This window comes from Lynx canadensis, chromosome B2 (genome assembly GCF_007474595.2).
Source record: "Lynx canadensis isolate LIC74 chromosome B2, mLynCan4.pri.v2, whole genome shotgun sequence".
NCBI lineage: Eukaryota > Metazoa > Chordata > Mammalia > Carnivora > Felidae > Lynx > Lynx canadensis.
Window position 1 is genome coordinate 114,625,244 of NC_044307.1, and position 72,089 is coordinate 114,697,332.

The following is a 72,089-nucleotide window of genomic DNA, read 5'->3' on the forward strand; positions in this document are numbered from 1 at the left end:
TTCAAAGCATTCAGTACATATTTCAGTACATATATTGCAATAAGGGTTTAAACAAAAACACTAAACAGGCTACAGAGACATTTTTTATGATAAAATGCAGTTTTTAAAAAGTCACAACATTGTATGCAACCAACTATGATAGAAAGAAATGAATAAATATAACTATTTGTAATACAGGAAATTTGAAAAAATAGTTATAATAAATTCTTTATTTATGCCTGTCTCAGAATTGATCTAAGAAATAGTATCTTGTATTATAAATAAATATTTGTATGGTGCTTAGAAATTTCTTCATATTTGGAGTGCCTGGGTGGCTCAGTCAGTTAAGTGTCTGACTCTAAATTTTGGCTCAGGTCATGATCTTAGGGTCCTGAGATGGAGCGTCATGCTGAACTCCACACTGAGTGTGGAGCCTACTTAAGATTCTCTCTCTCTCTCTGCCCATCCCTACTCACATGCTTTCTCTAAAATAAAATAATAAAAAAAGAAATTTCTTCGTATATATTTTATGTGTCTTCTATTCCCATAAAATAAAACTAAATTTAATTATTTTCATTGAAACAACACATGTAATATCCCATTTTTATACAAGTAGTTTTATTTATTCATCCATCCATCTATCCTCTGTCCATATTTCTGTATATATTTTGGATAGTTATTTCTAGGTGAGATTTTTCAACTTGCTTTTTAGTACTCATTTGCATTGCCTAAATTCCTTTAAATGTGGAAATGCTATTTCTGTAAAGCAAAGGGATTTTCATTTTAAAAGTCCTGGAAAATCCCCAGATTTGAATTACTTGTTAATTCAATTCCACTACATTGGCCAACAACTTGTTTTAAATCATAAATTTACAATTTTAAAGAAAATCTTATTTTTTGGCATCAGATATTTGAAACTTACAGCTCTATGAATCAAAATTTTTATCATTTTAACTTTTCTTGGGAATGTTTCTAAGTTATCTTTTTCTCTGTCTTCTTAAATAATGTATGACTTACAATTTAAGAAGTGATAGATAATTCAGACTTTATTTAAAACTTCAATCATTAGACAAGGCTGTATATCCTTCAAAGATTGTTGACATTTGAAGGGATGATTGTGCTCACACTAAATAGTTCTAATCTCTAATTTTGTACCTTTTGCATTTTTTCCTCTGTGGAGATGTCAACTGTCATTTCTTGCTTTTGGCAGTTTGTCAAATTTGAGCAACCTCTTTCTTTTATTTATTTTTAATCTCTCTGCTTATACTAATGTAAAGTATAAAACTGTATCTATTAGAGAATGCATTAGTATAGGGATCTGTATATACATAGATAGGAACTCAACAAAAAAATTATATTTTTTGAGTAGTTAACACGAAGTTATGAAGTCCACACAACAAAATCTCTACTATTTTCACAGAGAAGAAATAATCAGAAAGATTTACACTGTGGTCCTCAAGGTAAAATCGTCTCCTTTTACTTAGAATTTCAGCACTACATTTAACTAAAAATACAATTATGATAAATCCTCCATGAAAATGTATTTGCTTTGTTAGACTTAATTACTGATTTCCTTTCTTAATTATACTCTATGTGAATAAATAATGCCTGTCATATATTAGGTACCAAATCAATAATAGGTTAATGATTATACAAAAATATGAGTTATTATAAAATACTTTTTGCCACTTTGTTCTAAATTCTATCATTGTATAGATATTTAAAGAAGATAGTATTATAGTTAAAAACACACTTCTTTTTTATTTTTTATTTAAATTTTAGTTAACATACAGTGCAATATTGGTTTCAGGAGTAGAATTCAGTGATTCATCACTTACCTATAATACCCAGTGCCCATCACAACGTGTCCTCTTTAATATCCATCACCCATCTAGCCTATCTCCCACCCACCTCCTTCCATCAACCCTGTTTGTTCTCTATCACTAAGAGTCTCTTATGGTTTGTTTCCATCTCTCTTCTTTTTCCCTCCTTCCCGTATCTTCATCTGTTTTGTTTTTAAATCCCACATATGAGTGAAATCATATGCTATTTGTCTTTCTCTTACTGACTTATTTTGGTTAGGATAATACACTCTAGCTCCATCCGCATCATTCCAAATGGCAAGATGTCATTCTTTTTGATGGCTGAGTAATATTCCATTATACACATACATATGTATATATATCACACATCTTCTTTTTCTAAAAATTTTTTTTTCAATGTTTATTTGATTTTTGGGGGACAGAGAGAGACAGAGCATGAACGGGGGAGGGGCAGAGAGAGAGGGAGACACAGAATCGGAAACAGGCTCCAGGCTCTGAGCCATCAGCCCAGAGCCCGACACGGGGCTCGAACTCACGGACCGCGAGATCGTGACCTGGCTGAAGTCGGATACTTAACCGATTGCGCCACCCAGGCGCCCCACACATCTTCTTTATCCATTCATCAGTTTATGGACATTTGGGCTCTTCCCATAGTTTGGCTATTGTTGATAATGCTGTTATAATGCTATAAACATTGGGGTTCATGTATTTTTTAAAAACATAAACTTCAAAAAATTAAAAAACTGGGGTACAGGTACTTCTTCAAATCTGTATTTTTGTGTCCTTTGGGTAAATACCTCATAGTGCAATTGCTGGATCATAGTGTAGTTCTATTTTTAATTTTTTTGAGGAACTTCCATACTGTTTTCCAGAGTGGCTGCATCAGTTTGCATTCCCACCAACAATGCAAAAGATTCCCCTTTCTCCACATCCTCACCAACACCTGTTGTTTCTTGTGTTGTTAATTTTAGCCATTATAACAGTTGTGAGGTGATATCTCATCATGGTTTTGATTTAAATTTCCCTGATGATGAGTGATGTTGAGCATCTTTTCATGTGTCTGTTAGTCATCTGTAAAAACACACTTCTAAAGTGGGATTAGTTGTCACCAAAAGTTTTTGTCTACTGCTCAATTTGAATTCTGTGTACTTTTTCATATGACTTCAATTAAACAAAACTTTTCTTGTATCAGTTTTGTTTACACACACTCTCATTACTTATATTGTGCTTTGTTTTACTGACTAGCTTCCTAAAACATTTTTCTCTCCTTGATTAAAAGAAAATTCAAGAGCTCTCTCTTATACTTAGGTTAACAACTAACAACTTAAATTGGTTAGTAGTTTGTAACTGTATAATTTGATGACTTGAATATTTAGAATTTTACCAAACTGGTATTTTCAGAGTAAAACTATAATAACCGAAGTTCAATTCTTGAAGATATTCTAAAAAATGAAGTTATTTTTTTCTTACCAGCTTTGGCTATGGAAAGATAGCTAGGTCAAAAAACTATACACTCTCAGATCATAAAAATTTTGCTGGTGAATATTAACCAGTTGAAAAAAATTAGTAAAAGACAAAAAAGGGGAAATGAATAAGTAAAAATTGTGTTTCTCATAAAATGAAAAATAAAATTCGAGTTGGAATTTACCATGGAAATCTCTGCTCTAACTCTCAGCTTGAATTCACTTTACAACATAACTGGCAATCTTCCCAGTGATATGGAAATCACTACCACTTAAATCAGCTGATTCAGTTTTCATATGGCTAAAATTCGTCTGAGTTCTGTTGTTGAGTCAAATTTTGCTTCCATGATAATGGTCCATCATCCGGTCATATATAAGTCCTCTTGAGACACACATAACTGATTTAATTGCTATTCACTTGTCTTTTAAATATTTAAAGACTACTTTCACTTGCCATCTGAGTCTCCTCCAGATTAAATACCAATAGTTGCTCATATTTTCCTCAGAGAAAAAAATGTTGACTTCTCTTTTTCCCTCTGTTCTCCAGTTCTCTACATCTATAGTTTAAAAAAAGGCAGAAAAAACCCTACAAACAACAAAAATACTACAAATAAGTATGACCAGAGTAGAACAGAATGAGTGATACACAGAGTATACACTGCCTAGGATTGAATTAGATGTTTTTTTAAAGGAAACACTAGGTTTTGGTTATCTGGGGCCTTCAGTGATGTAGAATCTCTATGGTTTTCTCACCTGAAATGCTGTTGACATGAATAGCTCATTGTGTGGAGCTTTTTGGTTTGTTATGTTTGTTTTAATAAAAGTATAAGACAATACTTATGATTGTTTAATTTCACAAAGATTTAACTCAATTTTTCTAACTCTTTGAAATATTTTTGGATTAACTAATTCATTCTTTTACCTAGACCAAGAAGAAAACAAAACCCAAAACAATCCTACAAATCCCTATATTTAATTCTTACAGTAAGTTGGATGCATGTGATTCAATGTATTCACTCTCTTTCCACCTTTAGGTTATGTCCATAACCAATATTCATGCTATTTCTCTCTTCAGATTATTGACAAAACAATTGAACAGAATAGGAACCGAAAAGAAAACAGGGATCCCAGGACATCTGCTTTCATAATGACATTAATCCCTTATTCATAAGCCTTTTGTAAAAACCATTCAGCCCAATATAATTCCTCCTAACTTTACTATCACTAAGTCCATATTTCTTTATCGTGTTGCAGATACTATCAAATTAAATACCTGGCAGAAATTCATTTATATGATGTCTCTATTGTTTCTCTTACTTGTCACTTTTAGTACTTCCTTTATGAAAAGGTGGGGAATAGCATTGGTTTGTGGAGTGTATTTATAGTAAATTTATAGTCCTTTCAAAATATCATAGCTTCTGTTTATTTTTGCACGTAGTCCTTTGTTTAACAATCAATACAATGATTTTCCCTGAAATTGACTTAAATTTAATTAAGTGAAGAGTTTCTGTTATATTCTTTTTCTTTGAGAAATCTGATCTTTATTTGCCTGTCTTGGTCATTTGTCTTGTTGTTCTGTATTAGTCACTTACCAAAATTTATGTGTGCAACAATTACATATACAGATTCAGTAATTTAATATATAGCTTTCTGGGTAAAAAAACTTGAGTTCATTTAATTAGGTGTTCTATTTGCTTAACTACCCGGGGTTTTCATTCTCTCATACAAATATTTACTCCAGTTTCTAGTCTTAAAAGCATCCTGAGCGGAGAGCACAGAAGGGGGCACTTTCACACTTTTTTCTATTATCTTTTGCCGTCATGTTGTATATCTTGACCAAAAGTTTTGTTTCTTTCTTCATGTGGTTTCTAATATAGCTTCATAATATTCTTCAGAATTTGTCCCTGTATGTAATTTCATTTTGGGAGTTAACATCTTGCTATTATAGTAAGAACTCCTTTATCTATTCTCCAATTAACTATTAATTACTTAATTATACAATGATTGAATATTTTCCATATTTAAATTACTGTTTTCATAGATAAAACTAAAATATAAATTATATATACAATTATTATGTTATAATTACATACATATTTTTTTATCCTTCAGTATCTCACAACTTATTCAGGACAAAAAAAAAAGTAATACTAATTAAGTAAGGATGGCTTAACATCAGAAAAATATTTATCCTGAAACACTTCATAACAAATTAAGGGAGAAAAATACATATTATTGCCATCTCAATGAATGCAGAAAAAAATTATAAAAATCTACATTCATTTAGATTAGAAAAAAAATCCTTTCATGCCAATCAGGGATACTTATCGGATTCTGCAATGGGAACTTCATTAATCTAATCAAGATCTGTCAAAAATTATAGATAAAATATCATATTTAATGATGAAGCATTCCCAAGAGCAAGAGTTCCATGCAAAAGCAAGAGTAGAATACCTGTTGCTGTTACTTCTATTAAATATGTTACTGTTGTTCCAAGCTAAAATAATATGTAAAGAAAAAGCAAATGATAGGGAAACTTACTGGAAAATAAGAGAAAAAAACTATTTGGCAATGATGATAAGATTATCTACGTAGAAGATACAAGAGAATTACAGACAAATGTTGAGAACTGATAGGAGAGTTCAACAAGATTGCTGTACATATATATGACCAACATTTAAAAAAATCATCAGATTTCCTAAACATGAGTTGTGACTAATTGGAAAATGTTATAGATAAATACGGTATTCACATTGCAATGAACACTCTATGGTACTTTATAGACAAATTATAACAATTTGTTGAGGATATTAAAAAAGGGCCTAGCAATTGGAGAACAATATTGTATCCATAAGTTGGAAGACTCAGTATTCTGAAGATATCAGTTCTCTCTATATTAATTATAAGTGAAATGTAATTTCATTCGGATCACAAACAGATTTTTGGGGGAGGGGGCTTAATAAGCTTATCTTAAAATTTATAAAATGGAGGTAAGGGTGTGGAAGATAAGGCAATTTTTAAAAAGAGAAGTAGGGTAATTAGTGATCAAATATCAAGAGTTTTTGTAAGGTTTTCATAATTAAGAAAGTGACCTATTGGTTCAGGAGTAAACATTAAAACCATTGTAAAAGGAAAGAGAAGCAAATCAACATCACCTGAAAAGTTAATTAATGAATGAGAAGAAACTACAAAGAACTATCCAATCAATGATGCTGGGAAAACTGACTTTCCAAAAGTAAAAAAAAAAAGAAAAAAGAAATTACATGTTAGTCTTACACAATACACAAAATAACAATTCCAGATTATTTAAAAATTAATGTAAAAATCAAAATATTAAAATTTTAGACAAATGCTAGGGTAATACCTTTATAATTTTAAACATTGAAGTGTGTCCCAAATACAACAACATAAACTTTAAAAAGTATTGAGTTCTATTATTTTAAAAGTGAAAAAGAATTTGATGAAAGATATAATAACATAGTTATTATAGTTAAACATAGTTAAAGGATAGTTAAAGGATAAGCCACATAGTTAAAAGATAAGCCACAAACTGGAAGGACATATTTATAAAACATATAACAAAGATTATTACACAGGCTACACAAGGAATTCTTGTTGAAATGTTCTTTTGAAAATAGACAAATGGAATGAGCAAGAAGTTCATGAAAAATTTGGGATGGTCAATAATTATATGAAAAGCTGACTAGTTTCACCAGTAATCAGGCAAACACTAATTTAAACGATTGACAAAACTAAGAGATCAATTAACCTGATGCAATGGCAAAGAATGTGCAAAAATAGGAATGTTACAATGAGACAAATATTGAAGATGCATATACTCCACTATAGAAGTCCTAATCTACATAAATATCCAAGAGAAATGCTTACAAACGTGGACAGAAAGACATTTACAGCATTTTGCTTTGTCTAGGTAAATCAAGTAGTTGTTAGCAACTTAAATGCCCATTAAAAGAGAAAAGATAATTGGTCTGTTCTTGTGGTATAATTATACAATGGATGCAACACTTTAGGGGAGTTTGGAATGAAGAGAGAAGTCCATCACATACTCAGAGTAAAACCCTGATTTAATGAGCCAAATATACACAGAATTAAATCCGTGTTCCTGAAGGTATGTGCAGACATTAATTTAATATACTTTTGTGTTTCGAGTTGAGGGTGAAGTTCATGGTTACTACTATTTCTTTGCAATTGAATGCTATACATCAGTTTAAAAACATGTAAAGTATGCAGAGGGTCAGGCTGGTGGGGTAGAAAATGCAAGGAGCTCTGTATGACTGCTGTAATCCTCATCCCCCCATCCCCCCACCCCAAACCACTTCTATGCCATTTAAAAGATTTAAAACATTTTCTCCAAAAGACTTTTGCTGGATTAATTCATAGATGATTTATTTTGTTGCTTTTGAAAGTGGCTTCTTACTTTGTATTGTATCTTTTAGGTGGTTACTAAGAGTTGGAGAAGAACATTTGTATTTGTTGGGTTAATATTTGTGAGTTTTCTTTTACCTAGAAAACTTGTTAAGCTATCTTCTCTGAGTCTCTCTATTGATTCCGTTGAATTTCACAAAATCAGTTTTTGGTTATCTTTGTTTTAAACTACTATATTTGCAGCTATTTCCTGCTTTATTCACTTTATATTTTGTGAATTTGAATTCCTTTTATTCTCTATTCCCAAAATACATGTCTCGGTGGTTTTCAGTGATCATAATGGCAAACGTAGTCTTTACTGAAAATATCTTAATTTTGTTGTGCGTATAAATGATAATTACATGGTTGTCAAATTTAAGATTGACAAATATTTTCTACCAGTGCTATACAGCTGTTTTCCCATTGTTTTCTGTTCTCTACTATTACTATAAAAAATTGGTTTTGGTTTAAATATTTTTGTATATTATCTTCCTTTTATCACAGGTTTGTTTTAAGACCTCATTCTTTTTTGGTGTGTAGCAGTTTTCCTACATGTGTCTAGACAGGAATTTAATTTGATTTATCCTGTGTAGGGCTTGTGGTCCCTGAAACTGGGCTATTATTTCACTGCATATTATCTTTCCTATCATTTATCTCTTTTCTCCTTCATACATCCTAGCAGAAGTTGATGCTTTCATTTTGCCTTCTGTATCTCTTAAACTCCTCTTTGTGTTTACTATCTCCTAATCGTTCTATGCTTCATTCTGTGTAATTTCCTCAGACCTGTTTTTACCAGTTCATTAATCCTCTTTCTAATGATGTCTACTAGGCTATTTATTTATTTAAAAAATTTAAAAATATCTTTTTATTTTGAGACACAGAGCCTGAGCAGGGGAGGGGCAGAGAGAGAGAGAGAGGGGGACACAGAATCTGAAGCAGGCTTCAGGCTCTGAGCTGTCAGCACAGAGCTCAACATGGGGCTTGAACTCACAAACAGTGAGATCATGACCCGAGCCTAAGTCGGATGCTTAACTGACTGAGCCACCCAGGCACTCCTAGGCTATTTATTTTTATATTTCAGTGACCATATCTCTCTTTTGTAGAGTTTTCCTTGTTCTTTCTACATCTTTTTGTTCTTATTTCTGAGCTTTCTCCATGTGTGTGCACTTTCTTTTGCAATTCCTTTATTTATATCTTTGTTTAAAGCATTTTTATAATATCCAACTAATTATTTTGCCATTGTGAGTACTTGGCTTTCTAATCCTTTTGTTTTTTTCTGTTGACTCTAGCTTATAATTCAATGTTTCCTTATGACTTTTGTAATTTGTAATTGTGAATTCATCTTCGCTGTGAATTTGTCAATGGGAATTGTATGTGATCTGAATTAATGGTTTACCCTTCTGAAGTGGTAATCATATTCTGTCAGATTCCTCAGTGGTGTCATCAGTCCAAGATGAATTTTTTTTTAGTATTTTATTTTGTTTTATTTTTATTCAAGCATAATTAACATACACTGTTATATTAGTCTCATATGTACAATATAATGATTCAACAATTTTAGACATCACTCAGTGCTCATTGTGGTAAGTGTACTCTTAATCCCCTTCAGCTATTTTACCCATCCCCACACTCCCCTCCCCTCTAGTAACCACCAGTTTGTTCTCTATATTTAAGAGTCTGTTTTTTTGTTGGTTTGTCTGAATTTTCTGTTTGTTTTGTTTCTTAAATTTCACACACGAATGAAATCATATGGTATTTGTCTTTCTCTGACTGACTTATTTCACCTAGCATTAATACCCTCTGACCCATCCATGTTGTTGTAAATAGCAAGATTTCATACTTTTTTAAAAAGATTTTATACTTTTTATGGCTGAGTAATATTCCATTATATATATCATTATATTATATATATATATATAAAACCTCACATCTTCTTTATCCATTCACCTATGGATGGACACTCGGGTTGTTTACATATATTGGCTATTGTAAATAATGCTGCAATAAACATATAAACATAGGAGTGCATATATCTTTTTGAATTCGTGTTTTCATTTTCTTTGGGTAAATACTTAGTAGTGGAATTGCTAGATCATATGGTAATTCTCTTTTTCATTTTTTGAGGAACATTCATACTGTTTTCCACAGTGACTGCACCAGCTTACATGAGTGTTCCTTTTTCTCCACATCCTCACCAACACTTTCTGTTTCTTGTGTTTTCACCCAAGATGAATTTTAATTCACTTCTTGACTTGGGCTTTCCAGATCATAAAGAGATTATAATTTCAAACTTCAAATTGACATGGGGCACAGCTGTGGAATTCTCATAGGAGCCTCCCCACCCCCCACTTTTTTTTGTTTGTTTTGTTTTTGGTCATCTAAACTCCTGACATACACTCCCTCAATACTTTCTTTTGGTGGTGGGCAGAATTTCTCTTGTCCATCCTTATGCCACGTATGTGTCCCCTTGAGGTTCCTGCCTTTTGTTTTCCAACCACTCCCGCATGAGATCCAATGTCTCTTTTACTATGTTCATGTAGACTTGAAAACCAAGGTCTTTGGGTTAGGAAGTTCCCCAGTTAACCTTCTTACCTTGTAGTCACCACCATGTGTTCACAGAAGCCACAGATTTAGCTAATTACTGTATTATTCTCAGTTCCTGCTTTTTTTCTTTTCTCCTTAAGCTGTGCATTTTCCCTTATTTCTTGAAAACAAAGCAAAATACTTACAGTATCTTTTATATTGCTGTTTTTCATATTTCTACATATTTTTAGCAGGGGAATTTCAAGTGTAACTTCTGTATTATCATAACTGGATGCTAGGAATTTTCTGTCATGACTTTTCTTAACTTCGTTGATCCTCAATTGTTTTTATCCTTGTCATAGTGTCTCAAACTTTTTGACTTTGATTATTCTCTTTCTGTTACTTCTGAATCTTCTCTTTGACTTCTGTTTTGGTTTATTTTTTTTCTTTCTGTTTAAGAATGCCATGCTGTCTCAAATAAGACAAAAATTAGATAGATATTTTCCAAATCTTTGTACCATCTTCAAATACACAGAGATTTTTTTTTTAACTTAACACGTGATTCTCTGGGATCTTGTGTAGGAATTAAAACAGTATATATCTGCAGTGCATAAAACTAGTACTTTGATTTCCATGCTTTTATGACTCTGCAAGGGATTATAGACCCTTGTGATTCTTCCTGGAGACAATCCGAGGCAATCTATGGTGACTGAATGGTTAACTTGTTTGGCCTCTGAAGCTGGGCACTTGGTTTATCAAGGATTCCTAGCAATACCAGCTTTAAGCTCATTTTTCTATTTTCTTCTTGATCCTTGATATTCTCTATGAGAATTTTTTGGCATTTGTGTATTTAAGGCATTTATCTTAGTTTCCTATGTTAGGAATCATCTCCCAAATTATTACCATCAAAATCACAAAACAGGTGATTGTTTTAAAGATGTGAACAGAGATGTTAAAAACCAAACAACCTCCCCCCACCCCCCGCCCCGCCAAATGGTCTCCTATTTACCTTTAATCTTTCTCATAGGACACCCAAGGCTGCTGATCTGGTTAGACTATGCATTATAATTCAGTACTTGGAATGATACACCAAAACCAATAAGAGTTCTTTAAAATAGAAGTACAAAGGGCTTGACTAAGAGACAAAGATATTTGATTTTGTGGACTTATAGTTAAATTCACTATCATGTGCTTCTGAGTTGCCTATAAAATGCAACTCAGTAATGGGTAATCAAATGATATAAAATTGCATGTAAATTTTATTTTTTAAATGTAGTGCTCATTTCATGAAGACACAAGGTAAAGCTGTTTGTATTTATGGAATTCCTGTACAACAATAAAAAAACACATTTGTTTCAAAGGTGGAAGAAAATGATATTTTTTGTCTTTAATGTCTATGTTTGACATGGGAAAATATACAATGAGAATTTTAAAAGGTAATACAATATGTATTTCCGAGCTTGTTTTAAAAAGTGCAGTAACTAGTCCCATGTCCCTTGTGAAACCATCCTCAATGATTGCTGTAAAACTCTAGAGTTTTTCTGAGTGAAGGTATTACTTCATCTCACATTTTCTTTTTACAGAAAAAACAATAAAAACTTAATGTACACTAAATGCTGTATATTAATTATATATAATATATAACTATATATTATATAAATTATTATATTAATTATACAGACAAAACAATAAGAAGTTAATACACTAAATGCTGAATAAAATTAATATTAATAATAGCACATTAATATAAGTTTCTATAACACACTAAATTTGTGTGTGTGTGTGTCACCATTTTTAGCCTCTTTATAATATGGATTGATCAGAGATGGTAAAATATGTTTATGATTCTGCTTCAGCAACATCAAAGCTTTGGTAAAGGATATAAAACTGGCTTATTGTTTCATTGGGAAAATTAGATTCCATTTATACAGTTTGAATTCAGAAACACTTTACAAGGGACATTACTGATTATATATGAGCATTATCTTGTTCTTACTTAAGAAGTTAATTTTAAGAGATTCAATTATTCAGATGGAAGTTTTAGAAAAATGTTGAAAATTGGCTGAAAAAATGTTTGACTTTAACGGGAGTAAGTTTCAATTATGTAGAAAACTCACATAGAAGTAAACACTTATTTCCCCAGGAATGCTTAGATGAAGAAATACTTTAGGAAAACAAAGAAACCTGTTTCTTAAAATGAGTTTCTATTTGCAAGGATGAGGGGAAAATGGGTCATAGAAAATGCAGCCTTCAGCCAGCCCATTCCTTACTCATTAGGCTGATTTTGAGGCTGTCCAATGAGAAAATATATCAAACAAACAAATGTATTTAATTTTTCTACACATGAGCAACCAGAATACTAAATGATTAAATCTCTGTGATGAGCTTAGCATACTCCTCAGGTTTTCCTAACACCTTTTCAAGCTACTTTCCCAAACAATTTTTATTAAGTGGAATAGTCAAGGAAAATTTCCTTGCCAGCTTGCCTTAAGCATATTGAAGCAGCAGTAATAGACATGATTGTCCCAGCCCTTTCACTGTGCAAATCCAAGCAGGAGTGCAGAGAACATCAAAGGGGTCAAAGGGATAGTTGAGGTTTTGTGTCCCAACTTGTCTCTATTCTCTCTGTGGTAGCTGATCCCATCTGTCTCCAAAGCTGAGTATAGCTTGTCCTATTGTAAGTATTGTTCACAAGTCACCTAAGTAAAGATTAAACTTGTGGCTCTTTTCCCACATGCTTAGTCTGGTGTTAAAATGTAAAAACGGGCATGTACTTATACAAACAAAGAGTCATAAATAATGTTACTTTGTAATCCAGAATAACACATTATTTAAAAATACTAATATTTGAAACACTTTATTATATTTTCTCTCCCTTTAAAGGTTTTAGACATTTAGGTAACTGAATTGGGTTAATAATAGCTTCTCTGCAGGATGATTGTGAGGTTAGAGATTTCATAAACCTACTGAAAATACATCGGTGACCGATGAGGGATAAGTAATAGTTATGAATCATCATTATCCTCCGACCATAATGAGATTCATTAGCTGAAGAAAAGTGCTCTCCATGGAAGAGTATGTATTTTTTTATTTTCTAAAATCTTCACTTATTTTCTAATTCCTTTTTAAGCATAAGGATGACCTCTTCCATATACTGAGCAAGTACCACATACTAAGCTTTGTTGTAATCATGTTACACTCATGATGTTATGATGTCTGATGATAAAATTTCCCCTACCAGACAAGGTAGATATTTAACAAGAATATATTACTATTTAGAATTAAGAAACAATTTATCCTTAATTCTTAGGCTAAGTTCTAGGGGAAACCAGTTAATGTACTTTATAAGTCTTCCTGAAGTATATAATATTCTAAGAGACTCTAGATTATTGACTTAAAGTATGTAGGTGGTGTCTACTGTGAATTAAACTGTCTGTATACATCATTTTTACTTCTGATTTATTTATAATTATTGAGTACACTTTATTATTTTGGCCACAACCCAAGAATTGATTGACATTGGCATTTAAAATATTTTTCAAAATTAAACAAAACAGATAAGTTAAATTGCTTTTATGCTCTGCGAACACTCCAGCTTTGTTCATTATAGAAAATGGGGGAAGTACAAGTCATTTGATTGCTCTTTAACCTTTCATTATATTGACAATCTGTTATTGCCTAGCATCAATTCCATTCTTCTCAGAAGGTGGCTTGGCATTTTTGTGGTGTTTTCAATCTAAAGAGATAAATCTGCATCTCCATCTGGATTGACCAGATGAGGCTCCCTTCAGAGCCAATTAACACTTTACCGATGGGGTCACCTCAGCATGGTACGAGGTGCTTTGCACCTCCAGGGCTACCATAAACTGTCTCCACAATACCTCCAGATGCTCCAGGACTGGAAACCAATCAATCTTTTACATAAGTGGTTAGCATGCCTACCCCAGGGTCCTAGGAAGACACACAGCAACGACACTGAAAGATGTATATGGCTCTCCAAACCAGACCCTTTAGAATTTCTTTTGTTAGCCTCTTCATGTACTTACAAAGACTGAGAAGGGTGTTCATGATCCACGAGAAGGCAAACTAAGCTTGGTAGGCAACACACAAGCCCCACTCCTGTTCAATTTTATTGTCATGTACACATGTTGTTATAACTTCTTTAGTAGCTTGACAAGAAATTTCTCAACAACTTCAATTGTGACAACTAAAAAGCAATAAATCAATGTGCAAAGCCTTTCAGTGCCCAGTCCAGGGTAAGAGTTACAGGTCATACTTGTTAAGATGCTAACGGCATGGCTGTGCCAGCTCTGAGACCAGTGGAGGCAGCTTAGAGCATATCTTTGTGGTATCCTGGCTGTACCTGGGGTATCTGTGGTTATTTCTATAGGAATCCAGACACGATTCACAGATTGCTGAGTCTTTTCTGCACAGGCATCTTATTTAATGAAGCAATTCTCTTTACTCTGCTTTAGCTGGGAAAGAATGCAAATTAAATATTCTTTAGTAAGAAGGGTGGGAGGGGTGACAAGTGAAGGGGAAAAAAGGCAAAAAAAAGGCACGGGGGAGCGTGGTGGAGGCACGGAGTTCCCTCAGGTGGCTGGCTAACTAGCTCAGCCTTTGTATAGACACTGTCTGCTTGTGGGATGGAGCTAAGAGACAGAAGAATGACAGTCTGGAGGAAGAAAGAAAGACAGTAATTACGGGATGCGTGCGATTAGTGCGGTAGCCAGAGAAATTAAGCCACAAGTCCTAGGAATCTTCCTTTCTGTATGGTACCTGCAGAGGGAGAGAAAAGGCCTCACTACAGAGTGCAGTTGGAATCCACTCCCTGCCAGCTCAGCTTGATTGCTTTCTGGGTTACCTACTGTGGAGGTTCAGCAGCTCGACCTTCCTTTCAGCAGAGCTATATTGTCCTGCCCTGAAAAAAAAGCAGATTAAGAATTTACAGGGATCCCTCCATCACTGGTCTCTGACAGGAACACTCAGGGAGCTGATTTTTCATGGTTCAATTTGCCTGGGGCCAAGATTCTTATCAAAATGTATTTTGTTAATGTAAAGTGCCACTGCAGATTTAAGAAATGTCTATTTTCCTATTAAACTTTCTTCCTCATTTATTCCCCCATGATCATCTTGTTTTTATAAGGTGTCATTCTTCCTGAACTACTTTACTTTACTTTATTGTTATTCTTTGAGGAATATATACATTTGAGTTCAGGTTTATAGATGAACGGTAAATCATGTCAGTTAAGAAGTCTGTAATTATTTTGTAGGGAGGTAAATTGTATTCTAACTGTCTTTTGAGTCTAAAATATTCCCAGCTATCATTCAGATCATATTTCAGTTGTTTAATTCGATTGAATGCTTTAATTAAAAGCTGTACGTTTGCAGAATAACTGCAAAACACTTTTTATTAACATGAAAACCATTTAAAATTTCATCAAGATGGGAAGAAACAAAGGCTATTCAGAGTCTTCTTAGTTTCAGGTGTTTTTGAGGGCTGTTTCAGATTGCAGAAGGGATGGGTTTGTCAGATTTTGTGCCAGGGATCATGTGCAACCTCAATGTACGTTATCGTAGATAGTTCCATCTAGGGCAGAATATTGCTATCCTTCTTATTTGTATCTTTTGATTATAAGTAACTTGGCATCAACTGTTTTAGCATCCCTAACTTTATTAATATTTTTGCTGAAATTTTGAGGGTATGCTGATAAATGGCACAATTGTAATATACTTGTTCATGGTACTCGCCAAACTGAAGAGATTATTTAATGCTCTGTGTTTTGCTAACAAAGCAAGTAAGAAACTAGAAATAATGTTTATTAGAGATGAGAAAGCTTAGCAGATGGTTGTAATAATTTTCGAGGAGGAGGAAATGAAACATCTTTGTCTCCTATTCGTATTGGTGCCACCTGGCATAGTTAAATCCAGAACAGAGGAATTCATTAGCCAGCTCAGCAACAACGCCACTATTTATGATTTTTGATATAATAATTTTTAATGCATTGCATTCTGTTATATGATTTACATCTTCAAAACAGGTAGTTTGAGATTTATTCATTGATGCCCATTTCTTAAAAACATTCAATATAAAACACATATATGCTCTTGTTCATACCTCATTCCAGAGGGATTTACATCATAGTCCATCTGATTATAAGGTCTTTAAACACAGATCTTGATCCCTATTATAATGGGACTCTAGTGATAGCAAGTCTAGGAAATGTGCTTCAGAAATGCAGTATGATGGCTACACTGACCTACTATCTCTCATAGCATCTCATCTATTACGTTCTTACTTTCTTTGTCGCACTGTACGGAAAAACAAGGAAGGAAGACTGACATAGTGTTCAGTAGCTCTGAATGACTTCATTTTTAGATGTTTTTATTAATGGTTAGGATGGTTTCAATCAAGGATGTGCATTCTTCATTTTAGTTATTTTGCACTATCCATTGACAATATGTATGAAAAATCCAATGTGTTCTCCTTAAGTAATGCTCATGATTTTTTTCTAGTAAAGATTTGTCGAAAGATCAGGCTATCCTTCTCATTATACTCTAGCAGGTTAAGCTTCAATGACATTACTCTTTGTGACTCAAAAATGTTCAGTTTTCCTTTCTTGATTATTATTTAGAGAGAATTCTATTTTAAAGCACTGACATAATGCTGTGGCATTCTTCTAAGTCATGAATGAATGCCTAAATGGGGTGGGTGGGTTGGAAAGTCAAAAAATAAGAGGACAGACATCTGAAACTCAAAGTCATTTGGTTACTAATATATTTCACTGAGAAGACAAAATAAATAGGGTGGTTAAAAAGACTAAAGTGACTTGTTCACTTATATACCAGAGGCTAATGAATCATGTTAGGAAATCGTGCAGAAAAAAATCATGCTGGAAAAAGTTATAAAACATGGTCATTTGGCCAGAACAACAACAAAGAAGGTTACTGGAATGCTCCCAAGGCGAAAGGAAGGATATCAGCTCCAAATTAGTTCGCTGGGACAGACAGCTATGTTGAGACACAGAATATTGTCAAAATGAGTACTGAGTATGTTGTGATGTTACCAGTGTACAGCAGAGTGTGCTAGCATTATTAAAACAAAACTACCCAGCAAGTTCAAGTTCAAGTCTGTGTGAATGTACCAGTGAAGGAAAGAAAAAGAGCCAAGGGAGAAAAGGACAAATAAGGAAACTAGCTGTTGATAGCTCGCACGCACTTTTAAGCCATAAAGGACTTTTTGAAGTTCTAACAGAAACAGTCCCTGTGGAGCAAAGATAACAGGAGAGACAGACATTGATGTGTAAATGACATCATCACTTGAAGCCACTTTCATTCAACCAGAGTCCTGGATCATTTGGGGTTCAAAGGGACTCTAATCTTACCCTGTTCATTTTTTTTCCTCCTAAGTTCTTGCCAGAAATGAAGGAAGCACAGAGAGGCTTGTTCATGTCAGCTTTTCTGACTTGACCTGGAAACTGAGAGTCATGTAACTAGACAAGGGCTGCCCAGAGTTCACAGATTTTAGGATCAAGTTTATGAAGACAGTGGCCTAGATTTAGACAAGGACAGCAGTTGAAATTAGTGTTACATAAGCTTGAACAACTATCTCAGGAGATGTCTAATACTTTGACAGAAACATGAAGTTGTATCAACAGTTTATAAATAAATATGAATTTATCATAATGTTGCTAGAACTTTCTGTGAAAGGAAGAAAGCTGCTTATTTATCCTGCCCTGAAAATTCTCTCGTCTCTTTCTGAATAATTTGATGCTATGTAATTTGGTATTTTATATACCACACTAATCAACATTACGCTTTTCACTGGAAGATAGGCCTTTCTAGCAAAATGAAGAGGGTACCTCCACTTTCTGAGTCATTGGTTGGAATTCTTAGGGATCACCATCTTTTGAAGAAATGTAGTGTAAATAACCTGGTTACTCACCGAAAGTGGTGCATAAATCACGATTCATGAAACCCAGCACAGTCGAGTTTACACTGAAAGGACAAATGAAACAATGGCATTTGCCAAATGTTATCTGCTTTAATAAGGACCATAGATCTGAAGTGTCCCTGAATTCAAATGATAAAATCCCTTCTCAGTATAAAGTGTTTATACAGCACAAGCTAATTAGTATTAGAAATATCTGCTTTATTTCCTTTTCTCTGCAGCTTAGACATCTATCTGGGAGGGAGCTGAGTGCACCAAGTGTTCTTTTCAATGTAAGCAGTAAGTAGTTCACTTCCTGTACTCTCCGTGAACTTTGTAATGGTTAAATGGAGCTATATTCAACATGAACTCGTGAATACCTCCCTTTTAATTTTTTTGGCTAGGATTGAGATCTCAAAATAAAATAGAAAGCATTTGATTCTCTGTTCTAACACCATAACAGGTTCTTTAATGGAATAGTAATATTAATCAGATTTGGCAATTCATTATCATTATAAGTTAAATGAGAACTTTGTCACTGTACACTATTGCATTAGGTGTATATTCTTATATATTCCTCAGCTGTTAAAATATTATATGAGAGTTGTGGAGGTATTTAGTAAAAGCTTTTATAGTAATTATTCAAATATCATGCTAGATTCAGTTCATCCAGTGAGAGCCTCTGAGGGGCTATTTGATTATATTTGAAAGAAGAGATTGCCTTGTAAGTGAATGTGTTTGTATGTGCTAATTTGAAATGGGTATACTTTGGCCAGGATTAAAGCTGGCAATTTGGCAGTGAGTTAAATGCAAGGTTAATACGTAACAAATGGTGAAAAAAAAAAGATGAAAATAGGAAGTTAAAAGTTAGTGTGCAGTTTTTGAAGGAAGCCAGCTTTGATAAGTCACAAAGAGTAATACCTATACACATTCTCCCTCCCTTCTACCTCTGAAGCTTTCATCCCTTACTCTGTGCTCTCTCAGCTATTGTTATTCTTCTTGGTGTACCAGTCCATAGTAACTCTACTTCCTGGATATTTTCCCATTCTCTCTTTCCACTGGCTCTCCTTTTCATCATCCATGTTCTGCCAAATTTAACCCCTTCAAGCATCCTTTGAATCTCTATACTCATCTCTACCTCTTCTTTCATTGCCTCAATTCAGACCTCGGTCACATGTTTCTCCTCCAGTCTAAGCAAATTAAGTTGAAACTAATCTCCTTGCTTTTAGTTAGTCTATGATACAATTGGCAAAGTGTTCTGTTTCATCTGTCCACATCACTTTCCTTCCTAAGGTGGCTCTTCATTATCTAGGAGATAAAATCCAACCACTGTTAAGATGTTTCTAGACCCTCCATAATGTGGCTCTTGCTAATCATTCCAGCTTCACCCCATCTCCGTTCATTTTCTTCCTTAAAACTTGGGGCTGCAGACACATGCTTTCAGAGCCTAGACATTAACTTAAGTAAGTGAAACCGACTGGGTAGAAGAGGTAAGGTAAGGTGTTCTAGGAACTTCGGCCATGTGTAGTATACATCCACCCCACAAAGCACTCAGACTTATTTCTGTTGGAAGGAGAAGTCTTCAGAGCAAAGTTTGACCAGCATTACCAATTTGTGACCTGTGCTCGTAACCTCAAACCACTTACACTTGCCTGCTTCTAGCATGTTATGTTTTCTCTTCCACAATGCATTTGCTCATACTATCTCTCTTGTGGATAATGCTTATATGTTCCCTCTCACTCATCTCATCCTTCTCAGGATAACCACTTTATCATTATTTAAGATTTAGAACAAATAGTCATCTCCTTCAAAAATCCATGCATGATCCCAATTTATTTTCCTATAGTTTTCTACAGCACTTAGTGTATTTATTTTAATTAAGTGCTTGCTTCTCCCATGATGCTATGAGTTCCTTGAGAGAAAAGACATATTATATTAATTTCACTATTCTCAAAGTATAGTGTAAAGATAGGCACTTAGTAGGTACTCAACAAAGGTTTGAAGATTGTGTTAAGTCACATAGAGCCATGGCCCAATACCTTGGGTCAGCCTTAGGATCTATGGCTCTGGAAGTCTACGGAAATACCAACGAGTCATTTGACACCAATTAGGGAAAGACAATGGAAATCTGTCTTAGGAATCTTTCTATCCCTGGAATCTAAAATTATATGCATCGCACTGTGGAAGGAAGAAAGGCAGATGGAAAAGAAAGAAAGAAGGAAAAGGTTTATTTTCTTAATTCAGAAGTGGTGTGGAAGAAAGGAAGGAGATAGGGAGGTAACTGAATTGAAGTGAAGAATAGAAATAAAATCCAGTTTTAGAAGAATGAGGACTTTTGAGGTAGCCACACACAAACTGAGAACAGGTTGAACTCGGAAAGTACTACACTGCTCTGAGTTACAGTTAATTCCCCAGAAGGACATAGATGGGTTCTGTTTCAATTCTTTAAAACAATCTCTCCTAAAATAGAATGAGTCCTCATATATATTTTCGTCATGCAACAACTCATTTTGATTTTACTTTGAAGAATAATGTATAAGAGAAGAGAGGGGATGTTCTCAAAAAACGTGAACTTTAAGAAGGGTACTGTAGCTGTTGGTAACAGGAGTCACAATGAAGAGAGGTCACCTAAATGTGGCATTTTATCAGAGGGCACTACTTTGCCTGGTCATCTTTTGCCATCAACCAGAATCACACTTAAAATGTCCCTGAAAGGTATGCCTTATAGACACCCTTGATAAATTCAAAGGTCTCAGCAATAAAACACTGATTAAGAATGTAATTTAAATATTTGAAGGTCCTATGTCTGCTTAACTCAAAGTATATAGTAGCAAGAGCAAGAAGAGACTTATTAATGTGATATGATACTTCTGGTTTGAGTAAAGTGATTGAACACACTTGTCTCCAAAACACACACCAAACATAATGTTTGTTCCCTATTATGGTAAACTCTATGAGAAGGAACAGGACAGAAAGCACCTAAAAGTCCTTGAAAGATAAATATAAAGGATAAATATCTGACAGTTTTCTTGTAACTCATTTTCACAAGGCTACCAAATGTCTCTACTGTTTGCCTCACACCAGGGGTGTGTCAATGATGTATTTTTACAAGTGCTTAAATACTGAGATAAAAAGTAATGTGAATGTCAAAGGTGGACTAAAACACAAAGCTCTACTCCTTACCAGTTCTCACTGAAGATAAATAGTTTTGCTTTGTAATAACAAAGGATATGCACATCTCCAAGTCAACTACCTTCAAATCAGGAAGTTGTTCTCAAGGAGACCCGGATTAGAGCTGACATGTCTCCAGTGGTGGGTACAGAGTGTCATTCTGGTCCAAAAGGCGACATATTGTATGATCCTGACATTTTAAATCAGCCCTTGCAGCATAACTCCCTTTGCCAATCTGGATTTAGAATATACTCTTAACTAAACACTCTTCAGTATATAGCCACCATATTTCTTTCTGCCCCCAACTACACCCTGGGCCTTAGATGTGAGTAGTAAACAGGACCATGTGCTAGCCAAATTCGCTTTGATAACTAGAACAGAGAAATCAAGTGGTTTTATTTTTATTTTAGCAAAAAATAAGCCAGTTAAGCTATATATGTATGTATATATGTAAATATATATACACATATATATGTAGTTACATATTAATATATGATATATATTTACATTACACTGTGGATCTATATATATAGAAATGCATGTACATATTCATAAAAATTTGTTACTTGAGTTCAATAAGGGGATAGAAAATACAAAGAAAATTCTTGGAATTCAGAAGCATACAAGAACAACTAAGCCATTGACTGTGAATGTTATCTAAAGGGGTTAAAAGAAATCAGACTTCCCTGTGGGCTGTGCATAGGGTATGCATTATGTGCTGTCATTAAAGTATTTTTTTTTCTCTGTTAAGCAAGCATCCCCTGCTGGGACATCTCTTTGGTTTGGTGGGAGTCTGGCGTTTATACATGAAGTGTGTGTTATCAGCTAGAAATTACTTCACATAAAAATTTAATGGTATTGTCCTAGCTATTTTTCAATTAGTGCATGTGTCTTATTCATATGATTTGGATTATTAAAGACATGAATTATAACCCTGTGGTAAAGCATGATTGGATTTTTTTTCCTCTGCTATAATCTTATGACTGATGAGAAACTCTGAACAACTAAAATGAATACAATTAAAATAAATGAAGCCTTACTATTGGCAATAATCCTAAGATGCTTACTTATTTTATATTGGCTATTTAAGGCTTTCATTCAGATTACCTTTAAAACTACATAGTATTCAATTACTACACCTTTCTCTTTGCTTTCAGCTCCTTGTGTTTAAATACGTCAGTGTCATGGAGTAGTAGGGTTTTGAAAAATATTTGGAAAGGCACCAAGCCTGAATGTTTTGAGAGCACTAAGCAAGATACAAACACAGGACTGAATGTATTTTCATGGAGATTGAAACAGACTTTTTTTTTCTAAGAACATTATTAAAGAAAACCCTGGATGCTTCCAAAAGACAGTAGAACCAGTCAATGGATAGAGCTGTTTTGCTTAATTAAAACCAAATCTTTTTGCAAGCCTTTTGAAATTGAATAATCAATGAAAGGCCCTACCAATCTCTTTTGTGTCTTATTTTTAAGACAAATTAGAATCGTTTATTTTGTAAGATATGTATTTTTAAAGATAAGTAAGCATGTGAATTTTGGAAATGTAACTAGGTTATCTATTGGAGGTTATGCTGCAATCAGTCACAAAACTTAGTTACATTTGTGCCACTCTTTCTGTTCTAATTCATACTTTTGTTCAGCATTTTTATATCAGATATCTCTATATGTAATATAATTTTATAACAGACCACTTGTTTGTTTTACATTTCTCTGAATACTTTGAGACTACTGAATTTTCTCCAACAACTTGAATTTAATTGAAATATAACTTTAGGCAAATTTATTTTTCTTCACTTTCCACAAGTCCAATGAATAATGATTGGACACATGGATATTTTTTCCTTCAGAATTACCCTTTTGAAGGGACTGATTAATTAAAGGGGAATCCTCCAGAGGTGTATTATTCCAATATCTCTCTCAGCACCCCATATATTGATCTATTTAACATCTTTCTTGTGTAAAGCTCAGAACAACAGTTTTGAGTCTCTCTGAAAATATAGCATCAATCTATGCCACAATTAGAATGTTATGAAATGAATTAACTCATAGGCTGATGCAAATCTGAAATGGTTTATGGTGAAAAATTTTTAAATCAATGAAATCAAATATACTCTCTGTCAATCTTTGAGTGAACTTACTCCCTTCTTGGATTATTTTTAATGACCAAAAAGTGTGTGTGTGTGTGTGTGTGTGTGTGTGTGTGTGTGTGTGTGTGTGTTGTATTAGATATATGTAGATATTGGGAGGGCAATGCATTACTCTTCCTGTTTGTCCCTTCCCTTCTATTTCCTTTGAGAAATTAAAGAATTACCAAAAAGTACAACAAATAATCTAAGAAACATGCTACTCTTACTGCCCTAAATTATTGGCTATGTGTTGCTTTTTTTGGTTCAGATAAAAAGTTTCAATATCCTAAAATATGAATTTTTTTATAAACACTAATTAATAATAAATGGATTCTTATTTTTTAGCCACAATTTCCTTAATGTTAACTATTGAAATTTACTGAGATATCTAGAAGAGTCTACAAGGGAAATCCTGCTAGTTTTCCAAAAATAGAATTCAATAAAGTTGATAATGTTGATTCATTTGGGAGCACTCAGTTGGCAGGAACCAGAGAGAGACTGTAATTTGGAAAGTTTAGCACGTTGGCATAGAAGGAAACGTAAATCAGTTTGCATGCTGTCACATTTATTTCCTCACCATGATTTTATCTCTCTTTCATTATTTTGTTGTTCTTCTTGGAAGTAAAATTTGTCTACATTGCTTTATTTTACTTTTTTGGGGGAGTTCATGGCATATCTTTTAAAATATTATAAAAAGTGGTTAAAGATGCTGCATTTAAAATTTTTAAAAAATGAATAATTCTGAGAGTGAGGTGGTGGGAAACTAGTTCGAATTAGTAAAAGAAAAAAAAGTAATAATAAGAGTGTGAGACTACTGATCCAAGTCAAATTTCATTGTTCTCTATTTGGAAGAGGGACGTCATTATTTTGCCAACTTTCAAATATGGTTCACTCAAAAATTGTCAGCTCCAAGTTTGTGGATCACATCTCAGAATTAGTTTGGCTCAGCTCAGCTATGTGACTTTTGGTTTGCTTTTACTTTCAATTCTCTTGGTAATTCTGAAGGAAAGAATGAATTTCACAAAGGAATCTTTTTTGCACATTGCAAACCACCTTTCCTACCAAAAAAAAAAAAAAGTAATTGTGTGATTTATGTTTTCCTGAAAAGAAGGCCCTAAATTAAAGTTAACTGAAATTAGAAAAATGTTATAAAAACACATTTTCTCTTTGAAAGCTTTCATAAATAAGTGTGTTTCTTTTTTTTCTTTACAATGTAACAGTTGTTTTATTTTGTATAGAATGATAAAGGTGGCTCAAATTCTATTTAATGTCCACTAATTTAAGCATTTAGATGGATATTGTTATCACTTATATTCACATATGGCTGTACTGGTGCTGCTACCCTTGCTGCAGCTGACATTGTTTTACATTTAGGAGAGTGAAAGGGATAGGAGAATGTTCTTTCCAGTCTGAATACACAGACATGAATGTGTATTTCAGTATCTGCTCTTTAATTTTGTAGTCCATCACAGGGCTTCTTTGCATGATTAGATCTCCCCCATCCTTTTTCAAGGCAGGTGGTTTCCTATTTTTCAACAAAACTGAAGGGAAACCTAATCTTGTTGTCAACCGGCAGATCATTAAAAATACTTCTTGATGATAGATCACCATGTGAATATTGGCATGAAGTGCTGACCAAGTTCAAATACTTCTGGAAAATTTCTATGAAAACAACTGTTCCATTTCCATCTCTTTATTTTGTGAACAAATTTTCCTGTGCTATGTTTAAAAAAGGTGAAAAATAGAATAGACTTGATGACATGCTGTGTTTCATACTGGTCAGAATGATATTTACTTATTAATAATGAACAAATTGAAAAAAAAAACCTGCCTCATTCATCACATTGTGAGAGTAATTTCCCCCAAAATTTACTTTTACGTTTAGTAATTAATTATCAAAATTTGAAATCTAGGTATGCTGTTTTGGCAAATTCTGCATTTACTAGTATTAATAATTCAATATAGAACACTTAATTTTAACTCCAGAGATTTGAAGGACAAGAGAAATAGGTGCCATTGTTTTCTATTTACACACACACACACACACATATTATCAGAGAGGTGTTATAACAATAAGAGACTTTCAAGCGTGCAAATATATGAGGTAAAATTATGTCATGAAAGTGGAATTGATATAAGTTCAAGACAAAATATTAATGTAAAACTAAAAGGAGAGGTTATCCATATTTATTTAAATGGATGACATTTGTATATGTCAAAGCACCACTCAGGTTCTATTGGATATATTTAAAAGACTCTTGGAATAACATTATTTTAAAAGCCAATATATTGTTATCTGGAAATTGTATCTTTTGCAACTATTTAAACTTATAATGACTACTTTATTTACATATTAATTTAACACCATATGAGGGAATATCTACCTTTCAAAATTCTTTTGGAGTTTATGAATAAATATGTTTGAACAATACGGTCCTATGCCAAACCCCAACCTATTTGCTTGGGGTTTTACCAATTGCTTCACTCTGGTCCAATCTTTTATTGGATCGCCACAGATCATGAAGCAGGTATGAGTCATTGTGAATTAGTTATCCTTCTTTGGGCACTTAAATTGGAGACTTCTCACTTCTCTCTGGTTCACACCTATCTCACAGCTATTAAGATGTCCTTTGGTAAAAGTTTAGCCCTCCTTTAACTAAAAAAAGTTTGTCTCTTCTTTGTATTGTCCATAGTCATCCCAGCTGGAAGTAATTGCTCTTTGTATCTTTTTAAGAATTAGCTTGTACCACTTCATAACACTTATCTGACACTGCCTTTTAGGTAGATTCTGAGCATTTTCTTTCCTATATAAACTCTGATGTGGAGAGACTTCCATGAGTTTATAAGCTTCACAGTGCCATATATAGAATCCAATATATAGAAGGATAATTTATTAAATGGATACATGAATGAATTAGATATATTAAAAGGGAAATGTTTTTAATTATATCAAAGCTCCTTTGATGTGGCTTTCTTGTAACTTCTGTCTTGGAAATCTCTGGGGATACTGCAATCAGCTGAATGTATATATAGACCAGTGAAGGAGACAGAGTCAATGTTGAAGAAACCATACCAGGAAAAATATTTTATTTTTATTTGTTTTAAATGTTTACTTGTTTTTGAGAGAGAAAGAGCATGAATGGGGGAAGGGCAGAGAAAGAGAAAGAGACACAGAATCTGGAACAGGCTCCAAACTCTGAGCTGTCAGCACAGCACTCGAGCAGGGCTCAAACTCAGGAACAGTGAGATCATGACCTAGGCTGAAGTCTGATGCTTAACCAACTGAGCCATCCAGGCGCCCCCAGGAAAAATATTTTAGATAGCTAAAATTACTGAGATTAGGAAGAAATGACATCAGGAGGAGTTGAGACTAGGAAAAAAAGTAGAAGCATTTTCAATTTGTCATGCTACCAAATCAGGTAGGAGTGATTTTGAATGGGATGGGAGGGGAAAATGATGGGCTGAACCCACAGGTAAACACACAGGGAGGAACAACATCAAAGGAGATGGAAGGAAGCAGGAGACTTGGTCAACAGATTTTTTCTTTTTCTTTTTCTGATCCAGCTTGTAGGAATCTAATCTAAGAAGTGTATGGCCAGAACAGCTGTACCTTTAATGGTTTTATTACTTTTTTTCACAGCATGAGTTCCAAAGTAATCAAATTACTTAGACAAATAGAAAGGGTTTTTTTCCATTACATTTTCTCATAAGATTTTTGTTTTGTTTAGTTTTTATTAGGGAATGAAATATTTCTCAACTTTTCTAAATTTTAAAATAATGTTCCAGAGGACAGCTATCTATAATCTAGAACCTATGAGTGGTCTCATTCCTCAAATAGTGCTTTTAATGGTCTCATAACAGTTGAGCCAACGTGACTGCCAGAACCAGAAGTCCCGTGTTATTGAAACAATGTCTTCTGGGGATCTAGCAATGTCAGGTTTTTTGTTTTTGTTTTTTTAAACATGCAAAGCCCATGGGGTGCTGCATGGCTTAGTTGGTTGAGTGTGGGACTCTTGATTTTGGCTCAGGTCATGGTCTCATGGTTCATGAGATCAAGGCCCATATTGCTAGATCCCCAGAAGACACTGTTTCAATAACACTGGACTTCTGGTTCTGGCAGTCACGTTGGCTCAACTGTTAGGAGACCATTAAAAGCACTATTTAAGGAATGAGACCACTCGTAGGTTCTAGATTATAGATAGCTGTCCTCTGGAACATTATTTTAAAATTTAGAATCTGCTTGAGATTCTCTCTCTCCTTTCCCTCTGCTCTTCCCCCACTCATGCATACACACTCTCTCTCTCTTTCTCTCAAAATAAATAAACCTAAAAAAAAACCATGCAAAGCCCAGGTTTCTGACATGGTGAGTGTATTTTGGGAGCTAATTTGTTATACATTCTTACACTTTTCTGTTTTGAAAGAGAACAGCAATTATCTTAAAACTGGTTTTGTTTGCTTGCTGATCTTGGATTCTTGAAATGTACTATATACTCTTCTTGGTAACTGATAGCAAAAACTCAAGAATTTCAACAGCAAATTTAATTATAGGAATAACTAGATTAGGCAAAATCTTGTGAGGAGTTTCCAGTAATTATAGGACACTGATAAGGAAGTAATAACAATTAATTACCAAATTCTGAGAGGAAAAATAACCTTTGAAAAATATATGTTAATGAAATACTGCCTTTCCTGGATATATAGAATTTATACTGTGACATTAAGGTTTTTGAGATCTGTATTTTAACAGAGAAGCATATTTTCTTCTTCCCTCATATACCACTACAGAAATAAAAATCCAAGAACAGACAGAAAGACTTATAAATATATATAATCTCTTTCATTTATAGATATATAAAACTGCATGCACACATGTACAGTTATATCTGCATTCATGACCTTATAGTTTAGATGATGAAACTAATAATGTAAATGAAGATGTCCATGCATTTGGATGTAAGTGAAAAATCAGTTTTGTAATGGTCACATATCAAGATAATTACATTCTAATAATAACACACATTAGGTACCATGATTATGATAAACTTTATATTAGGGTTGATTCAGGAAAAAAATATTTATAGGCTACATTTTTATTAAATTAGGATAAAAATAGCTTTACTGAATTCCTGGGGAGGGCATCATTATCCTATAATTTATAATACTTGCTTTATTAAATAGAAAACTATGAATAAAAATTGATATTCTCAAAGACCATTTATTTATTTAAAAATTATTTGTTGAGTGCCTACTATATGTTATAATACCTACTAAATACCATTCTAGTCAATGAAGAAAACTAACAAAATCTCTGCTCTTTTGTAGCTTATATTGTTAATGGAAGATGGAAATAATACAAGATATGTGTAATAAGGATAAATACTATCAATAATAGAAACCAGGATAAGGAAGTAGTGAATGATAGTTCCAAGTAAATGTTCTTTCCAATGGATTTGATCAGGGAAGGCTTCCCTCTATCTCTGGGCACAGTGAGAGAGAAAGCCCTGGCAATATCCAAGTTTTCAGAAGGAAGCAGCAGTGAGGGCACACCTGAGCTTGTGTTCTAGGAAAAACAAAAACAAACAAACAAACAAACAACAAGAGTCTAAATATGAATAGAGTGAGCAAAAGGGAAAAGTAAATAGGATCAGGCCAGAGATAGGCTGGAGGTAAGATCACAGATGCCTTGAAGGACATCAGTAAGACCTTAGTATATTTGGAATGAGCTAGAATTATTGAAGGATTCTGAGCAGATGAATGGCTTTGTCTAATTCTTTGCTTTGCAGAGAACAGATCTTAGAGCAAATAGAAACAAGATACCCAAATAGGGGCCATTACAATAATTTGTGGGAGACATGAGAGAATTCTGGGCCAGGATGATAGCAGTAGAGGTAGAGAAAAATGGTAGGATTCTGCACTGATTTTGAAGGTATAGCCAATGGAGTTTTGAGGATGTGAAAGGATGCAGAGAATATGTAATTTATGTACCACCCTTAGGAAAATATGCCCTTTGAAAGAAAATTCATGATGAACTCTAACCAAAAGTACATGAAATCATAATTGCTGCTGTTGAGGACAGTGACTGTCAAAATTAACCTGGTGAGAAATAATGGTTACTTAAAGCAAGATTTTGGTGATGAGGGTGATAAAATGTAACCAGATGCTAATATATGTTGAAGTGGGTACTGACAGAAGTTCTGATGGAATGGTTGAGAGAGATAAGAAAAAGTGAAATCAAAAATTATGCCAAGAATTTTACTTAGAGAAAGATTTTAAAATCTGGACAGATTTTTGTAATCATTGCCTTGAATTTGGTTATCTTTCCATTTCTCAAATCTGGATGGTCCAAGGCTATTCATAACCAGTTTTTAACACACCTGAACGTTCACTGACTTTCTGAATGTAATGTCACTTTTGACCCTTGAGGCAACTGTGTAACGTAAGGAAGTAAAAATTGTTTCAGTTTTACAGGTGGAGATGAGTTTGGGGGAGGCTGCATGTCTTGCCCAAGGGTACAGTTCTACTGATGGGCAGAGTGTGGATAAAAATCCAGACTGGCTGACCCTAGTTGTGCAAACATACTGCCTTAAAAACTAACGCTATGTTTATAGAATTCACACTAGTTGTAGGATATTGAACATCTTTCTGGGTATAACCTTTACAAAGGCAAGGATCTTTGTCTGTTTTGTTCACTGATGAGTTTCAAGTGCCTAGAATAGTGCCTGGTACATAGTGGCAGGCCACTTAATCAATATTTCTTAAATGAAAAGAAAAATCTGCAATCTTGCCTGCTATATTTGATATGCTTAACTCAAATGAAATTTGAGCATTAATCTAAGCCAGAAGTGGCCCAACTTTACTTTAAAAGGGAAATTAGTTGCTTTCATAGGGAAAACAGAAATATTTTGGTTTTGATCATGGATTAGAACTATGAACTCTACTCTAATACCATTAGAACACCAAACTATGTTCGAATATCTTACTTCCTGCTCTTTTATCATGTTCAATTATCCTATAAGATTAATGCTATTAATTAGCTATTTGTGAAAGAGAAAGCCAGCTTATCCCCCAAATACATTCTGCCCCTTCCAAAGGATAACCCAGCCAGGGACTATAATTCATGTGTACTGTTTATCCAGATATAGTCATATAATTCATTCTGTCCACTGGAATGTGACAGTAAATTGTGGCCCCATACCTGGGCCTTGTTTTGAAGGAGCTCATAGGGCATCTCCATATTATCTTTGCTTGCTTGCTAGCAGAACCTCTTGACTGATGAGACTAGGACACAGATTTATTATCTCACAGGAACTGGAATATTATGAATAAGAAATGAACATCTATTGTCAATGGAAAAAAAATTTGTTATAGTGGCCAATGTTACCTATATATAAATATATATATAATATATAAAACATCGATCTAAAGATTGGATAGTGATAAAACAGATATTAGGGGTCAGTACAATGGAGATGGCATGTTTGCAGTGGCAAAGCTTGTGATAAAACTGTTGCCTTCTAGGTAGACCATATGCCCTTTGGCTCTAGGCCCAGAAGTTGGAAGACAGAATATTGCAGTTTGTGTTTGTTGTTATTTTCTGAATTTTACAAGATATTACCAGAAAGAGATGAATTCAGGCAAAACTTGACTGGTTTTAAGAGTGTAAATAAAAGGGAATAGATAAAATCCAGAAATCTCTGACCTCATAAAGTTTGGGAAAACTTCAGGCTCTGGACCCCAATTGGATGAGATAAGGTTGATAAAATCCACTAATATTTCAGCTAAACAGTTGGGCTCCATGTTGTAGTGAAGGCAAAAGAACTTTGACTGTCATTATTGACACATGGAATTCCCTAGAAGTAAACAAATCAGTGGCCTACTAACTTTGAAAGAATTGTATTGGCAAGGAATTGTGAGCCAGAGTCTAATCAGAGAGTTCTGTCACTCAGGGTAAGGGTTTTCACAATGTCTGTCTGACAGGACTTCATTAGTACTATGTACCAAGAATACCATGTGTTTCCCATTCTTCCCTTTTCTCACTGGGAATTTTTTATGGTGATTATCCTGTCTCTGCTGCAGTACTGTATGTTGAATGTCAGGGGTGTGGAAGGAAGACAACTTGCCTTTTAGTTGATCCATCCCCAGACTAAAATTTGCAACATATGGATCTGATGGAGAGGACTGTGTCACACTCAGAGCTCCTAAATTTTGATCTGGATGCTGTGACTGGACAGCTTTAGGGTGGGGGTGAGTTCTGGGGGTGGGGGGGGGGGAGGAAGAGTGCACAAGATGTTCACATAGAATCTGTGTTCTCTCTTTTATACTGTTGAACTCAACCACTGGAAGAAAGTGATTCTACTAGAAACTACATTGTCCAATGCATTTACATCTAGATGAGTCATTTGAATTAGTTTTTTTTTTTTTTAATTTTTTTTTTCAACGTTTATTTATTTTTGGGACAGAGAGAGACAGAGCATGAACGGGGGAGGGGCAGAGAGAGAGGGAGACACAGAATCAGAAACAGGCTCCAGGCTCTGAGCCATCAGCCCAGAGCCCGACGCGGGGCTCGAACTCACGGACCGCAAGATCGTGACCTGGCTGAAGTCGGACGCTTAACCGACTGCGCCACCCAGGCGCCCCTTGAATTAGTTTTAACGGATGGAATATGTATGGAAGTGTATGACTAGATCATAGGGTATGTGTGGTTGTTGAAGAGTGGCAGGAAATAAGATTAGAAAAGTAGATTAAAGTCATATAAATTGTATAAAAACTAAGGAAAATAATTGATGGAAGCATGATGAAATGGAGCACAGAGTTCTGGATAGAAGATCTTTTCTTTTTTTCCTACTCCACTAACCTGTTGTTCAACACTTTATGAATAGTATGATAATAACCCCAGTAATAACTACACAAATATTTATGATATTTATTTACCACATTTTTTGGAACAAATATGCATATAAGGATGTCAGCAAAATAGTTATGTCCTTAGTTGTTAATCTTTGGCTCCTCAGAAATGCACATAGCCTATCTCTACAACAACCCAATGGGAAGACTTCAAAGAAGAGATGAAATATCATTCCTCTGCCCCTTGTGGTCACTTAGACAAACTTTCCCACTGCCTATTTCTTCTTGATGGTCCTTGATTTTCCTATAGATGCCTTTCTCTCTTTTACCAGCATTGTGGAGCTTTAGAATTCCATTTTAGGCCCTGTTTACTCAAGTGTCTGATTCTGACTCTTTGGTACTCACTCTATCAGAATTTGGAATTCTTCGGGTTTTTTGTATTCTAGATGTGGGTGGAATGTGTTTGTAGGTCCTCTCCCAACTTGATGGGCCTGTACTTGCATACATAAAAATCATGTATGATTTTTATCATAGGGTAAAATCACTAGGGTAAACATATTAGTTTCCTGTGGCTACCATAAAATATTACCACAAACTTTGTGGCTTAAAACAACAAAAATTTATTCTGTCTTAATTCTCAAAAGCAAAAGTCTGAAATCAAGATTTCAGGAAACCCATGGTCCCTCTGGAGGCTCTAGGAGAGATTCTGTTCCATGCTCTTCCAACCTTTGGTGGCTTCAGACATTCTCTGAATTTCAACTGCATCATTCCAGTGTCTACCTCCATATTCTCACTGTCTTCTCCTCTTCTATTTTTCTTCTTTTCTTTCCATAATGAATTCCCCTCTGCTCTATTTTATATGCACACTCATGATGACATTTAAGGCCCACCCAGATAAAGATAATCCAGGGTAATCATCTCATCTCATGATGTTAATTACATATAAAAAACGATTTCCTCAAATGAGGTAACCTTTACATGCTCCAGGGATTAGGACTTGATATCTTTGGGTGTCTGTTATTCAACCTACTCTAGTAAGTTTGATTATTTTCATTTTATAGTTGAGGAAACTGAGATTCAGAGAGATTAATTTGCAGAGATTCAATATTAATAAATGATCTAGCCAAGCTTCAGGCTACACTGACACTGAATTAATTTCTTCTATAATATGTTATTTCTCTTTATAAGTAACATGTATTAAGCTTCTATGATAGATCTGGTATGTACTTTCATTTCAACCCTGACAACATCCTGTAAGATATTTTTAACTCCATTTTATTTATAAAGACGCACAATGATTAATTAAATTGGAAATGTAATAACTTTCCCAGAATTATAGTTCTGTAGAGCTGAGATGTGCACACATGTTTATCTGTTATGCTTCTTAATGTTTCTCAATGTCTTTACTCAACTTTAAAATGAGATCCTAAGGTAAGCTATCTAAAGTCCTAACTAGCTTTAAAGAAAACCTCTATTTCTTCTGTGGGTTTTAAAAATGTTTTCCCCAGAGCGCCTTGGTGGCTCAGTGAGTTAAGCGGCCGACTTCGGCTCAGGTCATAGTCTCAACTTCCGTGAGTTCGAGCCCCGCGTTGGGCTTTGTGCTGACAGCTCAGAGCCTGGAGCCTGTTTTGGATTCTGTGTCTCCCTCTCTCTGACCCTCCCCCATTCATGCTCTGTCTCTCTCTGTCTCAAAAATAGATAAACATTAAAAAAAATTTTTTTTTAAATATTTTCCCCTTATGTACAACATTTTCCATGAAACGTGTCTATAAATGTTTTCATATATATTGGATGGAGGTAATTGCTTTCTTTTTTTTGTTTTTTGTTTTTGTTTTTGTTTTTTCCCTAGAGGAAAAGCATTCTTATGTCCCAGATTGGTGTGTAAATAAAATCACTGAATTTTGAGGTCTATTCTGTTATAAAATATTTATTATAAAACCCAGATATATCTTTTAACAATCATTTATTTTTCATGGATTATTACATTTTTTTCATTTTGCTACCGATGTTTGGGTGATAGGTACATTTTTCCCCCCACTTATACCTTTATACTTACACTCTCAGCTCAATAACTATTGAATCTGTGGTAGATCACAAACATTGGGGATAAAAGACAAATAAGGTGCAGTTGTGCACTCTAAAAAACTTGTAGTCTAGTTGAGCAGCCTGGCAAATAATTAAGTCAATCATCAGATAATATGATAAAGGCAGTAATAAAGAAGCGTTCACCATGCTACAGGGCTCAGAGAGAGGGTATAACTCAGCTAGAGGAAGGATCACCACATTTTGTTTACTGACTGAAAGTGACTTCATATTTTCTTAAATTCCTTTGTTGTGAGTACTCAGTAAATATTTGTAAGATAGATAATCTTAATTTTTTCATGTAAAATAATACTAATACCAAGCCAGATATGATTTGATCTATAAATTCTGACAAAGTATGAAAGAGGACAGTAGTGACCCAAAGTAACAACTCAGTGATTTTTTGATGTTTACTGCTAGGAAATTCTTTCTTGTATCTAACCCAAATCTCTCATGTCAATTTCTAAGTCAATTTCCTTTCCTTCAGGTCTTGGCAGATGGAGTTTACCAGGATGAAAAACTCATCATATCTTCTTCCTTTCTGATCTTTCTCCTTGAAACTTCAGTGTTACTTAGTGTTTTTTAAAAATATTTTTATTTATGGAGGATAGTTTGACATGCCATTTCATACTTTCTCCTTCACTAAATTTTGAAGTCATTGTAACTTCAAATTAAGTCTGATATTTCTAGGATAGAGTAATGTAGTTTAGCATATAAAACTGAATCTGAAATGTATCATAAGAAATATTTGATTGGTAAACTATACCTGGTTTTATGGATACTTTGCTTACTTCATTTAAAATGAGTGATTGATTTTTAAAAAAACAGAGGAAGGATTTGTCAAAATATTTATATCAAAAGATCATTCTACTGGAATTAGGATGTTATTGTTGAAAACCTAACTTTGATATTTTTTGGACTACTATATATTGTCCCATGTGACAAATAAAAGATTTACTCAGCTAAAATATAAAATGACATGGAATAAAGTAATTATTCACAATGCCTTGCGTATAGTGTTTAAGACCTTAGTTTCTGAAATAAAAGAAACTGTCAACTAAAATTATTATTCTGTTTTCCTAAAATTCTTTAGAAATGATTGCCCTTCCAGAATCCTATTGAATTTTCCCTGAGATTTTTATTTATAGCTGATGAGGTGCTCTAAAGTTGGCTATAGATTTTTAACCTCAACAATAAACCTGAGACTATGTATGCCTTTTCTCACTTTCTTGTTTTCACACTCAAAATCATTTATTAAGTCCTCCTGTTGTTTTACACATTTGGAGGCTCTAGGATTGAAACAAACCATTTCATTAGACACAAGAGCTTACAAACTCAGATCGACAATGTTAAAAACAAGTTACATATCAGCACAGTTACTGTAGACACATTACATGATTATAATTTTCTTTGTTGGGAGAAACATTTGAGGGTCTGTGTTACACATGCTATCTAAAATTAGAAGGTCCTTGATTTTTCCTTTAAAGCTAAGAAAAAGACACAGATTAAATATATGTTATTTTAAGCTGAATATGTTAAGGGGAATTATTAAATTCCTACTATGTTTTTGATCTGTAACTATGTATTTTATACATTATATCAGTTAATCCTTAAAACAACAATGACTTATCAAAGAGATGGTAGTTTTTTAATCCTTTGCTTTTTTTCTGACAGGTAGAAAGATCCTTTCAACTTTCCTGGGACTTGCCTACTATGTGCAAAGTTCTCCATTCTTGTGCAGTGTTTGTGAGAAGAAAAATATTTCCATGAAAATTTCAGCAACTGAAAATGACTTACACTGTGTCTTTTTCCTGAGAGTCTATGTTAAATTTTTTTTTTCCGTTTAAAATTCTTATTATTTTGTTTTAAAGTAGCCGTCACAATGTGACCATTAGCAGAGTGGTTTCACCAGGGTTATATCCGTTCTTCTCATGCCATGTCCCCCAGGATTTACACCACATGTATGTTCTGAGAATGTTATATCACTGATTTTTAAAATTTCCAGTTCTAGGACATGTACTATCTTTGTCCTCAGAACTTTTCCTAATGCTTTGTTAAATATGGTTTTAAAAAAGGTGGGTGGTCTAGGCTGAGTTTAGTTTAAGACTGTGGATACCAATGGTATAATGTGTGGAAGAGTTTCTGTCTCTGTCATTGTTATATATCATACCGCTGGAGTTCCCTGTTTATAGCAAACTTATATTTTGTTTGGTTAAGGTTAAGAGAAAAGCAGGAGAAAATTTCTCCAAAGTAAATGGTTTTGGCAGGCATGTGACCTGAATATTGTTACTCCAGAAGGAAAAACTTATTCTGATATTATACTGCTTTTATAAGAGTCTCCTTCCTAGTCATATTTTGTACGTGTTGAAGTAGCCTTGTCTGAGACATCGAGTGGAAACTTTGGGTCATAAAAAACAAAAATTCCTTCCTTCACTTGTTAGATATGTTTATGAAGTAAAATTATTTTGTGGGCTGCTAGTTTTCATTACATCTAACATATAACTTAGCTAAACTGAGAAGTGGCCTTTAATAGCACTTGGGTGACTGCCCAGGTGTGAGGAATCCTTTGGGATTAAAGGTGGATGATACTTAATTCATAAAAAAACTTTGTTAATTAAAAGGGGCCCTTAATTCCTTGGTATGTATTTCTAAATCTGGTTAGTAACTAGTTTGCCCTGTTAAAAAACAAACTTCAACATATTTAGAGGTTAGGTTTGAAAAACAACTCTCAAAATTTAGCACTTTTTATCTTGACACTGATCTAATCTTTTTTAGATGTGTCTAAAGCAATAATTTCTGTTTATTTCCTTTAATACTTCCACAAAGTTCCTTACAGTAGAACATATTGAGGCCAAATTGTAGTTTTCTTGTCAATTCTGTCCTTGCTCAAGAATCAGTGAGATTTGAATAACAGTGGGGACAGAATTCATCCATAAAGTAAGGCCCTACAGGGGCACCTGGGTGGCTTAGTTGGTTGAGTGGCTGACTTGATTTTGGCTCAGGCCATGATCTCATGGTTCAGGAGATTGAGCCCTGTGTCAGGCTTTGTGCTAACAGAATCCCTGCTTGGAATTCTCTCTGTCTCTGTCTCTGTCTCCCTCTCTCTCCCAAACAAACAAACAACAAACAAACATCTTTTAAAAAAAAAGTAAGGCACTACTGAGTTTCTCAACATAGGTGATTCTCCTTGATTCATAGTATTGTGTGCCTTATGTATGTTGATTCTTGAGAACAGAAATAATCTGTGCTTTTTTTTAAAAAAAAATGGCTGATTTGTTTTCATCTCATTTCTTTTGGAGTTTTTTTTTATTGGATCAAATTAAAATAAGAACATACTAAAAATTTATGTTTTGTCAAATCCAAATAATTTTGTCAAATTTATGTTTATTGCTTTGTTTCTGCAATATCAACACGAGGATCAGTCTTCTGGGACGATAGTTCCTTTTTGGTATAACATCTGTATTAAAAAAAATGTGTGCTTGTAGTCAGGAAGTCTACATATAAGTCTAGATGCAGGGGAAACTCAGAAGTCAGCTTTAAGAGAGGAAATGTCCTTCTCTGGTGTCAGAGTCAGCAACGTTCTAGCCGATAGTACAGTAGCTGGCATAGGGACAGTAGTATGGACTCAGCTGAGAAGGTAGCAGTGAAATAGAAGCATTTGAGGCCAGTGTCAAGTGGATAGAATGTAGGGTTTGAACAGATAATGGTAGGAGTGTTTGATGATACAAAAGTGATGGTGGTAGCTAAAAAAGCTTCAGATTACAACGTATAGAAAAGCAATGCTTTTATTGTAAGACTTAAGTTTTTGTTATTTCTTGTAAAGAAATTTATCAATGACTGGAGTCACCACTGAAGTCTACTGCAGGAAGCCAGTCATAGAAATAATCTTAGGGAACTCAGAGTAATAGTTTCAACTTGCCTTCAACAAAATCCCTAGTTTATTGTGCAGAGGTAAATCATCCTCTTTAGGGAGACCTGAGAAATGCTTGGTCCATTAAAAAACAAAACAAAACAAAACAAAACAAAACAACCTTCTTTCTGTCTTTAATGGTGAACTTTCTTTAAGACTAGATGAGGGCACCTAGGTTGCTCAGTGGTTGAGCATCAGACTCTTGATTTCAGCTTTGTTCATGATCCTTGTGGGATCAAGCCCCATGTCAGACTCCTTGTTGAGCATGAACATACTTAAGATTTTCTCTCTCTCTCTCTCTGTCCCCCCGCCCTCCAAATAATAAAAAAGACTAGATGAAATCATATGGGCTGAGATGAACAAGAGAAGCCTTGAGCTGCTATGAGAGAATTAGGCAGAAAGGTCTAATACATAGATAGCTTTCTTCTCTGGGTAATATCCCTGGTGATTCAGGCCAAGCCCTGTGCTTTTGAGTGGGTGTTTGAGGACTGATTTTTCCTACTCCCTTCTACTTTCATTGGTTCCCCAGAGTTGTGTTTTGTTTTGTTTTCAACATTTGCACATATGATCATTTTTTATCTTAGCTAACCACTTTTGGCTATTTACTGCTGATAACTGGCTTACCAAATCAGAGTTCATTCAATGTAGTTATACTACAACATCCTTCACTTTATAGAAATGAGATTTACTTATTGTACCAATGACTATAATTAAAATTTTCAAATTGGTTCCAAAGAAACATAGTCAAGGCAAATAAATTTTGAATCTAGATATGGTTTGAATATTTAATTTTGATCATATTAGAGTCAATAGAGTGATGTAAATATCATGATTTGAATATCAAAGTAGTTTGAAGATATTATTCACTTGATTATTAAAGACTCATACAATCTCAGAAGCTAGTCATGAGGTTTCAAAATAAGCCCTTTGCATTTTTAAAATCTTTCTTTTTAGAGGGTCTTTTTTTTCCTTTGAGTCTAAATCTATCTCTTTAAAACTTCATACATATATTCTAATTCAGCCTTCTGGAATACACAGCTTTTATTTATCACATGGCTACTGTTCAATATTTGAAATTTTCATGTTCCTTGGCATTATTTTTCTAATATAAACAATCTTATTTACTTCAACCATTTAACTTATGACATGTTTTTCAGAAACTTTGTCTGTAGTCACTCTTAGAATCACCCTAGTCTGTTATTTTCTCTAAATATATGTCAACAGAACTGAATGCCACACTTTAGTCAGTGTAATATCATATCCCTTGTTCTGGATATTCCATTTCTATTAACACATCTTAACATTACAATTGTTTTGTTGGTTTGGTTTGGTTTTGGTTTTGGTTTTCAAGAATATTACTATTTGGCTCATGTTCAACTTACACTGAATTTTGCTTTTTAAGCAGAATATATTTGTTCAGTTGGATTTTCTTCATCTTAAAGAGATGTTATTGTAGTTTTTAAAATATAAGTTCAGAATTGGTTCTTAATAATTTGTTCACTTACCATTCATTCAACAGCACAAGATATAAAAAAATAAACCAGAAAGACAGTGCATTCTTTACCTTATGAATAACTTATATTTTCACATAAGTTTTGCTGTGTTAGGCTTACCTCATCAATATAGCTCAGTACTAGAATTCAGGGTGGTTTTGTTCCCAGGAAGCATTTGGCAATGTCTAAAGACATTTTTGGTTGTCAAAATTGGAATGGGGAGGCATAGAAAGTTGCTATTAGCATCTAGTCTGCAGAGGTCAGGAATCTTTCTAAAGATCTACAATGGACAGGACAGCTGTCTGCCTCCCCTCTAAGAATGAACTGGACATAAATATCAATAGTGCTAAGTAATATACTCCTGAAGTATATCCAAGAAGATGTACTTTTTAATCCTTTATCAGTAAATATAATGAAACTGTCTTCTATGTCTTTTCTTAATTAGCTATTAAATGATCACCAGAAAAAAAGAGGCTCACTAGAAAACCCCAAGCATAAAACCCAGTGACACAACACCAGAAAATTCTTTCTCCTGATTAAGTTTTCTCCATTAATCAATCTCATAGGGCACAGCCTGAAAACAGTCTCCAATTTATTTAATAGTGTTGACATCACCTTGGCCATATTTCTTCATCTTATCAATGATATCTTCAAACAGTTGGCCAAATACTTTCCTAAAATCAAACGATATGGGGTTTACTACCTTAAAGAAAAGCAGGAATTACATGTAGTTGGTATTCACCGTTCTCTTGTAAGTATGTAGGTTTCTAGTGACTATAACATTCTTCACAAGTACCCCAAAAGTATTTATTCCAGAATCTCCTGTAGATTTATGTCTAATTTACTTTTCTAGAAACTTTTTTTACACCTTTTAAAAATATTTGATAACTCTCCATATTTTGACAACTTTTCATTTTCCAAAGATTTCTCATTGATTACTTATAGTAGTTTTACAATGTCAGTTTCTGAGCAAATGTCTTATGTTCCTGGCTCTGTGCTTGGCTTTAGACAGAGGTGATTAGTACAGGGTCTCCATTCCTCACTATCTATGGTATAATCTAACATTTTAATAGATAACAAAGGAGAATAATGGCAGGTGGTATAATACACATATAGATTAACAATGGAAATCCAGAGTTGGAAACTAAATTTCCTGGAGTACACCAAGTTACTAAGTTAAGTTTCCTAGAGAAGATAGTTGAGTAGGTCAGTAAGAAAGATTTCATTAAGTGGAAAAGTCTTTTGGCATTTCAAGCGTAACGAATTCCACAGACAAAATCAGAAAGGCATGAAGTGACAAAGTATTTTAGGGAAGTATTAGATAGTCCAATATAGCATGTGGATTGTGGAAATGGTGGGAAATGCAACTGTAGTTGTGACACATCCATGAATGGCCTTGATGTCAAACCAGGGAGTTTGGGCTTCATTCTTCAGTGTGCCTTTTCACGTTGTGATTAGTTAGAAGGAGAAGCCCATTGGAATTTAATCAACATATCATTCTATTTCTCAAAGCAACACTTTTAAGTAGTTATTAGTCTCAATTGATAGATAGATAGTGTTAGGGGCTGAATGTTACTGGCTCCCTCTTCCCCTCCTCTCACATTCACATGTTGACATCTAATCAGCAACATGATTGTATTAGAAGGTCATTAGGTCATGAGAGTAGAGCCCTCATGAACTGGATATAGTGCCCTTATGAAAGAAACCCCAGAGAACTTTCTCATCCCTTCTACCCACCCATCTACTCACTACTCAGTGAGAAGATGGCTATCTATGAATGAGAATGTGGGTTCTTACCAGACACCACATCTTCCAAAACCTTGATCTTGGACTTCCCAGCCTCCAGAACTGAGAAATAAATAATGTTTAAGCCACCCAGTCTATGGTATTTTTGTTATAACAGCCTGAAGAGCCTGAGACAAATAGATTAAAAAAATTCACTGAGATTAATGGATTTTCTAAGTTCATATAAGGTTTATAGATTTTAAAACTAGGTTTGTTTAACAAAAGCCTACCAATTTGGTTAGATTTTGTTTATAGGAGGAAAAATTTGGTAGGCATGATTAGATAAGCTGTGAAAATTTTTAGGAGTTAGTGGGAAAAGACCATATTCTTTTTTCTAATACAAAGACATACAACACTGAAAGAATGCTTGAATGTAGATGCTCGTTTCTTTTTTTCTTTTTTTTTTTTTTCAATGTTTTTTTAATTTATTTTTGGGACAGAGAGAGACAGAGCATGAACGGGGGAGGGGCAGAGAGAGAGAGGGAGACACAGAATCGGAAACAGGCTCCAGGCTCTGAGCCATCAGCCCAGAGCCCGACGCGGGGCTCGAACCCATGGACCGCGAGATCGTGACCTGGCTGAAGTCGGACGCTTAACCGACTGCGCCACCCAGGCGCCCCTTAGATGCTCGTTTCTTAAGTATTTGAATAGCTTAGTTGGAGAAAATTGATCCAAAATATACTCATTAAAAATAGCTTGGATTCTATTTTGGAGAAAATATCAGATAAAGTTTAGAATAGCAGTAACAAAATCATTGCTTCCCCTTTTCCCAACACCAGCACAACCCTTAGTTGGTAAAGATTCAAATATAACACTTTTTAAATAAAATTATGAAGACTCCGGGGGCGCCTGGGTGGCACAGTCGGTTAAGCGTCCGACTTCAGCCAGGTCACGATCTCGCGGTCCGTGGGTTCGAGCCCCGCGTCAGGCTCTGGGCTGATGGCTCAGAGCCTGGAGCCTGCTTCCGATTCTGTCTCCCTCTCTCTCTGCCCCTCCCCCGTTCATGCTCTGTCTCTCTCTGTCCCAAAAATAAATAAAAAACGTTGAAGAAAAAAAAAATTTTTAAAAATTATGAAGACTTTGACACCCAGAAAGAAAATGGAAAGAAACTTGGCAAAAGAGCATTTCTTTAATTTTGATGTTAACTCCTATATTGAAATTTTGATATTTCTGTTAAAGTAACTGTTTTATATACTCAGGGTTCAACAGAGAAACACAACCAATTATCTTTTATATTGATGTATATGAGGAGATTTATTATAGGAATTGGCTCATGTGATTATGGAGGTCCAAAAATCCCACAGTCTGCCATCCACAAGCTGGAGAACAAGGAAAGCTGATGGTATAAATTCAGTTCAGGATGAAGGTCTGAGAATCGGGGACCCACTGATATAAGTCCTGGAGTTTGGAAGTCTAAGAACCTAGAGCTTTGAAGTCTGAGGCAAGAAATGATAGGCATTTCAGAAGAGAGAGAGAGAGAGAGAGAGAGAGAGAGAGAGAGAGAGAGAATTTGTCCTTCCTCTACCGTTTTGTTCCATTCAGGCCCTCAGTGGGTTGGATGATGACCACCACTACCACCCATTATGGTAAAGGCTGATGTCTTTATTTGGTCTACTGAATCAAGTTTTAATCTCTTCTAGAAACACCCTCACAAACACATCCAGAAATATTGTTTTACCAGCTATCTGGCATCCCTTAGCCTAGTCAAGTTGACACATAAAATTAACTATCATGGGAACATACTGTCTTAAATGGTGGAATAACTCTTAAGTTTAGGAAAGAAGATTCTGAATAAACAGTGAAATTCAGAATAAGCACCCCTGGAGGAAGAAAGATTTTGTGTAATTTGCTTAGACACCTGTATAGGTAATACACTAGAAGACACAATCAGATAAATAGTGCCTTGAACTATTTATTTATAAATGGATTTGAATGTAATATGAGGGGCACCTGAGCAGCTCAATCGGTTGAGTGTCCAACTTTGGCTCAGGTCATGATCTCGCGGTTCACAAATTCAAGCCCTGCATCGGGCTCTGGGCTGACAGCTCAGAGCCTGGAACCTCCTTCAGATTCTCTGTCTCCCTCTCTCTTTGCCCTTCCCCACTCATACACTGTCTGTCTCTCTCTCTCCCTCTATAAAAAATAAATAAAAAAACATTAAAAATTTTTGAATGGTAATTTGATGTGTAATAGACTAACATAAGCCTGAATTTATTCCCGTTACTACTACTTAAAGCATTCCTTCTTTACATATAACCACTGGTGTCGTAGCCAGCCTACAAGTGGCCTGCAGTGATTCTGAATGCTTTCTGATAGTTATACCCTTGTGTTGTCTCTTCCTACATGAGATGTTGCTGAGCTGTGTAACTGAAAGGATATTAAAGAAATGAGGGCTTTATGAATTTTGAGACTATTCCTCGAAGACATCATGGCTCTACTTTGTCTTCTTGGGTCACTTGCGTTGGGGAAATCCATCTGCCATGTCATGAGGACACTCAGGAAGCCCCATGGAGAGGTTTATATGGTGAGGAACTAAGGCCTCCTCCAACAACCATCACTAACTTGCTTGAATGAACCACCTTGGAAATGGACCCCTTAGCCTCAAACCTTCAGATGACTGAAGCTGCTGCAGACTTGCAGTCTTGGAATAAGAGACACTGAGGCCAGAAACCCCCAAGTAAGTCACTCCCAGATTTGTGACACACAGAAACTGAGCTAATAAAAGTTTCTTGTTTTTAAGCTGCTAAGATTTAGGGTAATTTGTTATGCAGCAATAATTAACAAATAAAACTGGCCTAACTCTTCAAGTTAGAATCTGGCACAGAAATATTCCCTTTTCATTGAAAAGGTTTAGTCATACTAAATTAAAGTTGATCGCTGCCTCCAAATTTACATTTTACATAGAAAATGTCTTGGGTCAGCCAACAGTCTCCTAACTGCTTCAATCTGTTTCTCAATAACAATAATAATGCCACTTACTAAGGTGTTATTATTGCTTAAAATTTCATTATATTTTATGTGATGATAGATTTAAAGCAAAAATATTACTCTTATGTTTAGAAAAATGTGGTCACCATTTTCATGTTATTTTAACCATTATATCATGGATATTTCAATATAGGTCTTATAAACAGACACTGAATGCCTTCTTCACTCTAATGGGTCCTTCATGACTTATAAATTATTTCACCTTTCTTTTTCTTGGGATAGACCCAGGCCATGGCATGTACTATATATTAGAAAAATGGGGATGATTTTCTTTGCACTATATCCAGTGGAACATATGTAATGCTTCTGAATGGTTCATTACTTTATAATTGTTCTGAAAACAAAACATATACTCCTCCCTCTCCAAAAGAACCATATATATCACCATACCCTCAATTTTTTACTTTTAGAAATAATCAGCACTTGAGTCCATATTGTTATTTCTAAGAAGGTATATGTTAGCTCTAGAAAATGCTAAGAAGTTAACTGAAACAATCAATAATAAATAATGTGGGTAGCGTTCTGACATTTCTTTGAAAAAACTAGTTTTAACAATGTATAATTAAGACATTTGTTTGAGTGAAAGAAAAGATTTGGTATGGTTCTGAAATGAAAATTTCAATTTCTTGGCAGTTTTTGATTGCCATTTTGGCTGAGGAGTGTGTGGGAAGGGATGAATTGGGTAAGTCAGGTGTTTTTTCCCCGCAATCATGATTTTTGGTGCCAAACCATACTCAATGTTCAATATGGGCTGAAGAGCTGCAAATGTTTGCATCTTTAGCCCCAGGAACTGTGTCCCAGGGTTGACTCCTGGAACATTCTACTTACAGTGCCACGGTGGCTTTGTTCCAGTCTGCAATGGAAGATAATCCATGGTGCAGCACCAGCACCCATTCTTTACTTATTACTGAGAGTGTAACACCAATAAACCAAAAGAATAAGAAGTGACAGAACAGCTGTCTAATGAGATGAAGGCTAAGGACTGTTAAACTGTGCTAGTTTCTAAATTATGATGCTTGCTCCAATGCTCTCCTCATGAGGGGTTGATATGCTCTGTTATTCTCAGGCAACTTATGAAATCTAAGAATGGCCTACCTGTCTGTTTCTCTGGGAAATGAACTGCTTGTAGCTCTTTCAATAGTAGCCCCATAGTAAACCATGATTAACAGAAGTCCAAAAATCTACCTTCCATATTTGCCTCATTGCACAGACTCCCACAGTCCTTTTCTTTCAACTCAGCTGTGACTTGTCATATTGTTGGTTGACGTGTCCCTAACACAATATTGACTCTTGTACAGATGTAGAAACAGATTTCTCCCATAACATTCTTGCTTCTTCACCATGAACCTGAGTTGGGGTGGAGATAGGGGCAGAAAAGTTAGGCATGTCTTTATTTTTTCCTGTATCATGAGCAGGGGATGAGAGGAACACTCATCATTCCCATGAGCAACTTAGTGCCAAGTAAGGTGGAGATTATTCTATCACTCAACGAATATGTATTCAGCCTCCAGAATTGTCAGGTGCTGAGGATATAATGGTAAAAAAGATACATATGGCCTTCGCTTTTTTTTTTCTTTCTTTCTTTCTTTTTTTTTAGTTTCAAGGTGGTGGAAGAGACATAGAGACATATTGCAAGTATTAAGTGTCATATATGGAAAAATTTAGGATGCTATGAGAATAGATGTCAAGGGACAAAACCCAGGCCAGGAGATTCTGGCTTATCAATATTATTAAGTCAGGTGTTATCTCTTTTTCTTCTGCTGTTGTTTGGTTTATTTTCAGTTTTACATATGCATGGGAATCACAGTGGAGTAGTGATGTGATGAACAGGAATATGCCAATTGACATGGTTTATATAGGACTGTAATGACAAAAAATATCGTCGTCTGATCGGAAATGTATACCCAAAGCAAGAGGCAGTGCGGCATGCTTCCAGTAACTGTTTTAGTAGTGATTCTCAGTCTTGGCTGCACATTAGAATTACCTGGGGAGCTGTTAAAAATCCTGATGCATGGGCCACCCCCAAAAGCAATTAAATCAGAATCACTGAGGGTGAGACCCAGACACACAGCTCTTTAAAACTCCCCAGGTTATTTTAGTGTGTAGCCAATTTAAGAATCACTGAGTTTTAGGCTTCCTACACTTTCCAAAACTCCCCAGAAGGACTCACAGCTGCCAATTTCACCACTTCTAGAGAAAAAAAATCACCAGGTGCAAGAAGCTCCTTTTGCCATCCTGACGTTTTAACTTGATTTAATAAAAAAAGGTATAATTACACAGAAAAATGCATAGATCTTGCATAGAGTTCAGTGAGTTTTGACAAAGTATATGCTCATGTAACCAACAAAACAATTGAAATATAGAGCATTGCCAACACCTTAGAATATTTCTACTGTCCCTTTTCATTATTTGCCCCTTCCCACTAGAAACAAAAATTATTCCAATTTCTATTAGAATAATCAACTAATCCATAGATTAGTTTTGGCCATTCTTGAACTTCATAAAAATGCAATACTATGGTATATTCTTTTGTTCTGCCTGCCTTCCCTTAATATAATGTTTTTGAGATTCATCCATGTATCAGAAGTTTATTCCTCTTTATTGCCATATAGTATTCCATTGTAGGGATACACCACAATTTGTTTATCCATCCGCCTATTGATCAATATTTGGTTGATATAACAAAATGTGATCCAATTTTTGTTAATATAAATCTCAGTGAACATTCTATGACATGTTTATAGGGACATATATTTTTTATTTCATGTTCACTTCTTCATAACTAAGAATGAAATTGTTGGGTCATGGAGTAGTTGTATATTTAAGAAATACCAATTTTTGATAGTGGTTATACCATTTTATACTCATGCCAGCAGTGAGTGAGACATGAAGTTGTTCTACATATTCTCCAATATTTGGTGTTGCAAATTTATTTTAATTATTGATTTAATTTTAGGCATTCTCTTGAACGTGTAACTAATTGTCATTTTATTTGCAATTCCCTAGAGAGTAACAATGTTGGTCTTCTTAATTTGTGTTTCTTGGCTATTTGTATATCCTCTTTTTGTTAAGTGTCCAAAACTGTTCCCTATTTTGGAATTTGGTTCCTTGTCTTTCCATTATTAATTTGTATGAGTTCTTTATACACTCTTGATATGAGTCATTTTCAAAATACATATGATGAATTTTTTTCTAGTCTTATACTTGCTTTTTCACCTTGTCCATGGCATCTTTTGCTGAATAGCACTTCTTAATGTTGATACAGTTTGCTTTATAGTTTTTCATTTAGGGTTATTGATACTTGTGTCTGTCTAGGAAATCTTTGCCTATTTCCAGGATGTAAAGATATTTTCATGTTTTCTTTTAGAAATTTGAAAATGTTTAGCTTTGAGAGTTAGATCTGTAAGCCATCTACAGTTTTGTGTATGGTGCTGGATATGAACCAAATTTTTATTTTTTCTATGTCTAGTTTCCAACATTTAGTAGTCCAGTGCCACTCATTTAAAAGATTCCTCTTTTTCTATTGACTTACATAGGAAAGTTTGTAATAAAAAAAAATCCCTTAGCAATATATATGTGCTTCTATTTCATCTCTGTTCTGGTCCACCAACCTATATATTTATGTATTATTTATCCTTATGCCACAATTGTATTGATTACTGTGACATTATAATAACTCTTGAAATCAGGTAGCACAAGTTTTTCAATATTTTTTCAAGATTGTCTTGACTACCTGAAACAGATTTTCATATAAATTTTAATATCAGCTTCTTGGTATCTAAAATAAGCTTGAGCTTGATCTGAATACACTGTGAATAGTTTAGAGAGAATTAGCATCTTTGTAATATTGATTATTTGTATTTATTACATTTAATAATAATATAACAATATATTTATTATATTTGTATAAGTATTTTATAGATTTAATATTTATATTCATTGTTTATAATTTTGAATATTCCAACAATGCCAAATCTTTTTTAAAACTTTTTTTATTTATTTACCTTGAGAGAGAGAGAGAGAGAAAGAGAAAGAGCGGGAGCATGAAAAGGGGATGGGCAAGAAAGAGGGAGAGAGAATCCCCAAGCAGTCTCCATGCTGTCAGCACAGAGCTTCATGTGAGGTTTGAACCTGCAAACCATGAGATTATGACCTGAGCCAAAATCAAGAGTCAGATGCTTAACTGACGGAGCCTCCCAGACTTCCCTTGAATCTTTTCAACAATGCTTTGCACTTTTATATCTTTTGCTAAATTCGTCCCCAGATGTTTTATTTATTTATTTTTAATGCTATTTTATTTATTTTTGCATTTTAGTTTTATTTTTTGAATTTACATCCAAATTAGTTAGCATATAGTACAACAATGATTTCAGGAGTAGATTCCTTAGTGCCCCTTACCCATTTAGCCCATCCCCCCTCCCACAACCTCTCCAGTAACCCTCAGTTTGTTCTCCATATTTATGAGTCTCTTCTGTTTTGTCCTCCTCCCTGTTTTTATATTATTTTTGTTTCCCTTCCATTATGTTCATCTGTTTTGTCTCTTAAAGTCCTCATATGAGTAAAATCATATGATTTTTGTCTTTCTCTGACTAATTTCGCTTAGCATAATACCCTCCAGTTCCATCCACGTAATTGAAAATGGCAAGATTTCATTCCTTTTGATTGCCGAGTAATACTCCATTGTATACATATACCACATCTTCTTTATCCATTCATCCAGCGATGGACATTTGGGCTCTTTCCATACTTTGGCTATTGTTGATAGTGCTGCTATAACCATGGGGGTGCATGTGTCCCTTTGAAACAGCATACCTGTATCCCATGGATAAATGCCTAGTAGTGCAATTGCTGGGACTAGGGTTGTTCTATTTTCAGTTTTTCGAGGAACCTCCATCCTGTTTTCCAGAGTGGATGCACCAGCTTGCATTCCTACCAACAAAGCAAAAGAGATCCTCTTTCTCCACATTGTCGCCAACATCTGTTGTTGCCTGAGTTGTTACTGTTAGCCGTTCTGACAAGTGTAAGGTGGTATCTCATGTTGGTTTTGATTTGTATTTTCCTGATGATGAGTGATGTGGAGCATTTTTTCATGTGTCAGTTGGCCATCTGGATGTCTTCTTTGGAGAGGTGTCTATTCATGTCTTTTGCCCATTTCTTCACTGGATTATTTGTTTTTTGGGTGTTGAATTTGATAAGTTCTTTATAGATTTTGGATACTAACCCTTGATCTGATATGTCATTTGAAAATACCTTCTCCCATTCTGTCAGTTGCCTTTTAGTTTTCCTGATTGTTTCCTTCACTGTGCAGAAGCTTTTTATTTTGATGAAATACCAGTAGTTCATTTTTGCTTTTGTTTCCCTTGCTTGCAGAGACTTGTTGAGTAAGAAGTTGCTGCAGCCAAGATCAAAGAGGTTTTTGCCTGCTTTCTCCTTGAGGATTTTGATGGCTTCCTGTCTTACATTGAGGTCTTTCATCCATTTTGAGTTTATTTTTGTGAATGGTGTAAGAAAGTGGTCCAGGTTCATACTTCTGCATGTCGCTGTCCAGTTTTCCAAGCACCACTTGCTGAAGAGACAGTCTTTATTCCATTGGATATTCTTCCCTGCTTTGTCAAAGATTAGTTGGCCATATGTTTGCGGGTCCATTTCTGGATTCTTTTTTCTGTTCCATTGATCTGAGTGTCTGTTCTTGTGCCAGTACCATACTGTCTTGATGATTACAACTTTGCAGTATAGCTTGAAGTCTGGGATTGTGATGCCTCCTGCTTTGATTTTATTTTTCAAGATTGCTTTGGCTATTCGGGGTCTTTTCTGGTTCCATAACATATTTTAGGATTATTTGTTCTAGCTCTGTGAAGAATGCTGCTGTTATGTTGATAGGAATTGCATTCACTATGTAAATTGCTTTTGGTAGTATTGACATTTTAACAATATTTGTTCTTCCTATCCAGGAGCATGGAATCTTTTTCCATTTTTTTGGTGTCTTCTTCAATTTCTTTCATAAGCTTTCTATAAGTTTTCAGTATATAGATTTTTCATCTCTTTGGTTATATTTATTCCTGGGTATTTTATGTTTTTTTGTGCAACTGTAAATGGGATCGATTCCTTGATTTCTCTTTTTGTTACTTCATTGTTGGTTTATGGGAATGAAACTGATTTCTGTGCATTGATTTTATATCCTGCAACTTTGCTGAATTCATCAATCAATTCTAGCAGTTTTTTGGTGAAATCGTTTGGGTTTTCCATGTAGAGTATCATGTCACTTAGTCGTGGTGAATAATTTTTTTAATGTATTGTTGGATCTGGTTGGCTAATATCTTATTGAGGATTTTTGCATCCATGTTCATCAGAGAAATTGGTCTATAGTTCTCCTTTTTATTGGGGTCTCTGTCTGGTTTTGGAATCAAGGTAATGCTGGCTCATAGAAAGAGTTTGGAAGTTTTCCTTCCGTTTCTATTTTTTGGAACACCTTCAAGAGAATAGGTGTTAACTCTTCCTTAAATGTTTGGTAGAATTCCCCTGAAACGCCATCTGGCCATGGATTCTTGTTTCTTGGCAGATTTTTTATTACGAATTCGATTTCCTTACTGGCTATGGGACTGTTCAAATTTTCTATATCTTCCTGTTTCAGTTTTGGTAGTGTATATGTTTCTAGGAATTTGTCCATTTCTTCCAGATTGCCCATTTTATTGGCATATAATTGCTCATAATATTCTCTTATTATTGTTTTTATTTCTGTTGTGTTGGTTGTGGTCTCTCCTCTTTCATTCCTGATTTTATTTATTTGGGTCCTTTCCTTTTTCTTTTTGATCAAACTGGCTAATGGTTTATCAATTTTGTTAATTCTTTCAAAGAACCAGCTTTTGGTTTCATTGATCTGTTCCACTGTTTTTTTGGTTTCAATAGTATTAATTTCTGCTCTAATCTTTATTAATTCCTGTCTTCTGCTGGTTTTGGGTTTTATTTGCTGTTCTTTTTCCAGCTCTTTAAGGCATAAGGTTAGGTTGTGTATCTGAGATCTTTCATCCTTCTATAGGAAGGCCTGGATTGCTATATACTTTCCTCTTATGACCGCCTTTGCTGCATCCCAGAGGTTTTGGGTTGTGGTGTTATCATTTTCATTGACTTCCATATACTTTTTAATATCCTCTTTAACTGCTTGGTTAACCCATTCATTCTTTAGTAAGATGTTCTTCAGTCTCCAAGTATTTGTTACCTTTCCAAATTTTTTCTTGTGGTTGATTTCGAGTTTCATAGTGTTGTGGTCTGATAATACACATGGTATGATCTCGATCTTTTTGTACTTACTTAGGGCTGATTTGTGTCCCAGTATATGGTCTATTCTGGAGAACGTTCCATGTGCACTGGTGAAGAATGTATATTCTGCTGCTTTAGGATGAAATGTTCTGAATATATCTGTTCAGTCCATCTGGGCCAGTGTGTCATTCAAAGCCATTGTTTCTTTGTTGAGTTTTCGATTAGATGATGTGTCCATTGTTGTGAGTTGGGTGTTGAAGTCTCCTACTATTATGGTATTACTATCGATGAGTTTCTTTATGTTTGTGATTAATTGATTTATATATTTGGGTGCTCTCACATTTGGTGCATAAATGTTTACAATTGTTAGATCTTCTTGGTGGATAGACCCCTTGATTATGATATAATGCCCTTCTGCATCTCTTGATACAGTCTTTATTTTAAAGTCTGGATTGTCTGATATAAGTATGGCTACTCCAGCTTTCTTTTGATGACCATTAGCATGACAGATGGTTCTCCATCCCCTTATTTTCAATCTGAAGGTGTCTTTAGGTCTAAAGTGGGTCTCTTATAAACAGCATATAGATGGATCTTGTTTTCTTATCCGTTCTGTTACCCTATGTCTTTTGATTGGAGCATTGAGTCCATTGACATTTAGAGTGAGTACTGAAAGATATGAATTTATTGCCATTAATGATGCTTGTAGAGTTGGGAGTTTCTGGTGGTGTTCTCTGGTCCTTTCTAATCTTTGTTGCTTTTGATATATATATATGTGTATGTATACACATATATACACATATAATATTTTTTTCATCTTTTCTCCCCTCAGAGAGTCCCCCTTAAAATTTCTTGCAGGGCTGGTTTAGTGGTCACAAACTCCTTTAATTTTTGTTTGTCTGGGAAACTTTTTATCTCTCCTTCTATTTTGAATGACAGCCTTGGTGGGTAAAGACTTCTTGGCTGCATATTTTTTTGCTTCAGCACACTGAATATATTCTGCCATTCCTTCCTGGCCTGCCAAGTTTCTGTGGATAGGTCTGCTGCAAACCTGATCTGTCTTCTCTTGTAGGTTAGGGACTTTTGTTCCCCTTCTGCTTTCATGATTCTCTCCTTGCCTGAGTATTTTGTGAATTTGACTATGATATGCCTTGTTGATGATCAGTTTTTGTTGAATCTGTTGGGGGTCCTCTGTGTTTCCTGGATTTTGATGTCTGTGTCTTTCCCCAGGTTAGGAAAGTTTTCTGCTATGATTTGCTCAAATAACCCTTCTACCTCTATTTCTCTGTCTTCCTCTTCTGGGACCCCTATGATTCTGATGTTGTTCCTTTTTAATGAGTCACTGATTTCTCTACTTCTGAAATCATGCTCTTTTGCCTTGATCTCCCTCTTTTTTTCTGCTTCGTTATTCTCTGTAATTTTGTCCTCTATCTCGCTGATTCTCTGTTCTGCCTCATCCATCTTTGCTGCCGTGGCATCCATCCATGATTGCAGCTCAGTTAAAGCATTTTTAATTTCATTCTAACTTTGACGTCTTTTATCTCTGCAGAAATGGGTCCTAATGTATTTTTGACTCCAGCTAGTATTCTCATTATCATGATTCTAAATTCTGGTTCAGCCATCTTGCTTGTGTCTGTGTTGGTTAAATCCCTGGCTGTCATTTCTTTGTGCTCTTTCTTTTGGGGTGAATTCCTTTGTTTTGTCATTTTGAAGGGAGAAATGAAATTAATGAGGTAGAAAAATTAAAATTAAAAATCTTAAAATTAAAAATTTGGGTCTGGGTGTGAAAGTGGTTTGACAGATTAGAGAAAAAAAGGGGGGGAATTGTTTGAGAATTTGAAAAAATGAATACACTGAAGTAGACTGAAATGAGATAATGGGAGTAAAATAGAACTTGAAAAAATTTACACAAAAGTAAAGAATATGGTAGAAAAAAATTAAAGAAAAATATTTTTAATAAAAATTAAAAATAAAAATGAATTTTTTCTCTTTCTGTATTCAAGAAAAAGAAAAGAAACGAAAAAGAGAAAAAAGAGAAAAAAGGAAAACATTTGAAAATTTGAAAAAGTGAATACACTGTAGTAGGCTAAAACAAAATGATGGAAGTAAAATAGAATTTGAAAAAAGTTGCATAGAAGCAAAAAATATAGTAAAAAATTAAAGAAAATATTTTTAATAGTAATTGAATGTAAAAATGAAGTTTTTCTCTCTGCATTCAACAAAAAGAAAGGAAAAAGAGATAAAAGAAAAAGGAAAAAAAAAGGAAATAGCTTGAAAATTTGAAAAGGTGAATACACTAAAGTAGACTAAAATAAAATGTCTTGGAAGTAAAATAGAATTTGAAAAAATTTACACAAAAGTAAAAAATATAGTAAAAAATTAAAGAAATATATTTTTAATAAAAATTGAAAATAAAAATGATTTTTTTTCTCTTTCTGTATTCAAGAAAAAGAAAAGAAGTTTAAAAGAGAAACAAAAAAGAAAATTGTATAGATGGACCTGCTAGCAGATTGAAAAAGGACTGAAATTACTTCGTTTTTCCCTAGATGTCAGACTATGTAGCGCTTTATAATCTATAAACTAAGTAGGCGGTGAGACTTGTGTTCTTGAAAAGCGAGGTTGGCCCAGTCGGTGGGGCTCAGTGTAATGGCTTCATCCTCCACTAGATGGCACTGCTAGCCTACTGGGGTGGAGTGTTGTGACGCTCATAGGTGCGTAGGTGCATGCGTGGGAGCAGTGAAAATGGCTTCACCCTGCTACTCAGTCTCTAGTATCAGAACTCTGTTCTCCCCGATCAGCAATCATGCACTTGTCCTCTGTGTTCAACTTTCATCCACTCCCCGCTTTTTCACTGCCCATGACCAGGCCCCGGGCAGTACCTCTCTCTTGAGTTTTGTCTCAGATGAGCCTGTTTTCTTCGGCCCTTCACTTCTGAAGGACTGCGGCTTTGGCCCATCCCCCCACCTCTGCGGGAGGGTCTCCCCACCCCAAGCAATGACCCAATGATCAATGGCTGAATGTTGGCTGCACCCAGGAATGCTTGCTGGACCCTGTTGCTGCTGGTGCCCTGAGACTGAGGCCAGGTGCCAGCTTGCCCCAGAAAAAGTTCCCAAGGTAGTGTTGCAGCAGTGTTTCAGGGACTCTGGAAAATCATAAGACACATCTGGCACCAGGCTTCACCCTTAACGACCTCATTCCAGCACCAGCGAATGTGGCTGTTTTCTGGGGTCTGCTGGGACCAGGTGGCTTCAACAGTCTCTACCAATCATCCTTCCAGCAGTGGAACCGCTTTTCCCCATGTGGCCTGAGAATCTCCCGGACCCCACTCTGTTCCTGGGGATTCGCCCTTCCCACCAGAGCACTGCCAGGTATCGAGCTGCGGAGTTGCAGCCTTTGTGTTCTCTTGTTAGAGTCTTAATGGAATTTAAACCCTTTCCTTTCTCCTTTCTCCTTTTTTAGTTTAGTGCCTGTGGCTGTTTCCAGTTTTCTACTTTCTCTCCAGCTGCTTTTGGGGAGGGATGCTTTTCCCGTATTCTCTGCCCCCGCCCCAGTCTCTGTCCTCTTTCCACTCCCAAAAGCACCTCCCTTCCCGCACCTTCTCACTCCCCCCAAGTTTACCTCTCTGCACCGCATACTTGCTGAATTCTGTGGTTCAGGTTGTGCAGATTGTTGTGTTAATCATCAAATCAGTTTTCTAGGTGTGTAGGATGGTTTAGTGTTGGTCTGGCTGTATTTTCATGGATGCGAGACACACAAAAGACTTCCATGCTGTTCTGCCATGTTGGCTCCTCCTATCTTTAATGCTATTTTAAATGGAATTTTTAATTACATGTTTTATTTGTTTGTTATTTGCATATGTAAATACTACAGATTTTTGTTTTTAACCACATATTCTGAAACCTTGATGAATTCACTTACTGGATCTAGTGAAAAGTTTGTTTTTTGTGCATATTCCTTTGGATTTTGTATTTATACAATTATATCATCTATAAAGACAGTTTTACTTCTTTTTTTTCTGATATTTATGTCTGTTTTTCCTTTTTATACCTTATTTCCTTGAGTAGACCTTCACATTCAATGTTGAATTGAAATGGTGGGAGTGCTTTTCTTGAATTGTTCCCCATTTTAGAGTAAATATTTCAAATTTTCACCACTAAATATAATGTTAGTTGCAGGTTTTTTAGATTATGTTTTATTTATTCTTACTTTGCTGAGAGTATTTTTTTAAATCATGAATAAATTCGAGATAGAATCAAATACTTGTTTGTATCTATTAAGATGGTCATGATTTTTCTTCTTCAATCTTATGGATTAAAGTTTATTTTATTGATTTTGTATTTTTTATACATTCAAGTTCCTTATTTTATAGCTCTAGATTATGCATATTTTCTCTACAGATGGAATTAAATAATCAAAAATAAAACCCGTAGGACTGAATAAATTAAACTCTAATTTCCCAAATAGTCTGAGGCCTCTTCCATTAATAAGAATGTGTGAGGCTTATGTATGGAACAAGTGTTTTATGGAGAAATTTTTAGCTAGACAAACTATGATTCATACTAAGAAATATACCATATCTGAGAAGAAAGTTGGATTAAAAGTAAAGATATTCATAAGTAAGAATCAAAGATAGTATTCATAAATAAGAATCAAAGATAGTTGAGTGAATTACTTGTCTCCTTTCCGTTTTCTGGTGTTCTTAACCCATGGTTTGTGCATCAGGGTCTTGAGAATCTAGAAAACCTACTGAAGGGCATTTGCATTTAAGAGCTATAGATCTCATGAGATTATCAAAGAGATCTGTGATCCCAAACGCATAGAGCATGTTCCCAAAAGATTCAAATCTAGTCTAGGAAAATTTGATTTTGATTAATGTGGACCAGGCTTTGTTTGATCTAAAGTGTCTGATATCTGTAAATGTCATTATCATTGATTATCATTCTTTGGAAAGCAGATTTGAATTAGACTTAACGTCTTCTTAGCTCTCTCCAATTCATTCTAGCTGTAGACAGAAAGAAACATATATTATTGGATATAAAGTTCTAAAACGCCTTCCCTTGGTCAAAGAGTGTAAGCAGTAGAGACTTTCATATTGATTATTTTGGAGAGACTGTAAAGTGCTCATCAGCTGGCTTCTTGATCTGATACTCTGCTTTTCATTATTAAACTTATCAAAACCTCATCATTATTGGTTCCTATTTGCTATTAAATTGTGTTTGGTATAATGCTTTGAAAGACATTTCCTGAAAGCACTTAAAAATCTCTAAGTGAATCACTGGTAAAAATGTTTTGAAAGTATATATATATATTTATTTTCTCACTTTTACTACTACAATAATTTTATTATATTTTAGACACAGTTTTTATTACCATCTTAGAAATACTATAAGAAATCATCCAAAGAATTTACCAGGTGTTTAGGTAGATTGATTTACCAATATGAGGCCAGGTTTTGTTTGTGTGTGTGTTTGTTTGTATGCTTTGATTTTGTTTCAGAGTCTAAGCTTTACTCCATCTCCAAAAGGTCTCTTATATTTTTTGTTTTATAACAAAAGAGATTAAGACATTAGCTGGTTCTTTTATGTTCTTAATCTGATCCTGAATCCAAAGTATAGAGAATAGAGTTTGAAAAAGAGTTTAAAAATTGACTTATTAAGGAAAAATTTATACAGGAGGGCAAATTTCAGATAAACGATAATGACTGCCCTTTAGGAAAATAAAGCAGATGAAATGTTAACAAATAACATTTTCAGATAGGTAAAGCAGTTAAGATGACAAGTCAGAAAACAGGACCTAATAAACTATTTTATTTTTCAATTTCCTCTAAGTAGTGACATTAAAAATTAGCAATTGGCATTAAAGTGCCTTCTGATCAGAAACTAAAGGTTCCCATTTGAACAACAACCAACAGAGACACATGGTAACAATTGTGGGGCCAGTGACTGCTGGGGGTATTGGGCAGTTTTTTTTTCTTTTTTCTGCTGTTTACTAATTATCACTTTATTTACTATTGGTCTATGACAATGATTCTACTTTGAAGAAACAGAAACAGATAGATATCAATGTTCATAATGTGCAAATCGATAGGTGATAAATGACCTCCTTTTAACCTTTGGCTCTTGTCCTTAACATGTAAATAAAACCAGGAGAAACAGGATCTTTAGTATTTTGGTAACAGAGGATTCTTTTTTCAAACTGAGTTGCCTGATGTTTCACTAATGGGTGGGTGAAATGCCCTAAGTGTAAGAGGAAGCAAAACAATGTAACAACTTCCAAAGTAATGGAAGTAAAACTGATTTGGGGAAGTGTAAACACAGTATAAATGTAAAGCATTATTTCAAGGCTTAAATTATAGACTTATAATTGTAGAGATAACCTGAAGTAAAAGATGTATAATTCAAAAGTAAATACATTAATCTTTATGTGGCCTATTTTGTCACATCCAAATGAAGACATTGTTAATCTGGTCACAAAAATAGGAAAAATAAGACTGCCACAAAAAAAAATGAACCAAGAATAAATAAATCATATGCTGGTATTAAAATAGATATTCATAATCAGTTGGTATTATTTTGTATTCAAGAATTAGAAGCCATCATCAAAGGTAGAGTGGAAACTTGGATGTTACTAAAGAGGTTCAGGACAGTCTTTCTTTACTTGCTTAACCTGACCAAATTATAAAAGAAATTCAATTCTATGAACTTTTATCAAGTCCACACAATATCCATCTCCACCAACAGTTTTTGCTGTTTTGCTGTTTTGATGTTTTGCAGCATCACCCATTTACTGATGGGTGAGAGAATTTATGCTCTGATGACCACCAAGAGACAGTCTTGTTAATGTCAGAGGTTAAATACTTATGTCAGAAAGACTTTATTCAGTAACCATAAAAAATGACTAGGCATCACTAAAATCCCATGGAGTCATATAAGAACAGTGCATTTTTGAGCTGATGTGTATGTAAAGCAAGTATTTATTTTTCACATAAGCATTGAGATATTATAGTCAATAGTCTTATTTCCCAGTATCTTTCTCATGCCATCTTCTCCAGAAAAAAATAGTGACCTCCGTTTAATTATATACATATAATCCAGAAAGTATCAAAACAGAGAAAGTTTTTTTTAAAAAAAGAAACTAAATTCTGATCAAACAGGAATGTGTGTGTGTATATGATATGATATATATATGATATGTATGTGTGTGTATATATATATGATATGATATGATACGATATATGATCAGGTTGCGGTGGGCTGGGGAATACCATTATGAGGTTATCTAGGGACACTGTTCTCATTAAGATTGTAGTAATTCAGATAGAGTAGTATATAAATTATATAAAGTTTTTAAATGTTATATGAGGTTTCTTTTACTTAATTGAAATCAATAAACATTAATTGACACCTACTATATTGATAGTTTAAGTCAGAAAAATTCTTACATGAAATAAACCATAGTTATACAAGGTAAGATCCACAGACAAACATCATCAACATCATATGGGGGCTCTAGAAATGCAAAAAGGGAGGAAGGAAGGAAGGAAGGAAGGAAGGAAGGAAGGAAGGAAGAAGAAAAAAAGAAAGAAAGAAAAGAAAAGAAAAGAAAAGAAAAGAACAGAAAAGAAAAAAGAGAAGAAGGAAGGATGGAAGGAAGAAAAAGGAAAGAAAGACAAACAGGTGAAAGAAAGAAACAGAGAGAGGAGAGAGAGACAGAGAGACAGAGAGGAAGGAAGGAAGGAAGGAAGGAAGGAAGGAAGGAAGGAAAGAATTAAGACACTATCCCAGATCTATTGAATCAGAATCTGCATTTTAACAAGATCCCTAAGTGATTTTTATGCACTAAAATTTGAGTAGCGAGGCTTTCAACTTTCTTTATCAATTCAGTTTGTGGCAAAATTTAGAGAATTTGTACAATTTATTTACTTTTTTTTTTAAGCTTGCCCTATTTCAAAAGGGAAATAGGACATTAGGGAATAATGAGCTTTTACTTTGTAGAAAAACAAGGGTTCACCAGCAGAGCAGAAGAAGCAGGGACCCAAAGGTCAGAAAAAATTGTGTTCACTTCCCAGCCCAATTCTCCGCCACATAATTCATCATTTGGATCAAGAGCCTATTTCTGCACACTCTGGTAATGCAGGCATTCCCTAGTTTAAGAACTGATAGTGGGCCAAATGGTCATTTGTAAACTGGTGATTGCATGCAAAAACTTGAAATGCATTTTCGTATAGAAACAGTGTTATAATCAATGGGTAGGTCTTTAGGCAGCCTGCAAAAATCTACTTAACTTACATGTGCTGAGAAGTAAAATGTTGGGAGTCTCTGGGGAAAAGCAAGCATATTAGAATAACACATAGCCAGGTTCACTTTTTGCTCTACCACTCTCCAACTCTTTATCTTGAGCAAGTTATTAACCTACTTATCATCTGTAAAACACATAATAATAATTCTCTCACAAAATCTTTGGAAAGTCTGAAATGTGTGTTAAGTCACTTGTTGCTGAATTGATAACTTGCATGATTGGTCACATAATAATAAATTAAACATTTTTCCATACCGTACTGGTAAGTATAGATTAGGACGATCCCTGGAAAAAGAGGGTGAGGATCTCAGGGAAGAGTTGCTTACAGAAAATTATACCTTGAGAAGTGAGGGAGTCCATAGGTGGGGTTATGTAGAACTTGAGGAGAATGTGCTAGGCAGAAGATGTAACCTAGAATAGAATAGAATAGAATAGAATAGAATAGAATAGAATAGCAATGTTTCTACAGCATAGATAGGAAATGTGGTGGGAGTGCAGAAGAAGAGGAGGGTATTCAATAGATTTGGGGAGACAGAGTCTATGAAAAGAGCTACTGGTGTGTGCCTTTCTTTTCCTTTCTCCCTTGCCTCCATCTATTTTGATATTGCCAATCTATACCAAGCACTGTGTCAGATCAATAAGAAGCAAAGCCCAAAGTTGGCTGGGAGGCATCACAGTCTTCTTTATGGTCCCCAGCAGCAAGGAAGAAAGTGGAGAGAGAGCAAATAACTGTCAAGGGTAGAACAAGGTGGGGAGACCAATGCCTGTGGCCTCTCTGCAACCAACAATAAACATCCTTGTGTTGAATATACCTTAGATGATAAGGCTTTAAGATTGATAGAGGTAATATATGTGCTACCTTCCTGGAAGGCAGCTATACTCACCCTATATCACCAACACCATGCTACCTTCTTCATATTAGGTATCATTTTATAATGAAGAGTCAATCTAGCATTCCACTTTAATTTGAACCATAAGTGACTCTGGGTTAGGAATTATTTTTGGTTATATTTTGATTTTTGATAGTCAAATTTCATTTTCCTTTGGCACATTTGTGGCTATTATTGTGTTGATGATGCTATTGTAGCAAACTAAAATTGTGTCTTCATTCACAAAACCAAGCAGACGATAGAGGCCATTATATTAATACCGACAGTCTTGCAGTCAGGTACTGGATATTTTCCTTTGTTTTTCTTAGGTGTTGTCAACTCAGCTTAGGTGTTGTTTTGTCTGTTTTTATTTTTGTTTTTACCTGAGGTTGTTTATCAATAAATGATGGGTTTTTTGGATGTCTTCTCATAGAAACTCTGAAAGTTAAGTACGATACATTATTTGTGGCACCAAAATATATTCATGATAATAATTAGAGTTTATATTTAGGTAGTGCATTAATGATGATGAAGTGCTTCATACAGTTTTATAATGTGGTATATTGTGTGGTATGCTTACCCTGTGAGGTAGGCTAGACAGGTATGTTTATCTGCTTATCTATCAGAAGAACTTAGAAAGGTTTAGTGACTCACCTAAGGTCACACAGCTGGTCAGTGGTAAGTTGACAACCCAGATTTTCTGTACTCTTTCCATATTTCCTTCAATGTTCCTGCCTTGTTTTCTGTGGGTCTCCATAGTGTGATCCTCTGATACCTCACCACTTGCAATCTCAGGCTTACCCTAATTCCTTGACTTATTTGATCAAGACAGGGTATAGACATATTGCCTCAGTTCTACCTGCTAAGGAAGTTAATCCCTTGAGTTATAACTGCTGGTTATGCTTAGACTTCCATCATCTCTTTGTTGCCCCTCCTGTGTCCTTAGTATGGCTACTTGAGTACTTTTATTTCTCTATTCCCATAGAATGGCTCAGCCTTTGGGAATAGGATACATCTTGATGTCTATTTCTAGGTTTTGACCAGGTATGCAGTACTCCTATTTCCTTCCTGGATTGAAGTTATTTTGAGGTCTCAAAACTGTTGATTGTAACCAGTCCTTTTTCCTAGGTGAACTGGAGACTGTTCTTATAACAAATATGAATTCTAGAAAAACAACATTAGCTTTTGGGAAATATGAATGACTTTACTTTTTAACTAAGTCAGGTATGCAAAAGAAACTGGGTGTATCTAATGTTTTATGTCTCACCTTTATAGGCTTGATATTTGCATAAAAGGTATGGAAATAACAGAAGGTCACAGTTGAGTGGTCAGACTGTATTGTCAGCTCCTAATCATAACAGCTGACAACTTCTTATTTCCATTTTATTTTATGCTGCCCAAACTGATGTCATTTTCAACTTTCATAGTCTCTTGCCTACTTTCAGAAATACCCAGCATCTTTTAATTACTACCAAATGACCTTTTAAGACTTAATAATGAAAGTTAAACTAGAAGATCAATGTGATGTTTTTGCATGGTATACCCTCCTTTCCAATTTCTAAAAAAAAAATAGGGGGAAAGATCTTAATTCTATTTTCAAAAACTTGTTTTAAATAAAAATTTTTGAATGATGCAGTGGTCATTACTTGAAGTTAACTGTAAAGTCGTGGTACCACTGAATTACATTTAGTGACTTAACATTCTTCCATATTCTGCATGTATGACTTGAGAGTAGGAAGTTGCCTTGTCAGATCCAAAGTCAACTGGACCAATTCTTGATTGGTTATTACTCTTAATAATGAGTAAGAAAGAGTAAGAAAGAATTTAAACCCAAAGTTTAAGGGAAGAAACCATTCATTAAATTACTATATTATTACACATTTACTCATTTTTTTCTAGGCAATGGGCTAATGTGTTTTAGAAATAAAAAGATTAGAGGGGAAAAATAACTTCCTGCAAGGACATTAAGATATATCAGGAGTAATTAGACAATGCACTTAAATGATTATAATTATAAATATAAGGCTAGCAAAAGAACTGTAATATAAAGTGAAATGCTTAATTAACTGAAAGTTTGCTCCAATCTTATTTTTGGCCACAACTTGTTACTTGGTTCTGCTAAACAGTTTAACATGATTTTTGCCATCACTGACCTTGTATATTATGAATATAATGGTTTACCATGATATCTAATTAGCATATCAATTCAGTAATATGAATAAACATTAATATTCACCTCAATCTTTCATTACTGAATAATGATTTTAAATACTAGTAGAGATTCCATACGTAACTTGGAATGTAATTTTTTTCTTTGTGGTAAGAACATTTAACATGAAATTTACCCTCTTAAAAAATCTAAATATAGTATTGTTAATTACATGCACAATATTGTACAGCAGATCTCTAAAATTTATTCATCTCACATAACTGAAGCTTTACACTCCTTTAATGGCAACTCTCCATTTGCCCCTCCTCATAGTCCCTATCATTCTACATTTTGCTTCTGTGATTTTGGCTACTTTAGATACATCCTATAAGCAGTATCATGCAGTATATTTCCTTCTGCAGCTAGCTTATTTCACTTAGCGCACTATCCTCAAGATTCATCCCTGTTGTTGCATGTCACAGAATTTTCTTCTTTTTAAGCCTAAGTAATATTTCATTATATATATCACATTGTTCTTATCCATTCTTCTGTTGATAGACATTTAGGTTGTTTCTGGATTTTGGCTGTTGTGAATAATGCTGCAATAAAAGATTTCTGTTATTTTGAGCAAATACCCCGAAATGGAGTTGCTGACCATACGGTAAGGTATATGTTTAATTTTTTGAGGATACTGATACTGTTCTTCAGAGTGGCTGCACCAGTTTACATTCCCACTAATAGTGCATAAGTATTCCAATTTATCCACACCTCTGCCAATATTTATCTTTTGTTTTTTGATAATAGCCATTCTAACAGGTGTGAACTGATATCTCATTGTGATTTTGATCTGCATTTCCCTGATAATTAGTGATGTTGACCATTTTCCCATATACCTATTGGCCATGTCCTGTATGTGTCCTTTAGAGAAATGTCTATTCAAGTCCTTTGCACATTTTTAAATTGGGTTATTTGTTATTTAGCTATTCAGTTGTACAAATTCCTTACATATTTTGGATATTACCCTTAACAGATGCAATGTTTACATATTTTTTCTCATTCCATAGGTTGCCCCTGACTCTATTAATTGTTACCTTTACTGTGCTGCAGAAGCTTTTTAGTTTGATGTAGTCCTAACTTTGTTGTGTTTTTGGTATCATATCCAAGAAATCACTGTTAACACCAAGACCATGCCAATGTTGTGAAGCTTTCTCTTTATGTTTTCTTCAAGGAGTTTTACAATTTCAGGTTTAAATTTAAGTCTTTAATCCATTTTGAGTTATTTTTTGTGTATAATGTGAGAAAAAGGTTCAATTTCATTCTTCTCCATGTGAATTTCCAGTTTTGCCAACACCATTTGTTGAAGAGGCAACATTGTGTATTCTTGGAATTTTTGTCTCAGATCAATTGATTGTATATGCATAGCTATATTTTTGGCATCCCTATTCTGTTCCATTGGTGTATATATCTGTTTTTATGCCACTAACATACTGTTTTGATTACTGTGACTTTGTAATATATTTTGAAATTGGAAAGTGATATTTTTCGAGTTTTGTTTTTCTTTCTCAAATTTGCCTTGGTTATTTAGTTTTTTGTGTTTCCATATGAATTTTGGGATTTTTTTCGATTTATATTTGTATTATTTTCTATTTCGAAAAATGCTATTGTATTTTGATAGGGATTGCATTAAATTTGTAGATCAGTAAGTTGGACATTTTAACAATAGTAATTCTTCTAATCCATGAACACAGATATCTTTCATTTTTTTTGTATCCTATTTAATTTCTTTCACTAGTATTTTGTAGTTTTCAGTGCACAGATCTTTCATTTTCTTAGTTAAGTTTGTTATTGATGCTATTGTGAATGTCTTTTTTTAAAATTTCTTCTTCATATATTTTGTTATAATGTGTAGAAATGCTTCTGATTTTTGCATATTGATTTTGTATTCTGCAACTTTACTGAATTTGTATACCATTTCTTTTTTTTGTTGTTGTTGTTTTTTTGGTGGAGTCTTCAGGGTTTTCTATATATAATATCATATATCTTCAAATGCAGACAATTTCACTTCTTCCTTTCTGATTTAGATGACTTCCATTTCTTTTTCTCACTTGACTGTTCTGGCTAGACCTTCCAGTACTGTGCTGAGTAGAAGTGGGGAGAGTGAACATCCTTGCTTTGTTTCTGATCTTAGAGGAAAAGCTTTCAGCTTTTCACTGTTAGTATGATGCTAGCTGTGGTCTTTTCATATATGACTTTTATTAGGTTGTTATAATTTCCTTCTACTTCTGCTTTGTTAAAACTTTTATCATGAAAGAGAGTTGAATTTTGTCAAGTGATTTTCTGCATCGATTGAAATGGCCATATGATTTTTATCTATCATTCTGTTAATGTGCTTTGTCACATTTATTAATTACATATGTTGAACCATCCTTGCATCCCAGGGACAAATCCCATTTGGTTATGGTGATAAGCTTTTTAATGTGATGTTGAATTTTGTTTGCTAGTGGGGGAATTTTGCATCTATGTTCATCACAGATATTGGCATGTAATTTTCTTTCCTTATGGTGTCTTTGTCTGGCATTGGTATCAGGGTAATTTTGACCTCATAAAATGAGTTAGAAATATTCCTTCTACAATTTTTTTGAGAAGGATTGGCATGAGTTCTTTAAATATTTGGTAGAATTCATCAGTGAAGCCATCTGGTCCTGGGATTTTCTTTCTTGAGAGATTTTTGATACTGATTAGATCTCCTTATTTGCTATTGGTCATTTAAGATATCCTATTTCTTCTTGATTCAATTTTTTTGTGTTTATTCTTTTTTTAAGTTTATTTATTTATTTTGAGAGAGAGAGAGAGAGAGAGAGAGAGAGAGAGAGAGCATGAGTAGGAGAGGTGCAGAGAGAGAGCGAGAGAGAGAATCCCAAGCAGCCTTCACATTGTCAGTGAAAAGCCTGACATGGGGCTTGAACTCACAGACTGCAGATTAAAACCTGACCCAAAACCAAGTTGGAGGCTTAACTGACTGAGCCACTCAGGCACCCCTTGATTCAGACTGTATATTTCTAGAAATGTATCAATTTCTTCTAGCTTATACAATTTGTTGGTATATAATTGTTTATAGTAGTTTCTTATGATCCTTTCTTTTAAAAATTTGTTTTAAATGTTTATTTTTGAGAGAGAGACAGAGTGTGAGTCGGGGAGGGGCAGAGAGAGGGAGACAGAATCCAAAGCAGGCTCCGGGCTTTGAGCTGTCAGCACAGAGCCTGATATGGGGCTTGAACTCATGAAATGCAAGATCATGACATGAGCCGAAGTCAAATGTCTAATTGAGCCACCCACGTGCCTTATATATTTTTTTATTTTTAAAATTATTTTTTATTTTTTATTTCTTTGGCAACAGTTGGAATGTCTTTTCTCTCATTTCTGATTTTATTTATTTGAGTCTTTCCTCTCTTTTATTTTTGTCTAGCTAAAAGTTTGTTAGTTTGTTGGCTTTTGCAAAAGACTTAGTTTTATTATTTTCTGTTTTTCTATTCTCTATACTGTTTATTTCTGCTCTAATCTTTATTATATCTTTTATTTATTTTTTCTAAATTTGGGCTTTGTTTGTTCTCCTTTTACTAGTTCCTTGAGTTATAAAGTTACATCATTTATTTGAGACTCTTTTTTTTTTCAATTAAGCATTTTATCAGTATGAATATCGGTATTATGTTGCTTTTGCTGTAGCCCATAAGTTTTGGTATGTGATGTTTTCATTTTCATTTGTCTTAAGATATTTTCTGAATTGTCTTTTGATTTCTTATCTGACCCATTAGTAGCTTAGGAATCTGCTTTTTAACTTACACATATTAGTGAATTTTCCAGTTTTCCTTCCTCTATTAATTTTGGTTTTGTTCCATTTTGGTTAGAGAAGGTATGATTTCAATCTTCTTAAAATGTTAATATACTTATGACCTAACATGGGATGTATCCTGAAAAATGTTTTGTGTATGGGGGTGCCTGGGTGGCTCAGTCGGTTGAGCGTCTGACTTCAGCTCACGTCATGATCTCACAGTTTGTGAGTTCAAGCCCCACGTCAGGCTCTGTGCTGACAGCTCAGAGCCTGGAGCCTGCTTCAGATTCTGTGTTTCCCTCCCTCTGCCCCTTCCCCACTCATGCTCTGTCTCTCTGTGTCTCTCAAAAATGAATAAACGTTAAAAAAAATTTTAAAAAGAACGTTTTGTGTATGCTTGAGAAGAATGATTGTTCTCTTGCTGTTGAGTGGAATGTTCGGTATGTATCTGTTAGGTCTATCTGGTCTATAGTATTGTTCAATTCCACTGTTTCCTTTCCAATTTTATGTCTGGATTTTCTATCCATTATTTAAAATAAAGCATTGAAGTCTCTTCCTGCTTTTTTATTGTCTACTATTTCTCCTTTTAGTTCTGTCAGTGTTTGTTTATATATTTAGGTGCTCTGAAGTTGGGTGGATATAGATTTATAATTGTTGTATCTTCTTTTTTTAAATGTTTATTTCTGAGAGAGAGAGAGAGAGAGAGAGAGAGAGAGAGAGAGAGAGAGAGCATGCACTGGTGGGGTAGGAGCAGAGAGAGGCAGATGGAGGACCTGAAATGGGATGGGCTCTTTGTTGACAGCAGACAGCCCAAAGAGGGGCTTAAACTCACCAACCACAAGATTTGACTTGTGGTCAAATCTTGAGCTGAAGGTCTTGAGCTGTGGTCTTGACTTGAGCTGAAGTCAGTTGCTTAACCAACTGAGCCACCCAGGCACCCCTAGTTGTTATATCTTCCTGATGAATTGATCTTTTCATAATTTTTCTTTTGTCTCTTTTTTGTCTTTTGTCTTTTGGCTCTTTCTTTTTCTCCTTTTTGACCTAATGTCTGTTTTGTTTGACACAAGTAGAACTTCCCTGCTGTTTTTTTGGTTATTGTTTGAATAGAATATCTTTTTTTTACCCCTTCACTTTCAACATATGTGTAATTTTAATTGCAAAGTGAGTGTCTTGTAGACAATGTATAGTTGGATCTTGATTTTTAATCTGTTCGGCCATTGCACATCTTTTGATTGGGGAATTTAATCTATTTACGTTTAAAGTAAGTATCAATGGGGAAAACTTACTATTGTCATTTTGTTGAATGTTTTCTGTCTAGTAGTTCTTTTCTCCTTTTTTTTTATAGTGTTTTGTTGATATTTTTTGTTTATATGCTTTGATACCTTTATCTCTCTTTTTGTATTTTCTATGGGTTTTTGTGGTTATAATCAGGCTTACATTAAATAAAGTTGAAATGATCTATTTTAAGCTAATAGCAACCTAACCTCAATCACATACAGAATGTCTACACTTTTACTCCCCACCCTACCCTTTATGTTATTGCTGCCTCAATTTATTTCTTTTATAGTGTTATCTAATACATTTTTGTAATTATACTTATTTTTAATACTTTGTCTTTTCTTTTTTATACTAGAATTAATTACAATATTATAGTGGTCTGTATTTGTTTATGCATTTACCTATGTTTTCATATTGCTATTTAGTGTCCTTTAATTTCAATTTGAAGACCTCTTTAGCATTTCCTTAAGGCAAGTCTAGTGGTGATGAATTCAGCTCTTTTACTTATGAAGGACACTCTTGCTGGGTGTAGTATCCTTGGTTGGCTGTCATTTTCTTTCAGTACTTTGCATGTATCATGTCACTCCCTTCTGGCCTGCAAAGTTCCCGCTGAGAAATTTGCCAATAATCTTATGGAGGTTCCCTAGTATGTGAAAATTTGTTTAGGACACATTTTTCTGTTTCTTTATTTTCCTGACTCTTTGTGTTGATGTCTATGCATTAGAAAAGAGCCACTTCTCCCAGTCTTCAGGACTGGACTCATGCAGGAGAACACGCTCAACAATCAACCTGTTCTAAGATTGTTAGGGCACTTCATACCTTTGTGCTAACCACCATTTTGTTCCCAGCAGTCCCTAGGAGTCTAGAGTATGCTGGGTGCTGTCAGCCTTCTAAAACAGACAAAACAGAAGTCAGACTCTTGGGCAGACCCTAGAAATTTGGAATTCTGAGTTCATGTTTCAACTCATTCCTTACCCAGAGAAGTTGGGATCTGGGCTTTTTGCCCATTTGTTCTTTGCTGAGCTGGGAAGAGGGGCTATGGCTGGTGCTTGCATGCTAGTTCAAACTGTTTTCTTTGTTCTTAGTGGCCTCAGGCATCTAGACTCTGCTGAGTCCCATAAGTGCTCTGAGGTAGGCAAAACAGAAGTTAGTCTTTTGGGAAGCTTCTGGAAAAGTTGGAATATTAGATGCACTGCCTAACTATTTTCCTTCCCAGGAAAATTTGAGATCTGAGATTTTTTTTCTTGCTTACTCTGCACTGAGTTGAAAAGAGAATATAGTGAGTGCATGCTTTCAAATCACTATTTTTGTTCTCATTGATCAATCTCCCCGGACCCATACATCAAGAGTATGCTAGGTTCCATAAGCACTTCAAGGCAGATGAAAAAGAAACCAGAACTTGGAGCAACCACTAAAAAATTGGAAAGTTGACTGCATTGTATGAGCTTTTCCTTCCCTCAAGAGAAATTCAGGGTGGGGATTTCCTTCTGATCAGATGGTACTATGTCAGTGGTGAGAGAGTGTCTTACTGGCTCCTATTGGCTCCAGCTGCTTCTGTGCTCACCCAGGATGCAAGAGCCTCTCAACTAGTTTATAGATTTCTTACAAAGGGAATTTGCCCAAGTATTGTTAAAGTGATGTATCCATGGGAGGAAGAAGGGCCCAAGGCTTCCTATTCCACTATCTTGTTCTAAAATTTTCTTTATGTGCTTTATATGTTGGAGTTCTGTCATGTGGTAAAAATATAATTACTATTTATTAGTGCAAAGGAAAACTGGTGCAACTAGTTATTGATGATTGTTAAAGTTATTAAATGTATCTATGAAGACAATTATTAAAAACAAAAAAAGTTAAATAAATATGAAAAATAACAGACAGGACAAATAAATAAGATAGAGACTGTTAGCCAGATAATTTTCTGAGAATATAATATAGTGGAGCCAAAAACTATAAAAATTTAAGTTAAATATGAGACAGAAAAATAGAGATCATATTATGGTATAATTCTAATCTTATAAAAAGTAGTTTGTGTACTTGTATTTGTAATATTAAAATAACGTTTAAGAACTGGTTTTTATTTTAATTGTTTAATTCTTTTTGGCTATGAGTCATCCAAAAAAGTTTTATTTGGGATTGCTTCATATCATGTGAGTATGATTTGAAAGCTGAATGTCAATATTGCCACCATAAAATTTATTCAAATGTATAATTTAAATCATATGCAATATTATCCATAATAGTCTTCTTTTCAGATAAAGTATGGAATATAAAGAATACATATAAAAGGAGAAAAAATATCCAAAATATATTTGGTTCTCAATAATCAAAACTCAAAATTCTAGAGGAATTTTTTGAGAGAGTGTTTAGTAGTTTTGAATCTATGGTGGTTAAATTTATTAAACAAAAACCCAGTCAAAATGATTGCTATCAAATGGCACCAGGAATCATATTAAGCAGGAGATATAAAGATGGAATGAGATCCCTTACCTCAGGGATATTCAAGTTATTAAAAATAAATGTAAGGAAACAATCACAGAAAAGTGCTCGGTAGTATAATAAGGGAGACAGGATTATATGCTTTATGGAGGAGAAGCTAATTTATCTGAGTCTATAAAATGTTTTTATAAATTTTAAAATTAGCATGATTCACAATAGAAAATTTGTATGAAAAACAAAATTAAAAAGAACAAAGTATTAATTACTCTACTTTCACCACTCTTGCACTGATTCTTAAAAACTGAAAACAAAGTAGGAAAGAGAATTTCAAGGAGGGGATGAAGCGCATATGAGGGTATGAGGAAGGAAAAATTGGATAATGTTAGGAAACTGTAAGTATATTGTGAAGATCAGAACAAAGGATATCTGTTGTATAAATTGGTAGACATGATTCGATAGGTAGGCATGGGCCAGAATTTGAAGAAAATTAATGGTGATGCCAAGAGATTTGAACCGAACCCTTTAGTTTATTGGCAGTCATTAAAAGATTTTAGTCAAAGATGCTACAAGATATACCTTGTGGTTTAAAATTCTTATTTCTGAAACATGAAGTGCAGAGTCCGGGTCTTATAAATTTTAGTACAATGCTTTGCTAAAACATGTCTTTCAAGAGAGAGATTCAGACTGATAATATGAATTTTGGAGTTTAAATACTATGTATACTTAAAGCTATGAGACTGGACGAGATGACCAACAGAGACAAAAGTAATGAAGTCTAAGGGTAGTCTTGGGCACTCAGACATCATAAGGTAAGGGAGAAAAGAAAGCAGCAAAGAAGATTCAGAGTCCTGGGAATTCTGGCTATTTTCCTTCAATATGTGCATGATGGGATTTTAACTACAATTGCAGGTGAAAATTTTATTACAGAGAGAACATTTAACATAAGACTATCCTTTTAACAAATTAAGTGTACAATATAGTATTGTTAACCATAGATACAATGTTGCACATCATATCTCTAGCACTTATTCATCTGTATAACTGAAGCTTTGCTATTGGTTTTGTCTGGTTATTGCTCTGGGTGTTCTTGAGCAAAGCTTGGGCTCACTCGCATCCTCTCAATAGTCACACTCAACATTTTACATTAGCATTTACATACATAGTATAATTTAAAGACTGAGAGCAGCTGTTTTCTCCTAACTCCCTAGCTGTGGCTAGGACCAGTACATAGTGGGTAGCCTCAGGACCAACTGCATTTTTGTTACAATACTTGATGATCTTAGGTTGTTCTGAATTTCCCTCATTATCATGTTTATTTTTCCTTATTTTAAGCTTATGCTTCAGGCTTTTTGTTTTTAACCACAAACCCGTGTTCCTTGGTTGTAAATGTTATATAAATATAAATATATATATAATCTCTCTATATACACAC